This window comes from Bufo bufo, chromosome 3, assembly GCF_905171765.1.
Source record: "Bufo bufo chromosome 3, aBufBuf1.1, whole genome shotgun sequence".
NCBI lineage: Eukaryota > Metazoa > Chordata > Amphibia > Anura > Bufonidae > Bufo > Bufo bufo.
This window is the reverse complement of record NC_053391.1, coordinates 1,520,226-1,592,314: the sequence shown is the minus strand read 5'-3', so window position 1 is coordinate 1,592,314 and position 72,089 is coordinate 1,520,226. Positions and strand designations below refer to the sequence as shown.

The window sequence follows — 72,089 nt, the reverse complement described above, 5'->3', positions numbered from 1 at the left end:
TAGGTACCGACGGTACTGCCTTCTTTTGTCTGTGCGATGTAGGTACCGACGGTACTGCCTTCTTTTGTCTGTGCGATGTAGGTACCGACGGTACTGCCTTCTTTTGTCTGTGCGATGTAGGTACCGACGGTACTGCCTTCTTTTGTCTGTGCGATGTAGGTACCGACGGTACTGCCTTCTTTTGTCTGTGCGATGTAGGTACCGACGGTACTGCCTTCTTTTGTCTGTGCGATGTAGGTACCGACGGTACTGCCTTCTTTTGTCTGTGCGATGTAGGTACCGACGGTACTGCCTTCTTTTGTCTGTGCGATGTAGGTACCGACGGTACTGCCTTCTTTTGTCTGTGCGATGTAGGTACCGACGGTACTGCCTTCTTTTGTCTGTGCGATGTAGGTACCGACGGTACTGCCTTCTTTTGTCTGTGCGATGTAGGTACCGACGGTACTGCCTTCTTTGTCTGTGCGATGTAGGTACCGACGGTACTGCCTTCTTTTGTCTGTGCGATGTAGGTACCGACGGTACTGCCTTCTTTTGTCTGTGCGATGTAGGTACCGACGGTACTGCCTTCTTTTGTCTGTGCGATGTAGGTACCGACGGTACTGCCTTCTTTTGTCTGTGCGATGTAGGTACCGACGGTACTGCCTTCTTTTGTCTGTGCGATGTAGGTACCGACGGTACTGCCTTCTTTTGTCTGTGCGATGTAGGTACCGACGGTACTGCCTTCTTTTGTCTGTGCGATGTAGGTACCGACGGTACTGCCTTCTTTTGTCTGTGCGATGTAGGTACCGACGGTACTGCCTCCAGTCTGTACGATGTAGGTACAGACGGTACTGCCTCCAGTCTGTACGATGTAGGTACAGACGGTACTGCCTCCAGTCTGTACGATGTAGGTACAGACGGTACTGCCTCCAGTCTGTACGATGTAGGTACAGACGGTACTGCCTCCAGTCTGTACGATGTAGGTACAGACGGTACTGCCTCCAGTCTGTACGATGTAGGTACAGACGGTACTGCCTCCAGTCTGTACGATGTAGGTACAGACGGTACTGCCTCCAGTCTGTACGATGTAGGTACAGACGGTACTGCCTCCAGTCTGTACGATGTAGGTACAGACGGTACTGCCTCCAGTCTGTACGATGTAGGTACAGACGGTACTGCCTCCAGTCTGTACGATGTAGGTACAGACGGTACTGCCTCCAGTCTGTACGATGTAGGTACAGACGGTACTGCCTCCAGTCTGTACGATGTAGGTACAGACGGTACTGCCTCCAGTCTGTACGATGTAGGTACAGACGGTACTGCCTCCAGTCTGTACGATGTAGGTACAGACGGTACTGCCTCCAGTCTGTACGATGTAGGTACAGACGGTACTGCCTCCAGTCTGTACGATGTAGGTACAGACGGTACTGCCTCCAGTCTGTACGATGTAGGTACAGACGGTACTGCCTCCAGTCTGTACGATGTAGGTACAGACGGTACTGCCTCCAGTCTGTACGATGTAGGTACAGACGGTACTGCCTCCAGTCTGTACGATGTAGGTACAGACGGTACTGCCTCCAGTCTGTACGATGTAGGTACAGACGGTACTGCCTCCAGTCTGTACGATGTAGGTACAGACGGTACTGCCTCCAGTCTGTACGATGTAGGTACAGACGGTACTGCCTCCAGTCTGTACGATGTAGGTACAGACGGTACTGCCTCCAGTCTGTACGATGTAGGTACAGACGGTACTGCCTCCAGTCTGTACGATGTAGGTACAGACGGTACTGCCTCCAGTCTGTACGATGTAGGTACAGACGGTACTGCCTCCAGTCTGTACGATGTAGGTACAGACGGTACTGCCTCCAGTCTGTACGATGTAGGTACAGACGGTACTGCCTCCAGTCTGTACGATGTAGGTACAGACGGTACTGCCTCCAGTCTGTACGATGTAGGTACAGACGGTACTGCCTCCAGTCTGTACGATGTAGGTACAGACGGTACTGCCTCCAGTCTGTACGATGTAGGTACAGACGGTACTGCCTCCCTGTACCTGTAGGTACAGACGGTACTGCCTCCCTGTACCTGTAGGTACAGACGGTACTGCCTCCCTGTACCTGTAGGTACAGACAGTTTTGCCTCCAGTCTGTATGATGTAGGTACAGACAGTACTGCCTCCCTGTAGGTACAGACAGTACTGCCTCCAGTCTGTATGATGTAAGTACAGCCTACAGACAGCACTGCCTCCCTGTACATGTAGACACATAATACTGTCCAAGGATATATGGCCCAGACAGCGTTCCAGACAAAAAAAAAAAATACCTAGTAGCCATCGGCTCCTGAACTGAAAAATTTAGGAGCCAAATAAAATTTTTAGTCGCAAATCGAAACCTAATCAAAATTTTGGTATCGTGACAACGCTACGCCAATCAGATCGGTGTAGGGTTGTTTCGATACCAAAATTTTTATTTGCTTCCGTCACCATAAAAATTGCGATACTCAATACCACGCAAAAAAACACCAAAAAAAGCTGCGTGCATTTTGCATTTTATGAAACGTTCGGCCCATAATAGAACAGTCCGATCCTATTTTTTGGGGTGACAAGGTGACAAAAAAATGGCGAATCCCATAGTTTTTATTTATTTATGTCTGTTACTGCGCTCACCGCATAGGAGATATTTATAAATAATTTAATAGTTTGGACTTTTCGGACGCAGCGCTGTGTAATATGTTTATTTATTTATTGTTTATATATTTTATATTAATTGGGAAAGGGGGGATTTAAACTTAAGATTTTAGGGTACTTTCACACTAGCGTTTTTCTTTTCCGGCATAGAGTTCCGTCACGGGGGCTCAATACCGGAAAATAACTGATCAGGCATATCCCCATGCATTCTGAATGGAGAGCGATCCGCCCAGGATGCATCAGGACGTCTTCAGTTCAGTCATTTTGACTGATCAGGCAAAAGATAAAACCGTAGCATGCTGCAGTTTTATCTCCGGCGAAAAAACTGAAGACTTGCCTGACCGGTAAAAATGTGTAAAAAGATACAAGACGGATCCGTCTGTCCGCATGACAAGCAGAGAGACGGATTCGTTCTTGCAATGCATTTGTGAGCTGGATCCGCATCCGGATGCGTCTCACAAATGCTTTCAGTCACATCCAGATCGGCAGATCCGGTGGGCAGTTCCGACGACAGAACTGCCCGCCGGATAACACTGCCGCAAGTGTGAAAAGGAGATTTTTTGTGAAACTCACCTGTAAAATATTTTTTTCGTCGTTTCCATTGGGGGACACAGACCATGGGTATAGCCTAGGTCAGTGATGGCGAACCTTTCACAGACCGAGTGCCCAATCTGCAACCGAAAAAACCCACTTATTTATCTCAAAGTGCCAACACGACAATTTAACCTGAATACTACAGTCCAGTATAGTACAGTTGCAAGAAAAAGTATGTGAACCCTTTGGAATGATATGGATTTCTGCACAAATTGGTCATAAAATGTGATCTGATCTTCATCTAAGTCACAACAATAGACAATCACAGTCGGCTTAAACTAATAACACACAAAGAATTAAATGTTACCATGTTTTTATTGAACACACCATGTAAACATTCACAGTGCAGGTGGAAAAAGTATGTGAACCCTTGGATTTAATAACTGGTTGAACCTCCTTTTGGCAGCAATAACTTCCACCAAACGTTTCCTGTAGTTGCAGATCAGACGTGCACAACGGTCAGGAGTAATTCTTGACCATTCCTTTTTACAGAACTGTTTCAGTTCAGCAATATTCTTGGGATGTCTGGTGTGAATCGCTTTCTTGAGGTCATGACTCTGACTGGGCCACTCCAGAAGGCGGATTTTCTTCTGTTTAAGCCATTCTGTTGTTGATTTACTTCTATGCTTTGGGTCGTTGTCCTGTTGCAGCACCCATCTTCTGTTGAGCTTCAGCTGGTGGACAGATGGCCTTAAGTTCTCCTGCAAAATGTCTTGATAAACTTGGGAATTCTTTTTTCCTTCGATGATAGCAATCCGTCCAGGCCCTGACGCAGCAAAGCAGCCCCAAACCATGATGCCCCCACCACCATACTTCACAGTTGGGATGAGGTTTTGAGGTTGGTGTGCTGTGCCTCTTTTTCTCCCCACATCGTGTTGTGTGTTTCTTCCAAACAACTCAACTTTGGTTTCATCTGTCCACAGAATATTTTGCCAGTACTGCTGTGGAACATCCAGGTGCTCTTGTGCAAACTGTAAATGTGTTTTTTTTGGACAGCAGTGGCTTCCTCTGTGGTATCCTCCCATGAAATCCATTCTTGTTTAGTGTTTTACGTATCGTAGATTCGCTAACAGGGATGTTACCATATGCCAGAGACTTTGTAAGTCTTTAGCTGACACTCTAGGATTCTTCTTCACCTCATTGAGCAGTCTGCGCTGTGCTCTTGCAGTCATCTTTACAGGACGGCCACTCCTAGGGAGAGTAGCAGCAGTGCTGAACTTTCTCCATTTATAGACAATTTGTCTTACCGTGGACTGATGAACAGCAAGGCTTTTGGAGATACTTTTATAACCCTTTCCAGCTTTATGCAAGTCAACAATTCTTAATCGTAGGTCTTCTGAGAGCTCTTTTGTGCGAGGCATAATTCTCATCAGGCAATGCTCCTTGTGAAAAGCAAACCCAGAACTGGTGTGTGTGTTTTATAGGGCAGGGCAGCTGTAACCAACACCTCCAATCTCATCTCATTGATTGGACTCCAGTTGGCTGACACCTCACTCCAATTAGCTCTTGGAGATGTCATTAGTCTAGGGGTTCACATACTTTTTCCACCTGCACTGTGAATGTTTACATGGTGTGTTCAATAAAAACATGGTAACATTTAATTCTTTGTGTGTTATTAGTTTAAGCAGACTGTGATTGTCTATTGTTGTGACTTAGATGAAGATCAGATCACATTTTATGACCAATTTGTGCACAAATCCATATAATTCCAAAGGGTTCACATACTTTTTCTTGCAACTGTATATCTTCCATGTACTTTATCATTCAGCTATAATAGCCTGCATTCACTGCGCTGTTCATAGTGCGCCCTGTGCTGATGAATGGCGGGGAAAGTCTAAGGCATATTGGTACACCATAGTCTTTTTTGCGGGTGCCCACAAGAGGGCTATGAGTGCCGCCTCTGGCACCCGTGCCATAGGTTCGCCACCACTGGCCTAGGTCATTAAATAGGAGGAGACACTATGCAAATAAAAAGAGCTCCTCCTCCCCAGGCTATACCCCCATGCTCCACCGGGAGGACCCCAGTGCGTGCAAAAGCAGTAGGAGACCAAAGCAATAGAGACCAGAACAAAGGAATACCGCCATCGGACCGACAACCTTTAGGTCCCGAAGAACTAAACCAACCCTTCCTACAACAGGCAAGAATGGGAGGGAGCTGTGTCCCCCAATGGAAACGACGAGAAAATGATTTTACAGGCGAGTTTCACAAAAAATCTCCTTTTCTCGTACATTCCATTGGGGGACACAGACCATGGGACGTTCCAGAGCAGTCCATGGGGGTGGGAAAAACCAGCACCTCCAGGGGGAAACGCCCAGCGGTCAAACAGGAACCACCGCCTTCAATACCTTGCGCCCAAGGACAGCATCAGCCGATGCCAAAGAGTGCAATTGGTAAAACTTTGTAAAGGTATGCAAGGAGGACCAGGTGGCCGCCTTACAAAGTTGAGATGCCGAGGCGCGATTACGCCTAGCCCAGGAGGCCCCCACCGCCCTGGTGGAGTGCGCGGTAACCCCGCCTGGGGGAACCCTGCCACGGGCATAATAGGCTGTGGCAATAGCCGACCGAATCCACCGGGCTACCGAGACCTTGGAAGCCGCCAGACCTTTACAAGGCCCTTCAGGAATCACGAAAAGGGAATCCGTATGGCAGAAAGAGGCAGTAACCGACAGGTACACTCGCAGAGCACGGACAACGTCCAGGGAATGGAGAGCGTGCTCCTTGCGGTTCGCCGGAGATGGACAAGAAGAGGGCAGGACTATATCTTCATTAAGGTGGAAGGCAGAGACCACCTTGGGCAAAAATGAAGACACCGGGCGTAGCACCACCTTATACTGGTGGAAGACCAAAAAGGGCTCCTTAGAGGAAAGCGCGGCCAGCTCCGATACCCTCCTGATTGAGGTGATCGCCACCAAAAAGACCACCTTCCAGGTGAGAAGATTCAAAGAAACCTCCCTCAGAGGCTCAAAGGGAGCCGCCTGGAGGGAAGACAGAACCAAATTTAGGTCCCAGGGGGGCAGGGGAGGAACATACGGTGGGACCGAGCAGAGCCAGGGATCGCTGAAGGAAAATGGCCAGAGCAGAGACCTGGCCTTTCAGAGAGCTCAGCGACGTTCCCATCTCAAGGCCCGACTGGAGAAAGGAGAGGACCCCCGGAACCGAGAAACGAAGGGGAAAAACGCCCAGTTTCTCACAAAAGGCAAGAAAGGCCTTCCAGGTACGATAGTATATCCGGGATGAAACTGGTTTTCTGGCCTTGATCATGGTCTTCACCACAGAGTCCGAGAAACCCCTCTTCTTCAGGATGGTGGTCTCAACAGCCACGCCGTTAAACGAAGTGACCGTAAATTCTGGTGGAAGAGCGGTCCTTGAGACAGTAGGTCCTCCCTGAGAGGAAGAGGCCACGGAACGTCTGCCAGCATCCGAGTGACGTCTGAGAACCAGGCGAGGCCAAATCGGGGGCGATGAGAATGGTCGGAATCCCTTCCAACGTGATTTTGCGAAGGACCTTCGGTAGTAGAGGCCGGAAAGACATAAAGGAGGGGGAAGCCTCGCCACAGAGACACCAGCACGTCCACCCCGTACGCCTCCGGGCCCCGAGCACGGGCCAGAAACGTGGGAACCTTGTTGTTGAGCCTGGACGCCATCAGGTTGACGTCCGGGCGGCCCCACCGGCGACAGATGTCCTCGAAAACTTCCAGATTTAAGGACCACTCTCCTGGATCCACCATGTTGCGGCTGAGAAAGTCCGCCTTCCAATTGTCGACCCCTGGGATGTACTCCGACTGGACCCTTACCGGGTGACCTGCCAGGAGAGGAGTCGAATGAGAAAGGGAGAGGAAAATTGCTCTGAGCTCCAGCACATTGATCGGAAGGCGGGCCTTCGCCGCCGACCAAACCAACCTGCACCGTCCGGGCCTGGAGAACACCACCCCAACCCAGGAGGCTGGCGTCGGTGGTGACGACTGTCCAGGTGTCACGGATGTAGTAGGGGAGAACACCAAAAAACAACAAGACGGAAGGGAAAAGACATTAGGCCTCACCGCTAGGGAAGGAAAAGGGTCACCACCTATGAAACCCTGCTCCTGGCCCTAACTCCAATCCGTATGGGCACCTCTCGATGGTAGAGATGCCCATACACAGGAACCTAGAAAACCCTGGTGGCCCTCAGATGCCCTAGACTTAATGACAAGGCAGAGACAACCCACTCCTTCCCTGGTGAAGGAACCAGCGTCTCACTGAGGCCTAGTAAACAACAGAGGGGGGAAGGAATACAAAACACAATAAGCGGAACACTTAACTTCTAAGGATGATGGATGATCAGGACTTCAACTAGAACCACACTCCAGCTCTTCCAACACCAAATGAAGCTATCCAGAGCAAGGGTAGATGGGTGAAGTGAAACTAAATAGGTGGAGGTAAAGGTCACATGATCCACACATGAACAGGAGGCGTGGACATACAAGCAACACACAGACAAAGTGAAACCAAAAGATGCTGTCAGATCACTAATGAGCAGATAATCTTTCAGGCCTTCTCAAACCTGTCAAACACCACATCAGAGGGCAAAAAGCATTGGGTAGACTAGGTAATGCAATAAAGTGTGCCATTTTACTAGAACGATCGACAACCACCAGAATCACGGTCTTTCCTGAAGAATTCGGTAAATCAGTGATAAAATCCATGGACAAATGGGTCCAAGGTCTGGACGGGATGGGCAATGGAAGCAGAGATCCGGAAGGCCGAGTATGTGTCACCTTAGCACGTGCACAGGTACCACAGGCTGACACATAGTCCTCAATACACTTACGCAACTCCGGCCACCAGAATCTGCGAGAGATGAGATCGATAGTCAATCTGCTCCCAGGGTGCCCAGCAAGCACCGTACAGTGATGTAACACCTTGTGACGTAATTCGGGGGGAACAAACCATTTCCCCTGAGGACAAGAGTCCGAAGCATCCTCCTGTGCCTCCAACACCCTGGCCTCAAGATCAGGATAAAGAGCGGAAAGAACTACCCCTTCAGATAAAAAGGGACTAGGGTCATTAGACTAACCCCCCCCCCCCCACCCCCCGGAAAGCTACGTGACAAAGCATCCGCCTTGATGTTCTTAACCCCAGGGCGGTAAGTGACGAAGTTAAATCTGGTGAAAAACAATGACCATCTGAGCTTCCTTGGGTTCAGTCGCTTAGCCGACTCCAAGTAGGCCAGATTCTTGTGATCCGTAATAGGATGAATTGCTCCTTCCAACCAATGCTGCTATTCCTCGAACACCAACTTAATGGCCTGCAATTCCCTATTCCCCACATCATAATTCCTTTCAGCAGTCGAAGGTTTTTTTTTGAGAAAAATGCACATGCGTGCCATTTACTGGGTGAAGGACCCTGCGACAATATTGCTCCTACCCAAACCTCTGACGCGTCAACCTCAACAATAAATGGCTGAGACACGTCAGGTTGCACCAGAATAGGGGCCGAAGCAAAACATTCTTTCATAGCAGAAAAGGCCTGTAATGCCGCATCAGACCAGATAGAAATATCAGCACCCTTCCTAGTCATGTCTGTTAAAGGTTTAACCACCGATGAATAGTTCAAGATAAATTTACGGTAGTAGTTGGTAAACCCCAAAAACCACATAAGCGCTTTCAGATTTTCAGGTCGATCCCAGTCCAACACGGCACGGACCTTCTCGGGATCCATACGAAAACCTGAGGATGAGAGCAGGTAACCCAGAAATTGCACCTCCTGTACAGCAAATACACACTTTTCCATTTTAGCATGCAACTTATTCTCTCTTAGGATCTGTAACACCTGTCTCACATGATCCTGATGAGTCTCCATATTAGGTGAATAAATTAGTATGTCATCAAGGTATACAATGACAAACCTCCCCACCAGATGATGAAAGATGTCATTGACAAAGTGTTGAAAAACTGCAGGAGCATTGGTTAACCCAAAGGGCATGACCAGGTTTTCAAAATGACGCTCAGGGGTATTAAATGCGGTCTTCAACTCATCCCCCTCCTTGATCCTTACCAGATTATATGCCCCCCTCAGATCCAATTTAGAGAACACCTTGGCACCAACAATCTGACTAAACAAATCCGGAATCAAAGGAAGGGGGTAAGGATCACGGACGGTAATACAATTGAGCTCACTGAAGTCCAGACATGGTCTCAAGGTACCATCCTTTTTCTTTACAAAGAAAAACCCAGCAGCCACTGGGGACTTGGATGGTCTAATATGTCCCTTTGCCAAACTCTCGGTGATATACTCTCGCATTGCCTTTCTTTCGGGTTCCGAAAGATTATACAACCGAGATTTGGGCAATTTAGCGCTCCGGGAATAAGATTGACGGGACAGTCATACTCCCGGTGTGGAGGCAACTCCTGGTTACCACTCTCAGAAAACACATCAGAAAATTCAGAAATGAACGAGGGTACAGTTTTAGTGGTAACCATAGAGAACGATGCATTAAGACAGTTGTCCGTGCAAAAATCACTCCACTCGAGAATCTGTCTCGCCTGCCAATCGATGTTAGGGTTATGTTTGCTTAACCATGGTAAGCCCAACACCAATGGAGCAGGCAGATCCTCCAACACATAACAGGAGATAGATTCCTGATGCAAATCACCCACTCTTAAATGAATGTCATTCACTACCTGCGACAGGCATTTTTGGGCGAGAGGTGCTGAGTCAATTGCAAAGACAGAAATACTATTCTCTAATGCATTAGTAGTCAACCCATGAATGTGTACAAACTCTCCATCAATCAAGTTAACTCCTGCCCCACTGTCGATAAATGCTTTGATTTTCACAGTTTTGGACTCTAGCACCACCTCGGCTGACAGGAGAAAATGGGTAGTACCAGTAAAAGACAAAAGTAGGTTTTCTTGCTGCCCACCCACACTACCAATAGTAATTTGGGGATTAAACTTTTTTTTCCTTTAGTTTACACCTTGATGCTGCAAGTACGGATAAATATTTACAAAATGTCCCTTCTTGCCACAACAAAAGCAGACTCCTTTCACATGACCCAAGCTTTTGCCAGTAGTTCCAGGAGTAGCGCCTCCTAACTGCATAGGCTTATCACAAGGCACAACCACCCGAGTCTCTCCACCATAAGTGTCAAAGGAAGCAGTACCCTTATTGGACAGTACGTCTTGAAGGTGAGGACCCCTAAATCTCTCCCTCAGGCGTCTATCAAGACGTACAGCAAGGGACATAGCTGCTTCCAATGACTCAGGATTTTCAAGAAAAGCCAATGCGTCCTGCAGTCTCTCAGAGAGACCCTGGCAGAATTGGCTACGGAGAGAAGAATCGTTCCACTCTGTATCCGTAGCCCATCTCCTAAATTCAGAGCAAAAGGTCTCCGCAGAACGTTCTCCCTGCTGCAAACCCCGTAACTTGGTCTCGGCCTGAGAGATCTGATCCGGGTCATCATAGATAAGACCCAAGGCTCTAAAGAATTCATCTACCGACCGGAGGGACGGTGATCCGGTCGGCAGAGAAAAAGCCCAAGATTGGGCGTCCTCTTTAAGTAATGAAATAATCATACCCACACGTTGACACTCATCACCAGAAGAGTATGGACGAAGCCTAAAGTATAATTTACATGACTCCCTGAACCAGATGAAATTGTCACTACCCCCGGAAAACCTGTCCGGGAGAGCTACCTTCGGTTCAGGGCAGGACTGGAGCCCACCACCGGAACCAGCAGCCTGTGGGCTCTGAATCTGCAAAACCATCGCATGGAGGTCTGCTACCTCCAAAGTCAGATTCTGCATCTGTTCGACCAGTGCAGTCATAGCATCCATAGCTGCACAGATCAGAACAAAAAATGGCGGTATGGGCTCTGGATAAGTCACGAATGTAGTAGGAGAGAACACCAAAAGACAACAAGATGGAAGGGAAAAGACACTAGGCCTCACCGCTAGGGATGGAAAAGGGTCACCACCTATGAAACCCTGCTACTGACCCTAACTCCTATCCGTATGGGCACCTCTCGATGGTAGAGATGCCCATACACAGGAAACTAGAAAACCCTGGTGGCCCTCAGATGCCCTAGACTTAATGACAAGGCAGAGACAACCCGCTCCTTCCCTGGTGAAGGAACCAGCGTCTCACTGAGGCCTAGTAAACAACAGAGGGGGGGGGGGGGAGGAATACAAAACACAACAAGCGGAACACTTAACTTCTAAGGATGATGGATGATCAGGACTTCAACTAGAACCACACTCTAGCTCTTCCAACACCAAATTAAGCTATCCAGAGCAAGGAGTGTTGGGTGAAGTCAAACTAAATAGGGGGAGGTAAAAGGTCACATGATCCACACCTGAACAGGAGGTGTGGACATACAAGCAACACACAGACAAAGTGAAACCAAAAGATGCTGTCAGATTACTAATGAGCAGATAATCTTTCAGACCTTCTCAAACCTGTCACCGGTGTGACACCAGGAGATCGGAAGAAAGGACCTCCCTGAAATCAGGTTTTGGGGGGACAGCCACCACTGGAGTTCCACCTGAACACGAGGGGGCAGACGGACTCAAGAGTCCAGACCGCGCGACGTCCTGTCCCAAAAGGACAGAATCGCCCACTGTATAGACCAAGTGTGAAACTGGGCAAAGGGGACGGCCACCATCAGCCCCAGAACCCTCATGCACTCCCGGATGGAGAGGCGTCGGGAGCGCAGTAGGAGAGATACAGACTCCTGAATTTGAGAGGACTTTGAATCCGGAAGGAATATCCGAGCTGCTGTGGTGTCCAGAACCATCCCTAGGAAGGTCAACCTCTGTGAGGGGTCAAGAGATGACTTCTGGACATTGATCATCCAGACGCTGTCCCTGGCCTGGGGAAGGGAGGAAGCCTTTATCAGCATGTCGTCCAGGTAGGGCAACAGAGATATGCCCCTGGTACGGAGTAGCGCCAAGATCTTCGTGAATACCTGAGGGGCCATAGCCACGACAAACTGGTAATGCTGCCCGCCGACAGCGAAGCGCAGAAACCTGTGGTGAGATTCTGCTATAGGGTCATGCAAATAGGCGTCTTGTATGTCCACCGATGCAAGGAATTCCCCTGGAAGAAGAGAAGCAATAACGGATCGGAGGGATTCCATCCGGACCCGCAGAGACCTGTTTAACAGCTTCAGGTCTAGAACAGGACGCACCGATCCCTCCTTCTTTGGCACCACAAAAAGGTTGGAGTAGAAACCTGTGCCTTGCTCCTCCAAGGGGACTAGAACAATCACTCCCCTGTCCAAAAGGGAAGAGACCGCCTGCAAAAGAGCCGAGGCCCGGACCGGATCCCCCGGAACCCGAGAAGAGAAGAAACGCTCCGGAGGCCTGGAAGCGAATTCTATCTTGTAACCAGATGTTACAATTTCCAGGGCCCAGGCGTCCTGGATGTGAGCTCTCCAAACCTGTTGAAAGGAGAGCAATTGGCCCCCCACCGTAAGAGGTGGGGGCGCCCATTCACGTGGAGGACTGCTTGGGAGCCGCAGGGTGGGCTGATTGTGGCCGCGGGCGCCATGAAGGCTGGGGCTTAAAGGCAGGCTTCTTACGGGAGTCCTGAGAGCCACCCAGAAAGGGGGCCGCTGCATATCTGGAAGAGGGGAAGAGACGAAAGGACTGGTTCCTAGAACCGGAGGACCGACCTCCAAAGGTGCGCTTGGATCTAGATTGGGGCAGGTTGGTACTCTTGTTCCCTGTCGCGTCCGAGATGATCTCGTCCAGCTTAGCACCGAAAAGGGAAGGTTAGTGACGGAACGCTTAGAGGAAACGTCAGTGTCCCAAACCTTCAACCAGACTTCTCTGCACTGTGTGACCGAAAGGGCCGAAATCCTTGCAAAGAGAATGCTAACATCAAAGGAAGCTTCGCAGAGAAACTTCGTCGCCTGAGACATCTGGAGGACGAAGTTTAAGGTGTCCGCAGAGGCATCCTGCTCCGCTAGGTCCTGATGGTGGCGGTGCAACCATACGGAAAACGCTCTGGATATCCGGGCCGAGGCGAAAGCGGGCCGCAGGCCAGTGCCTGCTAGAGTGAAGATGGCTTTGGACAGAGAATCCAAACACCTGTCAACTGCATCCCGTAGAGACGAACCGTCCAAGACGGGAATGGCCATATTCTTAGCCAATCTGGCCACAGGTGGGTCAACCTTAGGAGGAGAAGACCACTGCTGCACATTTTCTGCAGGAAATGGATAAAGAGTATCCATATGTTTCGTGGCAGAAAACCGGTGATTAGGGCGGTCCCAGGCCTTAGAGAGGACCTTGTCGAACTCGCCATGTATGGGGAATACAACCGTTTGTGGTTTCCTAGAGTGAAAAAGAGGGAATTCCTGGCTACCAGCGGAAGGAGATTCCTCCTGGATATCAAAAGTATCCGTGACTGCCGCCACCATAGTGGACAGCTTGTTCGAGGGCTCCAGCTCTGTGTCCTCGTTAGAACTAGACCTTTCCCCTTCCGATCTATGGTCCCTGCGAGGAGCGGAAGTGTCTGAACGGGCCTCCAGGCGAGGAGGGGAAGCAGAATCATCCGAGGAAGGATGCTGCTGTGTGCGCTGCCTCTTAGCGGCCGAGCGTCCTCTGTGGGAAACACTGGGAAGCGGATTGGTGTTAGCCGCAGGATCTGTGGACGCCATGTGTTCCATGAAGGCCATGGCGGCCCGAGAGACTTGAGCTAAATCAGCGGCCGCCCTAGAAATGGCAGAGGCCCAAGCGGGTTCCACGGGCTCCGACAGGGCGGAGGGAGGACTGGGCTGAGTGAGAGGAGGAGGGGGGAGAGGATGATCCTGTCCAGAGGCCAGACAAGAGTCACAGGATCCCGTGACCGAAAATGGCAAGCAGCAGACCTTACATAGCCCCAGTGGGGCCTGAGGGGCCGACTTGGATTTTTGAGAGGCCCCAGGTTTCGGCATGATGGCGGCAATCCCTGCAAAGGAAGGGGTCAGGGTCTCCTACTGCACGCAAGACAACAACTATCCTACCGTAACAGAGTGGAGCCAGGAGCAGCTGCGTATGGAGAGCGCTGAGCCAGAAGTGCAGAGCAGGAGAATAGGACACCGCCCACAAATCGCGTCAGGAGGCGCGAAACCCCCGCGCGCGCGGGAAATATGAAAGATAACAGAGACGTGGACGCCGGAAGGGTAGGAGGGCCCGCCCCCTAGACACTGCTGAGGGAGAGCCGAGAAAGTTGACACTTCTGATAGCAATGCACCAGACAGGGATCCTTCCCCCCCTTTAAAACCACCCACCAAGCGGCCCCAAGTGTCACAGGGGGAGGCAGTGTACTTATCTGCGTCCTGCAGTCTTCGCCCCTCAGATCCACACCAGCGGACGTCACCTCTTCAGTCAGCTGGCACAAGAAGTGGCAGTGATCTGGAGGAAGGCAGGAAGGTGACCCCGAATCTGGTAGGCCGCCGGAGCTGCAGGTCGAGCCCGATTCCACTGGGAGGTAGCCGGGGACGTCAGTTCGACCCCGGCGCTCGCTCCACCGAGAGACCAGGGAAGCAGAATTGCAACCCTGCGTCCTCTGCTGAAAAAAAATAAACGGGAGTAGAGTCGAAGATGTCACCTCCTTATCCAACACTGAGCAAGACTGGGGTCCTCCCGGTGGAGCATGGGGGTATAGCCCGGGGAGGAGGAGCTCTCTTTTTTATTTGCATAGTGTCTCCTCCTAGTAATGACCTAGGCTATACCCATGGTCTGTGTCCCCCAATGGAATGTACGAGAAAGTAGCCTGTGTTATTTTTTTTACTTACTATTAGCCCCCTTAGGGGCTGGAACCCTTGTCCTATTCATCCTTAGGCCCCTTTCACATGGGCGAGATTTCCACGCGGGTGCAATGCTTGAGGTGAATGCATTGCACCCGCACTGAATCCGGACCCATTCACTTCTATGTGGCTGTGCACATGAGCGGTGATTTTCACGCATCACTTATGTGGTGCGTGAAAATCGCAGCATGCTCTATGTTGTGCGTTTTTCACGCAACGCAGGCCCCTCAGAAGTTAATGGGGCTGCGTGAAAATCGCAAGCAAGTGCAGATGTGGTGCGATTTTCATGCATGGTTGCTAGGATTAAAGTCTATTCACTGTGTTATTTTCCCTTATAACATGGTTAATAGCACTCTTTAATACAGAATGGTTAGTAGAAGGTCAATTGAGGGTTAAAAATAATAATAATAATAATGAACTCACCTCCTCCAATTGATCGCGTAGCTGCCGGTCTCCTGTTCTGTCTTTAGGACCTGTCAAAGGACCTGTGGTGATGTCACTGAGCTCAACACATGGTCCATTACCATGGTGATGGATCACGTGATGAGCACAGTGATATCACCACAGGTCCTGAAGAAAGAACAGGAGACCGGCAGCTACGCGATCAATTGGAGGAGGCGAGTTAATTTTTAAAAAAAAATTTTTAACCCTCATTGGCACTGCGGCACCAATGCTTATTAGGCTGCATTCACACGTCTGTGGTGTGTTGTGGACCCGCAACACACCCGCCCGGCACCCCCATAGAAATGCCTATTCTTGTCCGCAAGCTGCGGACAAGCTCTATCTTTTTGCGGAGCTGCGGACCCAAAATCGGGGCCGCGCTCCGCAATTGCGGCTGCAGACAGCACACTGTGTGCTGTCCGCATGCATTCCGTCCCCATAGAGAATGAATGGGTCCGCACCCATTCCGCAAAATTGCGGAAAGGATGTGGACCCATTTTGCGGAACGTGTGAATGGAGCCTTTTACTGGGGTGTTGGGGGGCGCACTGCGCCACCAATGTTTATTAGAACTGACCTGTTAATACAAATACAGGAGGCGGGTGCCAGAATCAAATAGCCGGCACCCGAACTCTATGACAGGGAGCTGCGATCCGCTGCAGTTAACCCCTCAGGTACTGCACCTGAAGGATTAACTGCCGCTGATCGCAGCTCCCTGTCATAGAGGTCGGGTGCCGGCTATTTGATTCCAGCACCCACCTTCTGTATTTGTATTAACAGGTCAGTTATCTTCATTGGTGTCGCAGTGGCCACAGCCCCCCCCCCCCTCCCCTCCCTCTTCTCATTGGTGGCGGCAGCACAGGGGGAGGGAGAGACTCTGTAACGGACCATTTACAAGACAAGCAGACAAGGGGTTAAAATCCGTTTAGGCGATATGCCCCTTTCTGAGAGACAGGCACAGCTACTGCAGAACACCAAACTCCCGAACTGGATACAAAATAGCACTCCAAACTGGAACCTCACGAATAGACGAACAGGAATCAGCTTACACTCCTGGCAATCAGTCTCTAACAGCATACAGTGGATCCCCCCAATAACGAGACAAGGCTCCGTGTTGAGGGTCAAGCAGTGGTCTGACTGCACCCCACGTACAGCCTCCTCCATCCACAAACCAAAAACATAGCACTGCCCACAGTGTCCCGAAACACAAACAATCAATATACCACAACACATACAATGCAAGTACAGCGACCAATCGTCCACGCCCCCAGGGGACCAGAAGGGAGACTGCGACACAGGACAGATATGTGCTAAGCTAAGAGAAAGAAATACCAAAAACAGCCGCACCTCCAAGAAACAATAATGATTTATTGAAAACACAAAATTTTTAATTTGAAATATATATCATGCATGTGTTATTTTTATCATGGCTGTTAATATAGTGTTGTAGGATGACTGTGTATTTTGGACTAACATGGCCCACTGTATACTAAATGAAAATTTTTTATCATAATGTACCTATATATAAACCTTCTTTAAAATTATGCAAGTATACTTGATTGATTATGTGACTTTATGCACTATTGCGAAGTACACTTGCCCCACTTAGCCTGCGTTCCAACCAATCCCCCGCCCTGTGCGGTCCACGGGAGGGAACTGCGCGTTCTGTCGCCCGGTTGTGACGCTGCGCCAGGTTCTTTTCCGGTTTGTGGAACGCACTGTGGCGTCAGCTTCCGGCCGGGCGCCATTTTGCGCATGCGCATCAGCTTCATCATCATGCCGGCTTGTCCGGCACATGCGGTAGCGCTCAGACCGTGCACCGGGGAGCATCGAGGCGGTGCCCCTCGATATGCCTACCTGCCCGCCTCTCTTCTCAATTGCCTCAACAGGTTTGACCACAGATGTATTTCATTATATGTTAATTATTGTTAGTATATAAACTCTGAAGCACTACTGCAGATTTACATGGACCTCTGATGAAGCTAGTTAGAGACTAGCGATACGCGTGAGGAAAGGGATTTTTTTTCCTGCTTGTCCCACTGAAGGGTTGTACATTATTTTCTCCCCTCCTGTGTTACCATTGTGCTACCGGATAAGTATACCATTTTGGTCCTATGGATATGTTCTGTTCATGTTAGCACTATGTTATTTATGGTACTTTTGGATGAGGTTTGTCTCATTTTCATTATCTTTTCCCTTCAGTGGGATTAGGCTGCATTTGTCCATGGTTTTAAAAATTTTGTGTTTTCAATAAATCATTATTGTTTCTTGGAGGTGCGGCTGTTTTTGGTATTTCTTTCTCTTAGCTTAGCTCATGTCTTTGTCTATACCAGGCCTGCACTCCTTCACTTTATTATCGGTGTGCCCCCCGTCATTACATTGTTGTTACAGGACAGATATGTAGCAATTCAGGATACAGACAACACATCCCCACAATGCATCATGGTTTCCTCCTCTCTGTCCTGGAGACAACCGAGGAGCAATCCAACCATCCCTCAGGACAAAGGGAAATCGCCAATACACATGCGGGAACAACAGGACAGACACCACCATTCAAACACACAATGGGACAATAGAAACACACCCAGCATATTCCTCCCCTCTGTCTATCCACTCAACTATCTCCCAAGCTGACAAGTTATACTCATTATAAATTGTTACAACTTTGTGAGTTTACATTGGCCATACATATAACTTACATCAATTTAAACAGTATAACTTGGGGACAAACCTATCCAAAATTCACTTGAATAGGTTCAGGGGTTTAAAAGTTAGTATATGGCCCATAATCCAGGGGCAAGAGGCCAGCAGCCAGTCCTCTCCAAAACCCAGTGGCGAGGTTGGTTTCGCCACAGACTCCTTCTCCACTGCGCTGCTGAGAAGAACATCAGCGGGCTGTATTCAACTGCAGAGCTGCGGCGGCGGGTATAGTCCCAAATGACGACAAGACTAAAAAGTCTTGTCGCCATTTGCAAATTCTAAGTCGCATTGGCGACCATTTTGGTCGCCATCTGGAGCCCTGTTGTACCTCATTTCTTTACATGGTGTAGATACAGACAGTACTGCCTCCCTGTACCTGTACGTACAGACGGTACTGCCTCCAGTCTGTATGATGTAGGTACAGACAGTACTGCCTCCCTGTACCTGTACGTACAGACGGTACTGCCTCCAGTCTGTATGATGTAGGTACAGACAGTACTGCCTCCCTGTACCTGTACGTACAGACGGTACTGCCTCCAGTCTGTATGATGTAGGTACAGACAGTACTGCCTTCCTGTACCTGTACGTACAGATGGTACTGCCTCCAGTCTGTATGATGTAGGTACAGACAGTACTGCCTCCCTTTACCTGTAGGTACAGACAGTACTGCCTCCCTGTACCTGTACGTACAGATGGTACTGCCTCCAGTCTGTATGATGTAGGTACAGACAGTACTGCCTCCCTTTACCTGTAGGTACAGATGGTACTGCCTCCAGTCTGTATGATGTAGGTACAGACAGTACTGCCTCCCTTTACCTGTAGGTACAGATGGTACTGCCTCCAGTCTGTATGATGTAGGTACAGACAGTACTGCCTCCCTGTACCTGTACGTACAGACGGTACTGCCTCCAGTCTGTATGATGTAGGTACAGACAGTACTGCCTCATGCACGCAAGCTTATTTTTTCTCTGTAACGGATCCGCATTTTATGCAGGTCAGATGCGAACCCATTCACTTCAAAGGGGCCTCAAAAGATGTGCTGTCCAGAGCCATATGTCCATTCTGAAGCATCTGCAAAAATATTTAACATGTCCTATTCTTGTCTTTATTAGAGGTCATAATGTATGTGCCCTTACAGTCAGTACTGCCTCCCTGTACGTGACGTAGGTCCAGTCAGTACTGCCTCCATGTACGTGATGTAAATTCAGTCAGTACTGCCTCCCTGCACGCAACGTAGGTCCAGGCAGTACTGGCCTCCCTTTACGTGATGTAGGTCCAGGCAGTACTGCCTCCCTGTACGTGATGTAGGTCCAGGCAGTACTGCCTCCCTGTACGTGATGTAGGTCCAGGCAGTACTGCCTCCCTGTACGTGATGTAGGTCTAGGCAGTACTGCCTCCCTGTACGTGATGTAGGTCCAGGCAGTACTGCCTCCCTGTACGTGATGTAGGTCCAGGCAGTACTGCCTCCCTGTACGTGATGTAGGTCTAGGCAGTACTGCCTCCCTGCACGCGACGTAGGTCCAGGCAGTACTGCCTCCCTTTACGTGATGTAGGTCCAGGCAGTACTGCCTCCCTGTACGTGATGTAGGTCCAGGCAGTACTGCCTCCCTGTACGTGATGTAGGTCCAGGCAGTACTGCCTCCCTGCACGCGACGTAGGTCCAGGCAGTACTGCCTCCCTGCATGCGACATATGTCCAGGCAGTACTGCCTTCCTGCACGCAACGTAGGTCCAGGGTGTACTGCCTCCCTGTACGTGATGTAGGTCCAGGCAGTACTGCCTCCCTGTTCTGCTTCAGTCTCATTAATTACACAGCACTTCGTTCTGAAAGAGATGTTGCTGGGGAAGACTAATCCTTTGTAGATGGCATAAACTCAGCCTAGTCCTGCACCAGATCTATCACAGGGGCCCCGGCTGATGATACATTACCTCCTTATACCAGGGTCTAGTCCTGCACCAGATCTATCACAGGGGCCCCGGCTGATGATACATTACCTCCCTATACCGGGGTCTAGTCCTGCACCAGATCTATCACAGGGGCCCCGGCTGATGATACATTACCTCCTTATACCGGGGTCTAGTCCTGCACCAGATCTATCACAGGGGCCCCGGCTGATGATACATTACCTCCTTATACCGGGGTCTAGTCCTGCACCAGATCTATCACAGGGGCCCCGGCTGATGATACATTACCTCCTTATACCGGGGTCTAGTCCTGCACCAGATCTATCACAGGGGCCCCGGCTGATGATACATTACCTCCCTATACCGGGGTCTAGTCCTGCACCAGATCTATCACAGGGGCCCCGGCTGATGATACATTACCTCCTTATACCGGGGTCTAGTCCTGCACCAGATCTATCACAGGGGCCCCGGCTGATGATACATTACCTCCTTATACCGGGGTCTAGTCCTGCACCAGATCTATCACAGGGGCCCCGGCTGATGATACATTACCTCCTTATACCGGGGTCTAGTCCTGCACCAGATCTATCACAGGGGCCCCGGCTGATGATACATTACCTCCTTATACCGGGGTCTAGACCTGCACCAGATCTATCACAGGGGCCCCGGAGGATGATACATTACCTCCTTATACCGGGGTCTAGTCCTGTACCAGATCTGTCACAGGGGCCCCGGCTGATGATACATTACCTCCTTATACCGGGGTCTAGTCCTGCACCAGATCTATCACAGGGGCCCCAGCTGATGATACATTACCTCCTTATATCGGTGTCTAGACCTGCACCAGATCTATCACAGGGGCCCCGGCTGATGGTACATTACCTCCTTATACCGGGGTCTAGACCTGCACCAGATCTATCACAGGGGCCCCGGCTGATGGTACATTACCTCCTTATACCGGGGTCTAGACCTGCACCAGATCTATCACAGGGGCCCCGGCTGATGATACATTACCTCCTTATACCGGGGTCTAGTCCTGCACCAGATCTATCACAGGGGCCCCGGCTGATGATACATTACCTCCTTATACCGGGGTCTAGACCTGCACCAGATCTATCACAGGGGCCCCGGAGGATGATACATTACCTCCTTATACCAGGGTCTAGACCTGTACCAGATCTATCACAGGGGCCCCGGCTGATGATACATTACCTCCTTATACCAGGGTCTAGTCCTGCACCAGATCTACCACAGGGGCCCCAGCTGATACATTACCTCCTTATACCGGGGTCTAGACCTGCACCAGATCTATCACAGGGGCCCCGGAGGATGATACATTACCTCCTTATACCAGGGTCTAGACCTGTACCAGATCTATCACAGGGGCCCCGGCTGATGATACATTACCTCCTTATACCGGGGTCTAGTCCTGCACCAGATCCATCACAGGGGCCCCGGCTGATGGTACATTACCTCCTTATACCGGGGTCTAGTCCTGCACCAGATCTACCACAGGGGCCCTGGCTAATGATACATTAGGGACCCCTATGCTCCCTGCACAACTTGTCTAGACGGTCGCGGTATATGTGGTAAGACCGTTCCATTTCTGTATTATGAGGTTTGGACATAATAAAACTCTACCTTTTCACACAGTCATTAATAGTTAGGTTTTATCTCCTTATCTGTGACTTTACATTGGGTTCCGGTCCCCGCGTTTCATTACATGAACCACTATTCACCTTGGTGGTCACATTCCACACGTCCACAGTACGGCCAGACAGAAGAACGCCCGTCCTCAGCTTGACGTCTCGTGTGTGAACAGTTAGTAATAAATGCCACAGGACATGAGATGGAGCTTCTCTGTAGGTTACTTCTGGGCTTCTTACATGGACCTCAGCAATGAACACACTGCACTGTGGTAAAACACATGTATTCTGGGTACTCGTCATACAAGCTTCACCTTATTTTGGAGGTAAAATATACCAAAAAATAAATAGTGCTGTCACCTTAAAATCCCGCAATACAGCAACAGCTGCACATCTTTAAGACAAGACCCACCAAGATGGCTCCAGCAATCACGAGATATGAAGGCAACGTGCTGACCACTGCCTGGCAGAGGTGCTTCATATCTCCATCCCATGGGGCTTTATGATAGGCTGGGACAGAAGACTTCTCTATAGCAGCAAAGAAGATTCCAGAGAGGGGAGCGTAGTGTGTAGTGCAGAGGCTGGAGCACTGACTAATGACCGGAGCAGGACAATACATCATGAGATGTGGACATGGACCTCACACTGACTAATGACCGGAGCAGGACAATACATCATGAGATGTGGACATGGACCTCACACTGACCAATGACCGGAGCAGGACAATACATCATGAGATGTGGACATGGACCTCACACTGACCAATGACGGGAGCAGGCCAATACATCATTAGATGTGGACATGGACCTCACACTGACCAATGACCGGAGCAGGCCAATACATCATGAGATGTGGACATGGACCTCACACTGACCAATGACCAGAGCAGGCCAATACATCATGAGATATGGACCTTACACTGACCAATGAGAACATGGTGCTACCTGATGACCTGGGAATGAAGCATGGCTCTCAGCCCTGACCGGTCATTGGCCGGTATGTGATGTATCGAGAAGACGCAGAACCAGTCTATGAGACATCATCCTGATAAGTGGATGTTGTCACCGTCACCCCCTTTTGCAAGCTGTGCTCCACCCCCTGCACTATGACCCCTGCAGCACACTGAGGTCCTGGAGGTCACTGCTGATGAATATGCAGGTAACATGCAATAACCGGAGTCTGCCATGTGCCCATCCCCCATATACACCCAGCTTTATGTATAGCGCTCGGCCGGCGTCCTGGCTGCAGAGTAACAGAATATTGCACAATTATCAGCATCCAGAGCTTCCAGTTCTTCCAGACGTGATGGAAAGTGATACCGAGCCTCAGTCCGGGCCCCGCACCCAGCTGTACATATAGAATACACTACTGGTGCCAGGGCGTGTGTCATGTGACATTAACCTCCAGCACATGGTCGTCCATACTGGGAATAACCAGGATCTGCCGCCCTGCGCTGCTGTTGCTGACTTGTCCGGCGTGGAATGGCTGCAGGCGCGGCATTGGAAGTCCTTTCTGCTCTGCTGTGCCACTCAGGGGCCCCGGAGACAGTGAGGTGCTCTGAGATCGCCCACTAGGGGCCTCACACGGATCCTCCACAGACACAGAGTCATTCTCAATCCAGCTGTCTGCAGAGACAAAACACCAAAGCATAAATCAGATGCGGAGAAGCGGTGAAGGGAGCGCGGGGATCGGCACAGAGAACGGACTCACCGGCATCCACCTGCTGAGTGTGCGAGTGGTGGGGCAGGTAGCGGAACAGCTGCACATCCGGGTAGGGCAGATATCCAGCAAACAGAGGCATCACCTCCATCCGAACAGTATGGCACGCCCCGTGTTTAACGGGCATCAGGACCACGCCCGAGCTCCTGCCGCACACTGCCCAGTTACTTCCACCATCAACCACTAGAAAACAGAGTGCACCATCAACTCAATCCTGTGACTGAGGGGCCTCAGAAGACCACACACAATATGGACAACCTAGGACCACTTGTTCTCACTGCCAAGACCTCAGAAGAGCCCCCACCCCATTATTAACATTAAGCTGGCCACAACCGCTGTTGGCGGCACATTTGGCTGACAGCTCCTCCCCGACCTCCCTGCACGGAGACTGAGGCTGCTTTGATAGAGGTATAAATGGCTGTCAGAGCGCTCTGTCCTCTTGAGACCGTCTCAGACATTTTATCTCCCTTGAGAACAGAGGATCAGGCATGCTGAAATCCAACAAGAGCCAAACTTTCTCAACCCATCCCTCGCCCCCTGACATCTGTTGTTAGAGTCATGACAAGTCCCCCCTCCTCCACACACACCCTGCCAGGACCTTACCGCCCCCCCCCTCCTCCTCCCCACACACACACCCTGCCAGGACCTTACCTCCACCTCCTCCTCCCCCCCCCCCACACCCTGCCAAGACCTTAGCACCTCCACCCCCTCCACACACACACACCCTGCCAGGACCTTACCTCCTCCTCCCCCCCCCCCCCCCCTGCCAAGACCTTAGCACCTCCACCCCCTCCTCCTCCCCCCCACACACACACACACACCCTGCCATGACCTTACCGCCCCCTCCTCCTACACACACACACCCCCTGCCAGGACCTTACCTCCTCCTCCCCCCCACCCCTCCTCCCACACCCTGCCAAGACCTTAGCACCTCCACCTCCTCCTCCCCCCCACACCCACCCTGCCAGGACCTTACCGGCCCCCCCAACTCCTACACACACACACACCCTGCCAGGACCTTACCTCCCCTCTCCTCTATACACACACACCCTGCCAGGACCTTACCTCCCGCCCTCCGCTATACACACACACACACACACACCCTGACAGGACCTTACCTCTCCCCCTCCTCTATACATACACACATACACACACACCCTGCCAGGACCTTACCTCCCCCCCCTCCTCTATACACACACACACACACACCCTGCCAGGACCTTACCTCCCCCCTCTTCTATACACACACACACACCCTGCCAGGACCTTACCTCCCCCCTCCTCTATACATACACACACACACACCCTGCCAGGACCTTACCTCCCCCCCTCCTCTATACACACACACCCTGCCAGGACCTTACCCCCCCCCCCTCCTCTATACATACATACATACACACACACACACACACACCCTGCCAGGACCTTACCTCCCCCCTCCTCCATACATACATACATATATATATATATATATATACACACACACACACACACACACTGCCAGGACCTTACCTCCCCCCCTCCTCTATATACACACACACACACACCCTGCCAGGACCTTACCTCCCCCCTCCTCTATACATACATACATACACACCCTGCCAGGAGCTTACCTCCCCCCCTCCTCTATACACACACACACACACACCCTGCCAGGACCTTACCTCCCCCCTCCTCTATACACACACACACACACCCTGCCAGGACCTTACCTCCCCCCTTCTCTATACACACACACACACACACCCTGCCAGGACCTTACCTCCCCCCTCCTCTATATATATATATATATATATACACATACATACATACATACATACATACATACATACATACATACACACACACACACACACCCTGCCAGGACCTTACCTCCCCCCCCTCCTCTATATACACACACACACTGCCAGGACCTTACCTCCCCCCCTCCTCATATATATATATATATATACATATACACACACACACACACCCTGCCAGGACCTTACCTCCCCCCCTCCTCTATATACATACATACACACACACACACACACACACCCTGCCAGGACCTTACCTCCCCCCCCTCCTCTATATACACACACACACACTGCCAGGACCTTACCTCCCCCCCTCCTCTATATATATATATACATATACATATACACACACACACACACCCTGCCAGGACCTTACCTCCCCCCCTCCTCTATACATACATACATACATACACACCCTGCCAGGACCTTACCCCCCCCCCCTCCTCTATACACACACACACCCTGCCAGGACCTTACCTCCCCCCTCCTCTATACACACACACCCTGCCAGGACCTTACCTCCCCCCCTCCTCTATACACACACACACACCCTGCCAGGACCTTACCTCCCCCCCTCCTCTATACATACATACATACACACCCTGCCATGACCTTACCTCCCCCCCTCCTCTATACACACACACACCCTGCCAGGACCTTACCTCCCCCCCTCCTCTATACACACACACCCTGCCAGGACCTTACCTCCCCCCCTCCTCTATATACACACACACACACACACACACACACACACACACACACACACACACACACACACACCCTGCCAGGACCTTACCCTCCCCCCTCCTCTATATACACACACACACTGCCAGGACCTTACCTCCCCCCCTCCTCTATATACATATACATACATACACACACACCCTGCCAGGACCTTACCTCCCCCCCTCCTCTATATACACACACACACACACACACACCCTGCCAGGACCTTACCTCCCCCCCTCCTCTATACATACATACATACATACATACACACCCTGCCAAGACCTTACCTCCCCCCCTCCTCTATACATACACACACACCCTGCCAGGACCTTACCTCCCCCCTCCTCTATATACACACACACACACACACACACTGCCAGGACCTTACCTCCCCCCCTCCTCTATATATATATACATACATACACACACACACACACACACACCCTGCCAGGACCTTACCTTCCCCCCTCCTCTATATACATATACATACATACATACATACACACATACACACTGCCAGGACCTTACCTCCCCCCCCTCCTCTATATATATATATATATATATATATATATATATATATATATATATATATATATATATATACATACACACACACACACCCTGCCAGGACCTTACCTCCCCCCCTCCTCTATATACATACACACACACACACACACACCCTGCCAGGACCTTACCTCCCCCCCTCCTCTATACATACATACATACACACCCTGCCAGGACCTTACCTCCCCCCCTCCTCTATATACATATACATACATACATACATATACACACACACACACACACACACACACACACACACACACACACACACACACACACACACACACACACACACACACACACACACACACACACACACTGCCAGGACCTTACCTCCCCCCCTCCTCTATACATACATACATACACACACACACCTTGCCAGGACCTTACCTCCCCCCCTCCTCTATACACACACACACCCTGCCATGACCTTACCTCCCCCCTCCTCTATATATATATATACATATACACACACACACACACACACCCTGCCAGGACCTTACCTCCCCCCCTCCTCTATATACATATACATACATACACACACACACACACACCCTGCCAGGACCTTACCTCCCCCCCTCCTCTATATACATATACATACATACATACACACACACACACACACACACACACACACACACACACACACACACACACACACACACCCTGCCAGGACCTTACCTCCCCCCCTCCTCTATACATACATACATACATACATACACACACACCTTGCCAGGACCTTACCTCCCCCCTCCTCTATACATACATATACACACACACACACACACACACACACACACACACACACTGCCAGGACCTTACCTCCCCCTCTTCTATATATACATACACACACACACACTGCCAGGACCTTACCCCCCCCCTCCTCTATATATATACATATACATATACACACACCCTGCCAGGACCTTACCTCCCCCCCTCCTCTATATACATATACATACATACATACATACACACACACACACAGCCAGGACCTTACCTCCCCCCCTCCTCTATATACATATACACACACACACACACACACACACACACACACACACACACACCCTGCCAGGACCTTACCTCCCCCCCTCCTCTATACATACATACATACATACATACATACATACACACACACCTTGCCAGGACCTTACCTCCCCCCTCCTCTATATATACATACACACACACACACACACTGCCAGGACCTTACCCCCCCCCCCCCTCCTCTATACACACACCCTGCCAGGACCTTACCTCCCCCTCCTCCACACACACCCTGCCAGGACCTTACCTCCCCCTCCTCCACACACACCCTGCCAGGACCTTACCTCCCCCCCTCCTCTATACATACATATACACACACACACACACACACACACACACACACACACACTGCCAGGACCTTACCTCCCCCTCCTCTATATATACATACACACACACACACTGCCAGGACCTTACCCCCCCCCCCCCCCCTCCTCTATACACACACCCTGCCAGGACCTTACCTCCCCCTCCTCCACACACACCCTGCCAGGACCTTACCCCCCCCCCTCCTCTATATATATACATATACACACACCCTGCCAGGACCTTACCTCCCCCCCTCCTCTATATACATATACATACATACATACATACACACACACACACAGCCAGGACCTTACCTCCCCCCCTCCTCTATATACATATACACACACACACACACACACACCCTGCCAGGACCTTACCTCCCCCCCTCCTCTATACATACATACATACATACATACATACACACACACACACACCTTGCCAGGACCTTACCTCCCCCCTCCTCTATATATACATACACACACACACACTGCCAGGACCTTACCCCCCCCCCCCTCCTCTATACACACACCCTGCCAGGACCTTACCTCCCCCTCCTCCACACACACCCTGCCAGGACCTTACCTCCCCCTCCTCCACACACACCCTGCCAGGACCTTACCTCCCCCTCCTCCACACACACCCTGCCAGGACCTCACCTCCCTCTCCTCCACCCACACCCTGCCAGGACCTCACCTCCCCCTCCTCCACACACACCCTGCCAGGACCTCACCTCCCCCTCCTCCACATACACCCTGCGAGGACCTCACCTCCCCCTCCTCCACCCACACCCTGCCAGGACCTCACCTCCCCCTCCTCCACCCACACCCTGCCAGGACCTCACCTCCCCCTCCTCCACCCACACCCTGCCAGGACCTCACCACCCCCTCCTCCACCCACACCCTGCGAGGACCTCACCTCCCCCTCCTCCACCCACACCCTGCCAGGACCTCACCTCCCCCTCCTCCACCCACACCCTGCCAGGACCTCACCTCCCCCTCCTCCACACACACCCTGCCAGGACCTTCACCCCCCCCTCCACCCACAATGCCAGGATCTTCACCCATCTCCATACAATATGCCAGGATCTTCACCCATCTCCATACAATATGCCAGGACCTTCACCCCCTTCACACAACCTGCAAGGACCTTAACCCCCTCCTCCATACACCCTGCCAGGACCTTAACCCCCCTCCTTCACATACCCTGCCAGGACCTTAACCCCCCCCCCCCCTCCACAAACTGCCAGGACCTTAGGTAACCCAAGTTCAGAAGACCATGCTTCAATGCTGAGACTACATACTTTCACCTGAAATATCCCCTTACCCTGGTAGAAGAGCTGAGTACTGGTGTACCCCTCACAGTCGGTCAGAGTCTCCTCCTTGTCTTGCTCCATGGGGTCACACAGTCGGGTGATGCAGACTTCCAGTGAACAGAGGGACCCCATCTTACAGAATTCTGACTCTGCTGGGGGTGAGATTTCAGCACGTACAGTGTATAGGGTCTGTAGAGGGAGAATACAGCGTGTTACACCTAGGGACTGAAGATCCCGATGCACACATGACCTGCGGACATCCAACACAAAACACATACCCAACTGGTCCCTGCCCAGCATGGCTACACCCAGGAAGACCAGTCTACCAGACCAGGAGGTACAGGTGACTATAAACAAAGGTGTCTCCTCCGGTGCAGCTAATGTCCCCTAATGACAAGGACCACTGGGAGCCATTAGTGCCCAGTGTGGTCCATCCTTCCCCTTGGCAGACCGGTCACAGTTCGTCACCCTGTCCTTCTGTGGTCATGTGTCTCCGGGAAAAAATTATCAGCAGAATCTCATGCTGCATGTCCAGTGATGGTTACTCACATAAAAGTGCTCCAAGTGGAAGAAGTAGGTGAACGGCTGGAGATGGGCACAGGACTCCGGAAGAGGCAACGGGAAGAAGCTGACCGAGAAGCTACAGGGGAGCGATGAGGGCAGACCCTGGCGCCATGTCACCTCCCACACATAGAAGAGGTACTGCTGACTCTGGAGGACCTGCGGGAGACATGACAGCCAATCAGGCACCTGAACAAAGATTGCGACACCTCCAAGCAGAGAGAAGACACATCAGGCGAGAGGGGGCGCCAGAGAGAAGACACATCAGGCGAGAGGGGGCGCCAGAGAGAAGACACATCAGGCGAGAGGGGGCGCCAGAGAGAAGACACATCAGGCGAGAGGGGGCGCCAGAGAGAAGACACATCAGGCGAGAGGGGGCGCCAGAGAGAAGACACATCAGGCGAGAGGGGGCGCCAGAGAGAAGACACATCAGGCGAGAGGGGGCGCCAGAGAAAAAAAAGAACACATCAGGCGAGAGGGGGCGCCAGAGAGAAGACACATCAGGCGAGAGGGGGCGCCAGAGAAAAAAAAGAACACACACAGAGAGAGTGTGAAAGACAACACAATTCAAACGAGAGAGGAGAAAGACAGTAAGAAAGAAAAGAGATGACAGTGAGCGCCCACTGCTGGTTGCACATGGCGATTCAGCCTACAAGTGAATCCATTTCTCTCAGGCAGCCCTATAGAGTTGAATAGAGCGCAGTTCACATGCTCGATCGCTGCTGGGGGGGGGGGGACACCAGCAGTAAGTTAAAGGGGCTGTGCCATAAACTACTCACTTTAAAGTGTATTTTCACCGATCGCTCCCATTCCTACTTGGATTTTTTTTTTCTTCAAATTTCCCTCCTTTGCAGTTTTCTCTTGTCCCCCGTACCTGAATCCTACTTCCTGGTTTGTCATGTGACTGCAGGCCCACCTCCACATGTATCCACCGTGTGACCGGATTTATAACAGATGCAACGAACGCCCGGCCTTTATCAGAGCAAAATTCATCCTCATGTCTGTCCGGCTGCGGTCACCGGCCCGGCTGCTGTCACCGGCCCGGCTGCTGTCACCGGCCCGGCTGCTGTCACCGGCCCGGCTGCTGTCACCGGCCCGGCTGCTGTCACCGGCCCGGCTGCTGTCACCGGCCCGGCTGCTGTCACCGGCCCGGCTGCTGTCACCGGCCCGGCTGCTGTCACCGGCTCGGCTGCTGTCACCGGCCCGGCTGCTGTCACCGGCTCGGCTGCTGTCACCGGCCCGGCTGCTGTCACCGGCCCGGCTGCTGTCACCGGCCCGGCTGCGGTCACTTCCTGGGGCATCCGTTCTGCACATCCGGCTTCCTGCTTGCAGGACTTATTTTCCCCTCTAAAATAACGGATCTCAGACGGACACCGAATGTGCAGAGCCGACCATCTGAATCTGTTTTTTTTTATTTTTCTGTCCTTCTGACGGATCACAGGAACAGAAAAAAACGGTGATGTGAGCGTGTGTGTCCTGTATTACAAGGCCGCATTACTGTGAGCATGTGTATCCTGTATTACAAGGCCGTATTACTGTGAGCATGTGTGTCCTGTATTACAAGGCCGTATTACTGTGAGCATGTGTGTCCTGTATTACAAGGCCGTATTACTGTGAGCGCGTGTGTCCTGTATTACAAGGCCGTATTACTGTGAGCGTGTGTGTCCTGTATTACAAGGCCGTATTACTGTGAGCATGTGTGTCCTGTATTACAAGGCCGTATTACTGTGAGCATGTGTGTCCTGTATTACAAGGCCGCATTACTGTGAGCATGTGTATCCTGTATTACAAGGCCGTATTACTGTGAGCGTGTGTATCCTGTATTACAAGGCCGTATTACTGTGAGCATGTGTGTCCTGTATTACAAGGCCGTATTACTGTGAGCGTGTGTATCCTGTATTACAAGGCCGTATTACTGTGAGCGTGTGTGTCCTGTATTACAAGGCCGTATTACTGTGAGCATGTGTGTCCTGTATTACAAGGCCGTATTACTGTGAGCGCGTGTGTCCTGTATTACAAGGCCGTATTACTGTGAGCGTGTGTGTCCTGTATTACAAGGCCGTATTACTGTGAGCATGTGTGTCCTGTATTACAAGGCCGTATTACTGTGAGCATGTGTGTCCTGTATTACAAGGCCGCATTACTGTGAGCATGTGTATCCTGTATTACAAGGCCGTATTACTGTGAGCGTGTGTATCCTGTATTACAAGGCCGTATTACTGTGAGCATGTGTGTCCTGTATTACAAGGCCGTATTACTGTGAGCGTGTGTATCCTGTATTACAAGGCCGTATTACTGTGAGCGTGTGTGTCCTGTATTACAAGGCCGTATTACTGTGAGCGTGTGTGTCCTGTATTACAAAGCCGTATTACTGTGAGCATGTGTATCCTGTATTACAAGGCCGTATTACTGTGAGCATGTGTGTCCTGTATTACAAGGCCGTATTACTGTGAGCATGTGTGTCCCCCGTATTACTGTGAGCATGTGCATCGTGTATTACAAGGCCATATTACTGTGAGCATGTGATTCCGGTGTGTGGGGGGGGTGGAAGGGTGAGCCTCCCTAGCATCCGACACCGGATGTTTTCACCCCTGTACAGGGAGAAGCACCAGCGGCGGTGCGGGGACCAGGAGCGGGGTAAGTATATTCCCTGTGAGGGGCCTGGCACATTAAGGGGGGGGGGGGGGGGGGGACACAGTTTGAGAACTTGGATAACCCCTTTAATGCGAGCATGTGCGTCCACTGCAGGACGTAACTAACAGCGACTGAAATGGAGACTGCTTTGCCTTGAGCAATGGCGGCCGTTAAGTGTAGAATGAGGCTGTTCTGATCAGCGCTGCTATCTGGGGAATGTGACAGGACGACGATATCTGCTGGCGGGATACCTTTATATTACTGGCACAACCCCTCTGACTGCACTACTAGAAGAGAACAAAGGGAGGTGACGCCCCCGAGGTCCTGCCCAACTACAGCCTAGTCCCTGACTCGCACCCCGTCCCCAGTCCAGCGCTGCGGGCAGTGAATGGAGCAATGCCCTGTGGGGGATACCTGGCTCTCCGCTGTGTGCAGGGGATGGAACTGCAGCTCTTGGGTGGAGCTGATGGAGCCGCCCGACAACTGGAAATGAAAGTCGCAGGTGTTTTCCACACAGACCTGGATGTACTTTCTGGAGAGGAGAAAGAAAACGGAGCATAAGACTCAATGAGGGGCCGCCCGATGCATCCACGCGGCTACACGCAGAGCGCCATCACCTGGTGCCCGAGGACAGCAGCGTGTGCTGAGCCTTCAGAGGAAGGTGGAATGACAGACTGATGATGGTGGAGTAGATGGACCACGGGCAGTCGACTGACACCTGAGGAAGAAGAGGAGTGTCAGCTATGGCCTTAAGGGGGCATCACTCATGCACTGACCCACACAACACTACCCTCTGCTACAGCATGCCGCGCACCCCCTGGCCAAGGAGAAGACGCCGCGCGCACCCCCTGGCCAAGGAGAAGACGCCGCGCGCACCCCCTGGCCAAGGAGAAGACGCCGCGCGCACCCCCTGCCCAAGGAGAAGACGCCGCGCGCACCCCCTGCCCAAGGAGAAGACGCCGCGCGCACCCCCTGCCCAAGGAGAAGACGCCGCGCGCACCCCCTGCCCAAGGAGAAGACGCCGCGCGCACCCCCTGCCCAAGGAGAAGACGCCGCGCGCACCCCCTGCCCAAGGAGAAGACGCCGCGCGCACCCCCTGCCCAAGGAGAAGACGCCGCGCGCACCCCCTGCCCAAGGAGAAGACGCCGCGCGCACCCCCTGCCCAAGGAGAAGACGCCGCGCGCACCCCCTGGCCAAGGAGAAGACGCCGCGCGCACCCCCTGCCCAAGGAGAAGACGCCGCGCGCACCCCCTGCCCAAGGAGAAGACGCCGCGCGCACCCCCTGCCCAAGGAGAAGACGCCGCGCGCACCCCCTGCCCAAGGAGAAGACGCCGCGCGCACCCCCTGCCCAAGGAGAAGACGCCGCGCGCACCCCCTGCCCAAGGAGAAGACGCCGCGCGCACCCCCTGCCCAAGGAGAAGACGCCGCGCGCACCCCCCTGCCCAAGGAGAAGACGCCGCGCGCACCCCCTGCCCAAGGAGAAGACGCCGCGCGCACCCCCTGCCCAAGGAGAAGACGCCGCGCGCACCCCCTGCCCAAGGAGAAGACGCCGCGCGCACCCCCTGCCCAAGGAGAAGACGCCGCGCGCACCCCCTGCCCAAGGAGAAGACGCCGCGCGCACCCCCTGCCCAAGGAGAAGACGCCGCGCGCACCCCCCTGGCCAAGGAGAAGACGCCGCGCGCACCCCCCTGCCCAAGGAGAAGACGCCGCGCGCACCCCCTGCCCAAGGAGAAGACGCCGCGCGCACCCCCTGCCCAAGGAGAAGACGCCGCGCGCACCCCCTGCCCAAGGAGAAGACGCCGCGCGCACCCCCTGGCCAAGGAGAAGACGCCGCGCGCACCCCCTGGCCAAGGAGAAGACGCCGCGCGCACCCCCTGGCCAAGGAGAAGACGCCGCGCGCACCCCCTGGCCAAGGAGAAGACGCCGCGCGCACCCCCTGGCCAAGGAGAAGACGCCGCGCGCACCCCCTGGCCAAGGAGAAGACGCCGCGCGCACCCCCTGGCCAAGGAGAAGACGCCGCGCGCACCCCCTGGCCAAGGAGAAGACGCCGCGCGCACCCCCTGGCCAAGGAGAAGACGCCGCGCGCACCCCCTGGCCAAGGAGAAGACGCCGCGCGCACCCCCTGGCCAAGGAGAAGACGCCGCGCGCACCCCCTGGCCAAGGAGAAGACGCCGCGCGCACCCGCTGCCCAAGGAGAAGACGCCGCGCGCACCCCCTGCCCAAGGAGAAGACGCCGCGCGCACCCCCTGCCCAAGGAGAAGACGCCGCGCGCACCCCCTGCCCAAGGAGAAGACGCCGCGCGCACCCCCTGCCCAAGGAGAAGATGCTACGCACCCGCTGCTCCAGAATGCCACTACTGGCAGCGTTGTGAGAATCCTTCCCTTTACGCGGGATCTCTCCATTTATCAAGCGCCCGCCCTCGGGAAGCAGACAGACCACATCCAGCTCAAAGTCCACGACGTGATATGGAGGCGCCATGGGGAGGGAGATGCTGGTCACTTTGTCAGAGCGCTGAATACTGAGAGCGCTGACCGCCACTTCACCTGTAACGAGAGACAACAGCTGCCTGGAAGAGTTATCAAAGGGGGGAAGGGAGGATCTGGGGACATGGGTCACATCAGCTTCTGCAGAGGATGAGAGTACTCACCATTGCTTCTCTGCAGAGGATGAGAGTACTCACCATGGCTGCTCTGGTAGATGGAGGCAGTGGACTCTGCCCCCGGAATAATAGACATGGTGTCGGCGTTGCTCAGCTGCAGGGTGTCTCCGGGCTTCATGCAGTAATGTCCAGTCGTCACCGTAAACTTTAGCTTTTGTGGGACTCCGGCCAGAAGGCAATCTGCGTGGAGAGAGGAGATGGTGAGTGTGCTACTCCCCGCCCAGCGGCCTGTCACTGCACCCCCATCGGACTCACCACTCAGCGGCTCCACCTTCAGCTGAGGCTCCTGGGAGTACACATCATACTGCACAATGGGGTACACGTGGGGAAGCAGCAGCTGAACCCCGCCAAACGATGCCGCAAGCTGCCGCAGGGTGTAGGTGCCTGGTTCCTGAGCCTAAAAACACCAACATCATCAGCGGAAAGGGAAAGAAAATAGGGCATATAGGGCGTCGCCACCAGCTGAGGGAAGGAAAAGAGGGCATCACCGCTAGCAGAGGGGAGGAAAAGGGGGCGTACAGGGCATCACCGCTAGCAGAAGGAAGGAAAGGGGGCGTACAGGGCATCACTGCTAGCAGAAGGAAGGAAAGGGGGCGTACAGGGCATCACCGCCAGCAGAAGGAAGGAAAGGGGGCGTACAGGGCATCACCGCTAGCAGAAGGAAGGAAAGGGGGCGTACAGGGCATCACCGCTAGCAGAGGGGAGGAAAAGGGGGCGTACAGGGCATCACCGCTAGCAGAGGGGAGGAAAAGGGGGCGTACAGGGCATCACCGCTAGTAGAGGGAAGGAAAAGGGGGCGTACAGGGCATCACTGCTAGCAGAGGGGAGGAAAAGGGGGCGTACAGGGCATCACTGCTAGCAGAGGGGAGGAAAAGGGGGCATACAGGGCATCACTGCTGGTAGAGGGAAGGAAAAGGGGGCGTACAGGGCATCACTGCTAGCAGAGGGGAGGAAAAGGGGGCGTACAGGGCATCACTGCCAGCAGAAGGAAGGAAAGGGGGCGTACAGGGCATCACTGCTAGCAGAGGGGAGGAAAAGGGGGCGTACAGGGCATCACTGCTAGCAGAGGGGAGGAAAAGGGGGCGTACAGGGCATCACCGCTAGCACAGGGGAGGAAAAGGGGGCGTACAGGGCATCACTGCTAGCAGAGGGAAGGAAAAGGGGGCGTACAGGGCATCACTGCTAGCAGAGGGGAGGAAAAGGGGGCGTACAGGGCATCACTGCTAGTAGAGGGAAGGAAAAGGGGGCGTACAGGGCATCACTGCTAGCAGAGGGGAGGAAAAGGGGGCGTACAGGGCATCACTGCTAGCAGAGGGGAGGAAAAGGGGGCGTACAGGGCATCACCGCTAGCACAGGGGAGGAAAAGGGGGCGTACAGGGCATCACTGCCAGCAGAGGGAATGAAAAGGGGGCGTACAGGGCATCACTGCTAGCAGAAGGAAGGAAAGGGGGCGTACAGGGCATCACCGCTAGCAGAGGGAAGGAAAAGGGGGCGTACAGGGTATCATTGCCAGCAGAGGGAATGAAAAGGGGGCGTACAGGGCATCACTGCCAGCAGAGGGAAGGAAAAGGGGGCGTACAGGGCATCACCGCTAGCAGAAGGAAGGAAAGGGGGCGTACAGGGCATCATTGCCAGCGTAGGGGGAGGAATACCAGGGCACACCATGCTACTACTGCCTCACACGTACTGGGGCCTGTAAGTGGACGCTCGGTACCTGGGTGTGGAAGGTCACTCGGTTAAGTCCCGGCTCCAGGACGACGTTGCGGCAGCGCAGGCTGTGGGTGCCATGATCCAGGCTGAGGCCGGAGTGTCTGTCCTGGGCTGACGAGGAGCTGGTGTCCTGCGGCCGCAGTAACATGTGCACATTCCTGCAGATGACACCTGTGCTGACCAGTCCGCCCTCCGAAGGACTCTTCTCATGCATCTCTGACAGCTCCAGGACGGGCGGAGGTACTCTAACTCCCAGCGGAGTATCCGGCAGAAAGTGCATGGTGCCCCCTGCTGGCTTGTGCCGGGTCAACCACTCTGCGGTTTTGCGGTAGCTGTTCTTGTCCAAACTATAGTGGAAATATCCTGAGAGATGCTCCAGGTGGAAAGTCTCCGGCATCAGGCTGAGGAGCGTCAGCTCAATGGACAAGGACCCCCCAACATGAACAACCGCATTGGGGGGATCGAAGTGGAGAGAGGTCAGCTGAGTGAACGAGCCAAGCGGGAGGCTGATGGGGTTACCTGAGGAGAGCGACAAAGAGGGTAAAGTAAAGCCTGTTACCCTGCCCTCACCCCACCATCACCATGGTACCTACCCTCACCCCACCATCAACATGTGACCCCTCCATCACCATGGTACCTGCCCTCACCCCACCATCAACATGTGACCCCTCCATCACCATGGTACCTGCCCTCACCCCACCATCACCATGTGACCCCTCCATCACCATGGTACCTACCCTCACCCCACCATCACCATGGTACCTACCCTCACCCCACCATCACCATGGTACCTACCCTCACCCCACCATCACCATGGTACCTACCCTCACCCCACCATCACCATGGTACCTACCCTCACTCCACCATCACCATGGTACCTACCCCCACCATCACCATGGTACCTGCCCTCACCCCATCACCATGGTACCTACCCTCACTCCACCATCACCATGGTACCTACCCTCACTCCACCATCACCATGGTACCTACCCTCACTCCACCATCACCATGGTACCTACCCTCACTCCACCATCACCATGGTACCTACCCCCACCCCACCATCACCATGGTACCTACCCTTACCCCACCATCACCATGGTACCTACCCTTACCCCACCATCACCATGGTACCTACCCTTACCCCACCATCACCATGGTACCTACCCTTACCCCACCATCACCATGGTACCTACCCTCACCCCACCATCACCATGGTACCTACCCTCACCCCACCATCACCATGGTACCTACCCTCACCCCACCATCACCATGGTACCTACCCTCACCCCACCATCACCATGGTACCTACCCTCACCCCACCATCACCATGTGACCCCTCCATCACCATGGTACCTACCCTCACTCCACCATCACCATGGTACCTACCCCCACCATCACCATGGTACCTACCCTTACCCCACCATCACCATGGTACCTACCCTCACCCCACCATCACCATGGTACCTACCCTCACCCCACCATCACCATGGTACCTACCCTCACCCCACCATCACCATGTGACCCCTCCATCACCATGGTACCTACCATCACCATGTGACCCCTCCATCACCATGGTACCTACCCTCACTCCACCATCACCATGGTACCTACCCCCACCATCACCATGGTACCTACCCCCACCATCACCATGGTACCTGCCCTCACCCCATCACCATGGTACCTACCCTCACTCCACCATCACCATGGTACCTACCCTCACTCCACCATCACCATGGTACCTACCCCCACCATCACCATGGTACCTACCCCCACCATCACCATGGTACCTGCCCTCACCCCATCACCATGGTACCTACCCTCACCCCATCACCATGGTACCTACCCTCACCCCATCACCATGGTACCTACCCTCACCCCACTATCACCATGTGACCCCTCCATCACCATGGTACCTACCCTCACCCCACCCACCATGTGACCCCTCCATCACCATGGTACCTACCCTCACCCCACCCACCATGTGACCCCTCCATCACCATGGTACCTACCCCCACCATCACCATGGTACCTACCCCCACCCCATCACCATGGTACCTGCCCTCACCCCATCACCATGGTACCTACCCTCACTCCACCATCACCATGGTACCTACCCTCACTCCACCATCACCATGGTACCTACCCTCACTCCACCATCACCATGGTACCTACCCTCACTCCACCATCACCATGGTACCTACCCTCACTCCACCATCACCATGGTACCTACCCCCACCATCACCATGGTACCTGCCCTCACCCCATCACCATGGTACCTACCCTCACCCCATCACCATGGTACCTACCCTCACCCCATCACCATGGTACCTACCCTCACCCCATCACCATGGTACCTACCCTCACCCCATCACCATGGTACCTACCCTCACCCCATCACCATGGTACCTACCCTCACCCCATCACCATGGTACCTACCCTCACCCCATCACCATGGTACCTACCCTCACCCCATCACCATGGTACCTACCCTCACCCCATCACCATGGTACCTACCCTCACCCCATCACCATGGTACCTACCCTCACCCCATCACCATGGTACCTACCCTCACCCCATCACCATGGTACCTACCCTCACCCCACCATCACCATGTGACCCCTCCATCACCATGGTACCTACCCTCACCCCACCCACCATGTGACCCCTCCATCACCATGGTACCTACCCTCACCCCACCCACCATGTGACCCCTCCATCACCATGGTACCTACCCTCACCCCACCCACCATGTGACCCCTCCATCACCATGGTACCTACCCTTACCCCACCATCACCATGGTACCTACCCTCACCCCACCCACCATGTGACCCCTCCATCACCATGGTACCTACCCTTACCCCAGCCACCATGTGACCCTCCCCAATACAATGTTACCTTGCCTTTACCCCAGCCACCATCATCATGTTACCTACCCTGGAGTTCCCTCGCTCATCATGTGACCCTCCCTCCATCACCATGTTACCTAACCTGGGGCTTCCCCTCATCATCATGTGACCCTCCACTGTCGCCATGTTGCCCACCCTGTGGTTCCCTTGCTCATTATGGAATCCTCCCCCCATCACCATGTTAACCTACCCTGGGGCTTCTCCTGTTCATCATGTGACCCTCCCATCCCCATGTGACCTACCCTAGGACTTCCCCCTCGTCACCATGTTACCCACCATAGGGATTGCCCTGTTCATCATGTGACCCTCCCTTTATCACCATGTGACCTACTCTAGGGCTTTCCCTGGTCATCGTGTGGTCTCCCCATCCTGCTGGCTAGCTCACACTGCTGCCCCTGCATGGGCCGAACCTCCATACCTGTGTCCTGTGCTGAGAGTCGGAGGATCTCATGACCGTATCGGATACGCTCCTCTTGGGGTAGGTTGCAGTCAGTGGCCAGAAGACTGCAGGTTTTCAGGTATCTGCTGGACAGTCAAGGAGAAGCCGAGGAGAGGGTGCAGGCGTTACTCCGCACAGCTATGTCCCCTGTATCCCACAAGACTAGGGGTTAACAAGTCATAGGGGCAGCTGAAGGTGAACTACCTGGGGAGCAGAGGGTTACCAACAGAAAGGATACGCCTCGTTCTGCCCCAGCAGCTTCTGACATTCTGCCAGCTGTTTGCGAGTGTGAGTGAGGGGCAGGGCCCAGCCTTCAGCCTGGTACATGCGGAGTGCCCCCTGTAAATAGGGCTCCGCCTTCTGCGGAAGAGACTTCTTCCTGAGGAGAGGAACAGACGAGTCAAGAGCCTTCCATCCTACCCCACCGAGAAAGCATAGGACGCTGCAGTCTGCACCCCAAGTTTACATCAAGGGTGGAAATGAGGCGGTGAACAAGAGGAGGGTGCAGAGAAGACTGAGGCTGTGAACAAGGAGAGGGTGCAGAGAAGACTGAGGTGGTGAACAGGGAGAGGGTGCAGAGAAGACTGAGGTGGTGAACAGGGAGAGGGTGCAGAGAAGACTGAGGCGGTGAACAGGGAGAGGGTGCAGAGAAGACTGAGGTGGTGAACAGGGAGAGGGTGCAGAGAAGACTGAGGTGGTGAACAGGGAGAGGGTGCAGAGAAGACTGAGGTGGTGAACAGGGAGAGGGTGCAGAGAAGACTGAGGTGGTGAACAGGGAGAGGGTGCAGAGAAGACTGAGGTGGTGAACAGGGAGAGGGTGCAGAGAAGACTGAGGTGGTGAACAGGGAGAGGGTGCAGAGAAGACTGAGGTGGTGAACAGGGAGAGGGTGCAGAGAAGACTGAGGTGGTGAACAGGGAGAGGGTGCAGAGAAGACTGAGGTGGTGAACAGAAGAAGGTGCAGAGAAGACTGAGGCAGTGAACAAGGGGAGGGTGCAGAGAAGACTGAGGTGGTGAACAAGGGGAGGGTGCAGAGAAGACTGAGGTGGGTGCAGAGAAGACTGAGGTGGGTGCAGAGAAGACTGAGGTGGTGAACAGAAGAAGGTGCAGAGAAGACTGAGGCAGTGAACAGGGAGAGGGTGCAGAGAAGACTGAGGTGGTGAACAGGGAGAGGGTGTAGAGAAGACTGAGGTGGTGAACAGGGAGAGGGTGCAGAGAAGACTGAGGTGGTGAACAAGGGGAGGGTGCAGAGAAGACTGAGGTGGTGAACAGGGAGAGATAGTAGATGGGGTGCAGGCAGTTACATGTAGAAGTCGGCCAGGTTCTTCCCCACTAGTTTGGCGGACCGGCCTCTGCCGATGCTGCTGTACATCTCTATGGTGGCATGTGCCAGGTCCTGCAGAGACACAAGGTGGGTAAGAGGTGAAAGGTGGGTCTCAGGGGATGTGAGAGGTTGGGGTTCTGCATTTCCTTACCAGGTAATGCTTCTCAAACGACTCCTCTGAGGATAGCGCCTCCTGCAGCTTCTTGTAGGGACTCTGCGCCGTGTTAGCTGCGGAGGAGAAAAGAGATAAATACATTGGAGGAAGAGAAACAGAAGGAAGGGGCGTCACCCTGCACACAGGACGCTCACCCGTCTCTGGCCTCTCCGCTCCTAACCCAGCCAGTAAATCCACCGTCCTCTGCAGGTCCTCCGAGCATGGGCCGGACTCCGACACCAAACCACACAGGGATCCGAGAGCCTGCAGCTAGAACCACCAAGATCCCATCAGGAGATGTAACGGCTGCGCAACTCCACATGACATGGCACCAGGTTCGCACCTCATACAGTGACCCACACAACAGAACGACCCTCCACCACCTCATACAGTGACCCACATGACAGAGGGACTCTCTACCACCTCATACAGTGTCCCACACGACAGAACGACCCTCCACCACCTCATACAGTGTCCCACACGACAGAACGACCCTCCACCACCTCATACAGTGTCCCACACGACAGAACGACCCTCCACCACCTCATACAGTGACCCACACGACAGAACGACCCTCCACCACCTCATACAGTGTCCCACATGACAGAGTGACCCTCCACCACCTCATACAGTGTCCCACACGACAGAATGACCCTCCTCCACCTCATACAGTGACCCACACGACAGAACGACCCTCCTCCACCTCATACAGTGACCCACACGACAGAACGACCCTCCTCCACCTCATACAGTGACCCACACGACAGAACGACCCTCCACCACCTCATACAGTGACCCACACGACAAAGCGACCCTCCTCCACCTCATACAGTCATCCACACGAAAGACCGACCCTCCTCCACCTCATACAGTGACCCACACGACAGAGCGACCCTCCACCACCTCATACAGTGACCCACACAAATGAGCGACCCTCCACCACCTTATACAGTGACCCACACAAATGAGCGACCCTCCACCACCTCATAGTCATCCACACGAAAGATCGACCCTCCACCACCTCATACAGTGACCCACACAAATGAGCGACCCTCCACCACCTCATACAGTCATCCACACGAAAGACCGACCCTCCACCACCTCATACAGTGACCCACGCGACAGAGCGACCCTCCACCACCTCATACAGTGACCCACACGACAAAGCGACGCTCCACCACCTCATACAGTGTCCCACACGACAAAGCGACCCTCCACCACCTCATACAGTGACCCACACGACAGAACGACCCTCCACCACCTCATACATTGACCCACATGACAAAGCGACCCTCCACCACCTCATACAGTGACCCACACAAATGAGCGACCCTCCACCACCTCATACAGTGTCCCACATGACAGAGTGACCCTCCACCACCTCATACAGTGACCCAAATGAAAGTGTGACCCTCCACCACCTCATACAGTGACCTGCACAACAGAGTGAACCTCCACCACCTTATACAGTGACCCACACGACAGAACGACCCTCCTCCACCTCATACAGTGACCCACACGACAGAACGACCCTTCTCCACCTCATACAGTGACCCACATGAAAGTGTGACCCTCCACCACCTCATACATTGACCCACACGACAAAGCGACCCTCCACCACCTCATACAGTGTCCCACATGACAGAGTGACCCTCCACCACCTCATACAGTGACCCACATGAAAGTGTGACCCTCCACCACCTCATACAGTGATCCACACGACAGAGCGACCCTCCACCACCTCATACAGTGACCTGCACAACAGAGTGAACCTCCACCACCTCATACAGTGACCCACATGACAAAGCGACCCTCCACCACCTCATACAGTGTCCCACATGACAGAGTGACCCTCCACCACCTCATACAGTGACCCACATGAAAGTGTGACCCTCCACCACCTCATACAGTGATCCACACGACAGAGCGACCCTCCACCACCTCATACAGTGACCTGCACAACAGAGTGAACCTCCACCACCTCATACAGTGACCCACATGACAAAGCGACCCTCCACCACCTCATACAGTGACCCACACGACAAAGCGACCCTCCACCACCTCATACAGTGTCCCACATGACAGAGTGACCCTCCACCACCTCATACAGTGTCCCACATGACAGAACGACCCTCCTCCACCTCACAGTGACCCACACGACAGAACGACCCTCCTCCACCTCATACAGTGACCCACACGACAGAACGACCCTCCTCCACCTCATACAGTGACCCACACGACAGAACGACCCTCCTCCACCTCATACAGTGACCCACACGACAGAACGACCCTCCTCCACCTCATACAGTGACCCACACGACAGAACGACCCTCCTCCACCTCATACAGTGACCCACACGACAGAACGACCCTCCTCCACCTCATACAGTGACCCACACGACAAAGCGACCCTCCTCCACCTCATACAGTGACCCACACAACAGAACGACCCTCCTCCACCTCATACAGTGTCCCACAAGACAGAACGACCCTCCTCCACCTCATACAGTGACCCACACGACAGAACGACCCTCCTCCACCTCATACAGTGACCCACACGACAGAACGACCCTCCTCCACCTCATACAGTGACCCACACGACAAAGCGACCCTCCACCACCTCATACAGTGACCCACACGACAGAACGACCCTCCTCCACCTCATACAGTGACCCACACGACAAAGCGACCCTCCTCCACCTCATACAGTGACCCACACGACAGAACGACCCTCCTCCACCTCATACAGTGTCCCACATGACAGAACGACCCTCCTCCACCTCATACAGTGACCCACACGACAGAACGACCCTCCACCACCTCATACAGTGTCCCACATGACAGAGTGACCCTCCACCACCTCATACAGTGTCCCACATGACAGAATGACCCTCCTCCACCTCATACAGTGACCCACACGACAGAACGACCCTCCTCCACCTCATACAGTGACCCACACGACAGAATGACCCTCCTCCACCTCATACAGTGACCCACACGACAGAACGACCCTCCTCCACCTCATACAGTGACCCACACGACAGAACGACCCTCCTCCACCTCATATAGTGACCCACACGACAGAACGACCCTCCTCCACCTCATACAGTGACCCACACGACAGAACGACCCTCCTCCACCTCATACAGTGACCCACACGACAGAACGACCCTCCTCCACCTCATACAGTGACCCACACGACAAAGCGACCCTCCACCACCTCATACAGTGACCCACACGACAGAACGACCCTCCTCCACCTCATACAGTGACCCACACGACAAAGCGACCCTCCTCCACCTCATACAGTGACCCACACAACAGAACGACCCTCCTCCACCTCATACAGTGTCCCACATGACAGAACGACCCTCCTCCACCTCATACAGTGACCCACACGACAGAACGACCCTCCTCCACCTCATACAGTGACTCACACGACAGAACGACCCTCCTCCACCTCATACAGTGACCCACACGACAGAACGACCCTCCTCCACCTCATACAGTGACCCACATGACAGAGCGACCCTCCTCCACCTCATACAGTGACCCACACAAATGAGCGACCCTCCACCACCTCATACAGTCATCCACACGAAAGACCGACCCTCCACCACCTCATACAGTGACCCACACAAATGAGCGACCCTCCACCACCTCATACAGTCATCCACACGAAAGACCGACCCTCCACCACCTCATACAGTGACCCACGCGACAGAGCGACCCTCCACCACCTCATACAGTGACCCACACGACAGAACGACCCTCCTCCACCTCATACAGTGACCCACACGACAGAACGACCCTCCTCCACCTCATACAGTGACCCACACGACAGAACGACCCTCCTCCACCTCATACAGTGACCCACACGACAGAACGACCCTCCTCCACCTCATACAGTGACCCACATGACAGAGCGACCCTCCTCCACCTCATACAGTGACCCACACGACAGAACGACCCTCCACCACCTCATACAGTGACCCACACAAATGAGCAACCCTCCACCACCTCATACAGTCATCCACACAAATGAGCGACCCTCCACCACCTCATAGTCATCCACACGAAAGATCGACCCTCCACCACCTCATACAGTGACCCACACAAATGAGCGACCCTCCACCACCTCATACAGTCATCCACATGAAAGACCGACCCTCCACCACCTCATACAGTGACCCACACGACAAAGCGACGCTCCACCACCTCATACAGTGTCCCACACGACAAAGCGACCCTCCACCACCTCATACAGTGACCCACACGACAGAACGACCCTCCACCACCTCATACATTGACCCACATGACAAAGCGACCCTCCACCACCTCATACAGTGACCCACACAAATGAGCGACCCTCCACCACCTCATACAGTGTCCCACATGAAAGTGTGACCCTCCACCACCTCATACATTGACCCACACGACAGAGCGACCCTCCACCACCTCATACAGTGACCTGCACAACAGAGTGAACCTCCACCACCTCATACAGTGACCCACATGACAAAGCGACCCTCCACCACCTCATACAGTGACCCACACGACAAAGCGACCCTCCACCACCTCATACAGTGTCCCACATGACAGAGTGACCCTCCACCACCTCATACAGTGACCCACATGAAAGTGTGACCCTCCACCACCTCATACAGTGATCCACACGACAGAGCGACCCTCCACCACCTCATACAGTGACCTGCACAACAGAGTGAACCTCCACCACCTTATACAGTGACCCACACGACAGAACGACCCTCCTCCACCTCATACAGTGACCCACACGACAGAACGACCCTTCTCCACCTCATACAGTGACCCACATGAAAGTGTGACCCTCCACCACCTCATACATTGACCCACACGACAGAGCGACCCTCCACCACCTCATACAGTGACCTGCACAACAGAGTGAACCTCCACCACCTCATACAGTGACCCACATGACAAAGCGACCCTCCACCACCTCATACAGTGACCCACATGACAAAGCGACCCTCCACCACCTCATACAGTGACCCACACGACAAAGCGACCCTCCACCACCTCATACAGTGTCCCACATGACAGAGTGACCCTCCACCACCTCATACAGTGACCCACATGACAGAATGACCCTCCTCCACCTCATACAGTGACCCACACGACAGAACGACCCTCCTCCACCTCATACAGTGACCCACACGACAGAATGACCCTCCTCCACCTCATACAGTGACCCACACAAATGAGCGACCCTCCACCACCTCATACAGTCATCCACACGAAAGACCGACCCTCCACCACCTCATACAGTGACCCACGCGACAGAGCGACCCTCCACCACCTCATACAGTGACCCACACGACAAAGCGACGCTCCACCACCTCATACAGTGACCCACACGACAGAACGACCCTCCACCACCTCATACATTGACCCACATGACAAAGCGACCCTCCACCACCTCATACAGTGACCCACACAAATGAGCGACCCTCCACCACCTCATACAGTGTCCCACATGACAGAGTGACCCTCCACCACCTCATACAGTGACCCACATGAAAGTGTGACCCTCCACCACCTCATACATTGACCCACACGACAGAGCGACCCTCCACCACCTCATACAGTGACCTGCACAACAGAGTGAACCTCCACCACCTCATACAGTGACCCACATGACAAAGCGACCCTCCACCACCTCATACAGTGACCCACATGACAAAGCGACCCTCCACCACCTCATACAGTGACCCACACGACAAAGCGACCCTCCTCCACCTCATACAGTGACCCACACGACAGAATGACCCTCCTCCACCTCATACAGTGACCCACACAAATGAGCGACCCTCCACCACCTCATACAGTCATCCACACGAAAGACCGACCCTCCACCACCTCATACAGTGACCCACGCGACAGAGCGACCCTCCACCACCTCATACAGTGACCCACACGACAAAGCGACGCTCCACCACCTCATACAGTGTCCCACACGACAAAGCGACCCTCCACCACCTCATACAGTGACCCACACGACAGAACGACCCTCCACCACCTCATACATTGACCCACATGACAAAGCGACCCTCCACCACCTCATACAGTGACCCACACAAATGAGCGACCCTCCACCACCTCATACAGTGTCCCACATGACAGAGTGACCCTCCACCACCTCATACAGTGACCCACATGAAAGTGTGACCCTCCACCACCTCATACATTGACCCACACGACAGAGCGACCCTCCACCACCTCATACAGTGACCTGCACAACAGAGTGAACCTCCACCACCTCATACAGTGTCCCACATGACAAAGCGACCCTCCACCACCTCATACAGTGACCCACATGACAAAGCGACCCTCCACCACCTCATACAGTGACCCACACGACAAAGCGACCCTCCACCACCTCATACAGTGTCCCACATGACAGAGTGACCCTCCACCACCTCATACAGTGACCCACATGAAAGTGTGACCCTCCACCACCTCATACAGTGACCTGCACAACAGAGTGAACCTCCACCACCTTATACAGTGATCCACACGAGAGACAGTTACCCACATGACCCCATAGACCAGCATAACATCCCCACCATGCAGAGTGATCGACAAGGCAGACTGACCTTCTCAGTTGCATAGCTCCAAAGCCCCACAGTGTGGGAGATATTGGCCTCAATCTGGGCCCTCTCACAACAGCCCTCAATCCTCTGAAGAACTTCCAGACAGCTCAGGAACACCCAACAGTCCAGTGCCCCTGGGGGGACGGTCACCTGCAGAATCATACACCACGTGAATGTAAGACTACAGTAATGTAAGCCAAGGCGGTAAACGCATGGCCTGTGAACACCTCCGCTCACCTCCAACAGCCGCAGCTCCTGCACACAGTTATGGAGGAGCTCCAGTGCTCGGGCAGAAACCTCCCAGGGTCGCTGCAGGAAGAGGAGGAGAGTGCACTGGCGGGAAAAAAGGTAACTGCGCAGTTCCAGCAGGTTGGCCCGACGTCGCTGGATCAAGTCTCTCTTCTCCATGTCAATGGGTTTCCGTAGAGCGAGACCATCCCAGCTCTGCACCGGCTGACAAAAGGAACTGAGCCAGTTTGCCCCATCTGGAACGGAATGTCACTGCGATCAGCGTCTGGTTCAAGGGAAGGTCAGTCAGACAAGGCAGAGTGTGACCTCTACTCTGTACAGGACAGAAGCCTCAGGGCTTAGAGTTGTGGGGACATCTCTGAGTGTCTCCTGAGAGACAGAGCCCATCCAGGTTCTGTCCACACAGGAAGAGACCCTCGTATTCAGAGGTAAGCTCTGTCCACAGTACACACATCAGCTTCAGCTACTCACCACCAGCACCAAAGTTCAGCACATACTGAGAGAAGAGGGCGTCCAACTCATCATACTGGACCAAGGCGTCCTCAAACTGCTGCAGCATCTCAAAGACAAAAGCCAACTCCTCCTGAGGACGAGACATAGGACAAAGAAGACAAAGCCATGAGAGTGGGCGGAATTAACGTCACTACAAACACGGCCTAAGTCAGCGGACATTCTACCATGACCCATTATGGCCTCTATTCCAGTGTACATCCTGAGGAGGACAACAACCACTGGGCAGGAACGCTCAGGTCAGGGATGTAACTGCAGTCTGTGGGGAGCTGTGGCAGGTGCTTCACGCACCTTGTGTGGAGGACATCCATGAAGCAGCTTCTTACTGAAGTGCAATCAAGACGTAAAAGACCATGTCCAGGCCTGTGTCTCCACCACGTGCTCTCCACAGAGACCCCTGAGCGCCCTGACAGGAGTCCTGGAATAAGAGGACAAATCAGAGATGGCTACAACCTCCCACACATTCTGACCGAGCTGGAAACTGACCTGCACCATGAAATAGTCACAGAAGCTCCAGCCAGGCTCCGTCCTCTTCTCTCGGAGTGTTCGCATCTCGTCTTCAAAGTGTCCGAGGTTACGGGTGAAGGAAGTGAGGAGCAACGTGCGCAACTTGGACAGAAAGAGAGACCAGGACTCCTGGGAGCGGGATGTTTCCTTCAGAGGGTCCACAAGTACCATGCACCTGCAGGACAAGCACCTGTCACTCCCCAGTAACAAGGACCATGAAGGACCCCTCCCACCCTTCAGTGCATGCTGTTATTGATGGAGGATGAACATCTGCCACGATCCTCAGGGTTGTTAGACTCTGGAAAGATATATGGGGGGGATCCTGCGGCTCAACCTGGGGGAGGCCAGTGAAGTAACTAGAGGTGTAGATGACCTGCAGCACAGAGAGAGCCACCCCTGATACAGTGCACATCACATGGTAGACGTGCACCAGACAAGACTTGTGTACCAGTTCCCCATGGTCGAAGCGCCATTCTCTGAAGCCCTATCCAAACCTTACAAAATTATCAGATGACTGCGAGAAGTGAGTGGACGCTCACAACTTCATCATCACTAGTGTTGAGCGAACTTCTGTTTTAAGTTCGGCGTCTAAAGTTCGGCTTCCGGTTAGCGGAGAATCCCGATATGGATTCCGAATTCCGTTGTGGTCCGTGGTAGCGGAATCAATAATGGCCAATTATTGATTCCGCTACCACGGACCACAACGGAATTCAGAATCCATATCGGGATTCTCCGCTAACCGGAAGCCGAACTTAAAACAGAAGTTCGCTCAACACTAATCATCACATACATGTGCCGCCAGATGTAATGATAGCTGCCGCGGACTGTGATAGGGTAAAGCATGTGTGAAGCCGCCCATCACCTGATCTGGTCAGCGATAGATGTGCACGATAAGATGTTGGTGTATGGGGGACCGCCGCATGTTTATATGGACACGTGCAGGACACGACCCCCGCCCCATCATCGCTGACCAGATCCGAATCGACAGCTGGACGAGCGCGGTAAGAGGTTGGTGTATGGGTGACCGCCGCATGGTTATATGGACACGTGCAGGACACGACCCCACCCCTCCCCCATCACCGGTCGCTTCGGATCTGGTCATCGGTGGACGTGCGCGGTAAGAGGTTGGAGTATGGCTGACCACCGCATGGTTATATGGACACGTGCAGGACACGACCCCGCTCCTCCCCCGCCCCATCACCTGTCGCTTTGCTTGTTGCAGAAGTCGCTCCGGATCTTGTCAGCGATGGACGTGCGCGGTAAGATGTTGGTTTTGTTCTTCTTCTTGGCTTCACTCTCTACGACAACGATCAACCAGTCGGTGGTGCCGTGAGCGCGCAGCACGTTCTGCCACTTGGTGAGGTCATCCTTGGTGGTGGCTTTATACACTTCTGTGTCCTACAAACAGTCACAGAGGCCACAGGTCACAGTCATGTACCTCACCCACAACCCCCATCCTGCCCCTGCACACAGCACAGCCGGGGTTGTATTCCACTGAGCACAGAAAACCTCAGCCCCTCAAACACACAAAGACACGAACAACCGGACACAGACGAGGCGGCGACAGACGAGGCGGCGACAGACGAGGCGGCGACAGACGAGGCGGCGACAGACGAGGCGGCGACAGACGAGGCAGACAAATACAACACCCAGAAAGAATCATACCCTCCGTATAACACACACATCACCCGCGTACAGGCTTCTACCCTCCGTATAACACACACATCACGCGGGTACAGGCTTCTACCCTCCCCGTATAACACACACATCACCCACGTACAGGCTTCTACCCTCCGTATAACACACACATCAGCCGCGTACAGGCTTCTACCCTCCGTATAACACACACATCAGCAGCGTACAGGCTTCTACCCTCCGTATAACACACACACAGATCAGCCACGTACAGGCTTCTACCCTCCGTATAACACACACACAGATCAGCCACGTACAGGCTTCTACCCTCCGTATAACACACACACAGATCAGCCACGTACAGGCTTCTACCCTCCGTATAACACACACATCACCCGCGTACAGGCTTCTACCCTCTGTATAACACACACATCACCCGCGTACAGGCTTCTACCCTCTGTATAACACACATCACCCGGGTACAGGCTTCTACCCTCCGTATAACACACACATCAGCCGGGTACAGGCTTCTACCCTCCGTATAACACACACATCACCCGGGTACAGGCTTCTACCCTCCGTATAACACACACATCACCCGGGTACAGGCTTCTACCCTCCGTATAACACACACATCACCCGCGTACAGGCTTCTACCCTCCGTATAACACACACATCAGCAGCGTACAGGCTTCTACCCTCCGTATAACACACACATCAGCAGCGTACAGGCTTCTACCCTCCGTATAACACACACACAGATCAGCCACGTACAGGCTTCTACCCTCCGTATAACACACACATCACCCGCGTACAGGCTTCTACCCTCCGTATAACACACACATCACCCGCGTACAGGCTTCTACCCTCCGTATAACACACACATCACCCGGGTACAGGCTTCTACCCTCCGTATAACACACACATCACCCGGGTACAGGCTTCTACCCTCCGTATAACACACACATCACCCACGTACAGGCTTCTACCCTCCGTATAACACACACACACATCACCCACGTACAGGCTTCTACCCTCCGTATAACACACACACAGATCAGCCACGTACAGGCTTCTACCCTCCGTATAACACACACATCACCCGGGTACAGGCTTCTACCCTCCGTATAACACACACATCACCCGGGTACAGGCTTCTACCCTCCGTATAACACACACATCACCCGGGTACAGGCTTCTACCCTCCGTATAACACACACATCACCCGGGTACAGGCTTCTTCCCCCCCGTATAACACACACATCACCCGCGTACAGGCTTCTACCCTCCGTATAACACACACATCACCCACGTACAGGCTTCTACCCTCCGTATAACACACACACAGATCAGCCACGTACAGGCTTCTACCCTCCGTATAACACACACATCACCCGGGTACAGGCTTCTACCCTCCGTATAACACACACATCACCCGGGTACAGGCTTCTACCCTCCGTATAACACACACATCACCCGGGTACAGGCTTCTACCCTCCGTATAACACACACATCACCCGGGTACAGGCTTCTACCCTCCGTATAACACACACATCACCCGGGTACAGGCTTCTACCCCTCCGTATAACACACACATCACCCGGGTACAGGCTTCTACCCTCCGTATAACACACACATCACCCGGGTACAGGCTTCTACCCTCCGTATAACACACACATCACGCGGGTACAGGCTTCTACCCTCCCCGTATAACACACACATCACCCACGTACAGGCTTCTACCCTCCGTATAACACACACATCACCCACGTACAGGCTTCTACCCTCCGTATAACACACACATCACCCGGGTACAGGCTTCTACCCTCCGTATAACACACACATCACCCGCGTACAGGCTTCTACCCTCCGTATAACACACACACACATCAGCCGCGTACAGGCTTCTACCCTCCATATAACACACACATCACCCGCGTACAGGCTTCTACCCTCCGTATAACACACACATCACCCGCGTACAGGCTTCTACCCTCCGTATAACACACACATCACCCGGGTACAGGCTTCTACCCTCCGTATAACACACACATCACCCACGTACAGGCTTCTACCCTCCGTATAACACACACATCACCCGGGTACAGGCTTCTACCCTCCGTATAACACACACATCACCCGGGTACAGGCTTCTACCCTCCGTATAACACACACATCACCCGGGTACAGGCTTCTACCCTCCGTATAACACACACATCACCCGGGTACAGGCTTCTACCCTCCGTATAACACACACATCACCCGGGTACAGGCTTCTACCCTCCGTATAACACACACATCACCCGGGTACAGGCTTCTACCCCTCCGTATAACACACACATCACCCGGGTACAGGCTTCTACCCTCCGTATAACACACACATCACCCGGGTACAGGCTTCTACCCTCCGTATAACACACACATCACGCGGGTACAGGCTTCTACCCTCCCCGTATAACACACACATCACCCACGTACAGGCTTCTACCCTCCGTATAACACACACATCACCCACGTACAGGCTTCTACCCTCCGTATAACACACACATCACCCGGGTACAGGCTTCTACCCTCCGTATAACACACACATCACCCGCGTACAGGCTTCTACCCTCCGTATAACACACACACACATCAGCCGCGTACAGGCTTCTACCCTCCGTATAACACACACATCACCCGGGTACAGGCTTCTACCCTCCGTATAACACACACATCACCCGCGTACAGGCTTCTACCCTCCGTATAACACACCACACATCAGCCACGTACAGGCTTCTACCCCCCGTATAACACACACATCACCCGGGTACAGGCTTCTACCCCCCCGTATAACACACACATCACCCGCGTACAGGCTTCTACCCTCCGTATAACACACACATCAGCCACGTACAGGCTTCTACCCTCCGTATAACACACCACACATCAGCCACGTACAGGCTTCTACCCTCCGTATAACACACACATCACCCGGGTACAGGCTTCTACCCTCCGTATAACACACACATCACCCGGGTACAGGCTTCTACCCTCCGAATAACACACACATCACCCGCGTACAGCCTTCTACCCGCCATACACAAGCTGTAATAGACACCGCCACCCCGGGTGCACAGTATGGAGCTTCCTACCTCAGCTGGTGCGGCTGCATTTAGGCAGAATCTCACACGGCCCTGGTATATAACACAGGACGTCACAGCTCCAGACGTCAGATCCCAAGAACCCCCCCCACACACAGACTGGTCCCAGCAGAGTGTGTGGGAATCTACCAGCACTGTGACCCCATCTGACTAGGTCTCCAGGAATCCCGCACCGCACCGCCCCCATCTGTGGGAAACATATGGACATTTTCTAGTCCTGTACTGGACTGCGCTGCGGACAGACATCACCATCATGTCTGCTATACAGACTGGCCCCATATACATCATCACAGAAAGAAGTCCCACCTCCCCCATACACAACACCATCATGTTCTGGACCATCTCCAAATATACACCATCCAGACCCATTATTCTGAGCAGCAGCTGATCTCCAAAGTGACCGCCGTGTGCAGCACGGACAGAAGCTAGACGGGCTGAGGGTGACTCTACAAGGTAGGTTGTCCTAGGTATCTGGAGCCATGCTGACTACAGTGCATCCCACAGCTGCTGGAGGGGGCATAGGGGGGATCTATAGAGCGAACACAACCATAGAGGTGGTCCCACAGCTGCTGGAGGGGATCTATAGAGCGAACACAACCATCGAGTTGGTCCCACAGCTGCTGGAGGGGACGTGGGGGGGAAGCCATAGAGCAAGCACAACCATCGAGGTGGTCCCACAGCAGCTGGAGGGGGCGTAGGGGGGAAGCCATAGAGCAAGCACAACCATCGAGATGGTCCCACAGCAGCTGGAGGGGGCGTAGGGGGGAAGCCAAAGAGCAAGCACAACCATTGAGGCGGTCCCACAGCTGCTGGAGGGGGCGTAGGGGGGAAGCCATAGAGCAAGCACAACCATCAAGGTGGTCCCACAGCTGCTGGAGGGGGCGTAGTGGAAAAGCCATAGAGCAAGCACAACCATAGAGGTGGTCCCACAGCTGCTGGAGGGGATCTATAGAGCAAACACAACCATCGAGGTGGTCCCACAGCAGCTGGAGGGGGCGTAGGGGGGAAGCCATAGAGCAAGCACAACCATCGAGATGGTCCCACAGCAGCTGGAGGGGGCGTAGGGGGGAAGCCAAAGAGCAAGCACAACCATTGAGGCGGTCCCACAGCTGCTGGAGGGGGCATAGGGGGGAAGCCATAGAGCAAGCACAACCATCGAGGTGGTCCCACAGCTGCTGGAGGGGGCGTAGTGGAAAAGCCATAGAGCAAGCACAACCATAGAGGTGGTCCCACAGCTGCTGAAGGGGATCTATAGAGCAAACACAACCATCGAGGTGGTCCCACAGCTGCTGGAGGGGGCGTGGGGGGGAAGCCATAGAGCAAGCACAACCATCGAGGTGGTCCCACAGCAGCTGGAGGGGGCGTAGGGGGGAAGCCATAGAGCAAGCACAACCATTGAGGTAGTCCCACAGCTGCTGGAGGGGGCGTAGGGGGGAAGCCATAAAGCAAGCACAACCATCGAGGTGGTCCCACAGTTGCTGGAGGGGATCTATAGAGCGAACACAACCATTGAGGTAGTCCCACAGCTGCTGGAGGGGGCGTGGGGGGGGGGGGGGGGAAGCCATAAAAGCAAGCACAACCATCGAGGTAGTCCCACAGCAGCTGGAGGGGGCGTAGGGGGGAAGCCATAGAGCAAGCACAACCATCGAGGTGGTCCCACAGCAGCTGGAGGGGGCGTAGGGGGGAAGCCATAAAGCAAGCACAACCATCGAGGTGGTCCCACAGCAGCTGGAGGGGGCGTAGGGGGGAAGCCATAAAGCAAGCACAACCATCGAGGTAGTCCCACAGCTGCTGGAGGGGGCGTAGGGGGGAAGCCATAGAGCAAGCACAACCATCGAGGTGGTCCCACAGCTGCTGGAGGGGGCGTGGGGGGGAAGCCATAAAGCAAGCACAACCATCGAGGTGGTCCCACAGCAGCTGGAGGGGGCGTGGGGGGGGAAGCCATAGAGCAAGCACAACCATCGAGGTGGTCCCACAGCAGCTGGAGGGGGCGTAGGGGGGAAGCCATAGAGCAAGCACAACCATCGAGGTGGTCCCACAGCAACTGGAGGGGGCGTAGGGGGGAAGCCATAGAGCAAGCACAACCATCGAGGTGGTCCCACAGCAACTGGAGGGGGCGTAGGGGGGAAGCCATAGAGCAAGCACAACCATCGAGGTAGTCCCACAGCAGCTGGAGGGGGCGTAGGGAAGAAGCCATAAAGCAAGCACAACCATCGAGGTAGTCCCACAGCTGCTGGAGGGGGCGTAGGGGGGAAGCCATAGAGCAAGCACAACCATCGAGGAAGTCCCACAGCTGCTGGAGGGGGCGTGGGGGGGAAGCCATAAAGCAAGCACAACCATCGAGGTGGTCCCACAGCAGCTGGAGGGGGCGTAGGGGGGAAGTCATAGAGCAAGCACAACCATCGAGGTGGTCCCACAGCTGCTGGAGGGGGGGAGGGTCCATAGAGTGAACACAAACATCAAGGTGGTCCCACAGATGCTCCATTGGGTTCAAGTCTGGGGAATTAGAAGCCCGGGTAGTTCTTTGAAGCCCTGGTCATGCTCTTCCAACCAATGTCGGACATTTCTAGCCGTGTGACATGTCGCATAGCCTTCTCATCTGCCCCAGGGGAGACAATCGTCATGTGTGCATGTTAGGGATTCATATCCAAATCAGCCAAGTGTGTCTTCTACATGGATGAGAGGCACAGAGAACACCAGGAAAACCCTCCCCAAACCATAACGCTGCCGCCACCAGCTTCTGATCTTCCAACATGGTTGCAGAGTGTTTGTTCTCTGATGTTCCTCTACACACCTTATATACCCACCGAGGGATATGTGTGCAGACAGCCTATCACACACCTTATATACTACCTGAGGGATATGTGTGCAGACAGCCTATCACACCCCTTATATACCCACCGAGGGATATGTGTGCAGACAGCCTATCACACTCCTTATATACCCACCGAGGGATATGTGTGCAGACAGCCTATCACACTCCTTATATACCCACCGAGGGATATGTGTGCAGACAGCCTATCACACCCCTTATATACCCACCGAGGGATATGTGTGCAGACAGCCTATCACACCCCTTATATACCCACCGAGGGATATGTGTGCAGACAGCCTATCACACCTTATATACCCACCGAGGGATATGTGTGCAGACAGCCTATCACACCTTATATACCCACCGAGGGATATGTGTGCAGACAGCCTATCACACCTTATATACCCACCGAGGGATATGTGTGCAGACAGCCTATCACACCCCTTATATACCCACCGAGGGATGTGTGTGCAGACAGCCTATCACACCCCTTATATACCCACCGAGGGATGTGTGTGCAGACAGCCTATCACACCTTATATACCCACCGAGGGATATGTGTGCAGACAGCCTATCACACCCCTTATATACCCACCAAGGGATATGTGTGCAGACAGCCTATCACACCTTATATACCCACCGAGGGATATGTGTGCAGACAGCCTATCACACCTTATATACCCACCGAGGGATATGTGTGCAGACAGCCTATCACACCTTATATACCCACCGAGGGATATGTGTGCAGACAGCCTATCACACCCCTTATATACCCACCGAGGGATATGTGTGCAGACAGCCTATCACACCTTATATACCCACCGAGGGATATGTGTGCAGACAGCCTATCACACCTTATATACCCAGAAGGTCAGAGGAGGTCACATTACGTTCTCCTGTAAAGGTCAGAGGGCATTGTAGGGTCATCCTGAAATTTCACTCACTAGCCAAATAGCCCAACTTTTTGTGAGTAGTTTGTATCATCACATCCTATACAGACGTCCCGGACCGTCCCCCGACATATATCATCACATCCTATACAGACGTCCCGGACCGTCCCCCGACATATATCATCACATCCTATACAGACGTCCCGGACCGTCCCCCGACATATATCATATACAGAAGTCCCAGACCGTCCCCCGACATATATCATCACATCCTATACAGACGTCCCGGACCGTCCCCCGACATATATCATCACATCCTATAGAGACGTCCCGGACCGTCCCCCGACATATATCATCACATCCTATACAGACGTCCCGGACCGTCCCCCGACATATATCATCACATCCTATACAGACGTCCCGGACCGTCCCCCGACATATATCATCACATCATATACAGACGTCCCGGACCGTCCCCCGACATATATCACCACATCCTATACAGACGTCCCGGACCGTCCCCCGACATATATCATCACATCCTATACAGACGTCCCAGACCGTCCCCCGACATATATCATCACATCCTATACAGACGTCCCAGACCGTCCCCCGACATATATCATCACATCATATACAGACGTCCCGGACCGTCCCCCGACATATATCATCACATCCTATACAGACATCCCGGACCGTCCCCCGACATATATCATATACAGAAGTCCCAGACCGTCCCCCGACATATATCATCACATCCTATACAGACGTCCCGGACCGTCCCCCGACATATATCATCACATCCTATACAGACGTCCCGGACCGGACCCCGACATATATCATCACATCCTATACAGACGTCCCGGACCGTCCCCCGACATATATCATCACATCCTATACAGACGTCCTGGAATGCGAGAAGTCCCCCAGTGGTCAATAATATAGTCTACAATGCACCATTACCAAGCATGAAAGAGTTAAACTGTCTGCTCCATGATCAGGACATTCAAGGAACCATGAAGCGGGCGGATGTTACCTGTCCTACAGGGGAACACATGGACCTTGGGCTGAATGGTCCATGGTGAGTGGACAGAAAACCGATGCCAGACAAGCCCCCATCTCTGTGTACTCAGCAGCCACTTCTCAACCAGGATTCCCACCACATCTTTGACCTGGAGTTCTTGCCTTTTCTGGCGATAGACAGTCAGCCACTTAGACTGAGTTTCCATTTTTTAACATGGCAGGACAGCTAATCAAGGAAAACCTTGAAGGAACCTAGGTATCCATCAGCGGTGGTGACCCAGCTATGGCATAACTGCGATATACTGGCATGTCCTAGATGGGCAATGTCTGCAGATGGATGGATTCACCTCATCTATAGGTTTAATCTCTACTTTCTTAGATGTATTCTCCGTCTGAAGTACATGAAGTCTGTTTCTTCGCTGGTCCATAAAGGGCAAGTAATGAAGAAGATTCATGGAGCTGGCCTGCTCGTAAACGTAGCCTCAGATGTTTAAGAAGTATCTTCCGGCCTCTTGTCCTGGCCACGCAGACTGAATGTAACTGACAGGGATGACAGTCCAGGAAAGGACTGGTGTCTGAGACCACCAGTAGTGTGTGGTCCTCTTCTCGGTTTATCGCTCACATATAGCATTCACGCTGCCACTTGACAAGGAGAAGGTCCTTACCTGAGGATGCCCCAGCACTGCAGTGTAGAGCCATTGATATCGGGGCCTCAGATTATCACTTAACCCCTCATTGTCTACTAATTAGGGAGAAACCTGCAGATACTCACACAGCACTCTGTCCAGTAGATGTGCAGGAACGGGAAGGTCAGAAGAGCCTTGTTCCCTTCTTTAGGCAGAAGTTCCTCCTTAAATTGGACAAAGTTGGACTCAAGGTGGATCATCTTAGGAGCACGACCATACGCCCTAAGAGTGAGAAGAAGAGGGTCACTCGGTCTGGAGGGGAAATACTCAATAACAGACAGACGTCCCATGTTATTCTACAGAGTCCACCTGAAGGCAACAGATGTGACAAGCAACCAAACCTCAGGAGGCTACCCACACCGCACTCACCTCCGCCATTCCATGGGCTCCCGAGGAAGCTGCTGGGTGAGGGTGGAATAAACTGCAGTAAAAAAACTCTGGTCTCCGGCACCTTAAAAACCAGCAAAACCCAACGTCAAACACAGAGGAACGAGGTGGCGTATATACAAAAGACATGTATCACCCTCCATATATAGGACCTGTATACAAGCGACAGGTCTCCTCCCCCTCTTACTGTACCTATATACAGGCGACGTGATGTGCTCTCCTCAATATACAGTACCCAAATACAGGGAGTGCAGAATTATTAGGCAAGTTGTATTTTTGAGGATTCATTTTATTATTGAACAACAACCATGTTCTCAATGAACCCAAAAAACTCATTAATATCAAAGCTGAATATTTTTGGAAGTAGTTTTTAGTTTGTTTTTAGTTTTAGCTATTTTAGGGGGATATCTGTGTGTGCAGGTGACTATTACTGTGCATAATTATTAGGCAACTTAACAAAAAACAAATATATACCCATTTCAATTATTTATTTTTACCAGTGAAACCAATATAACATCTCAACATTCACAAATATACATTTCTGACATTCAAAAACAAAACAAAAACAAATCAGTGACCACTATAGCCACCTTTCTTTGCAAGGACACTCAAAAGCCTGCCATCCATGGATTCTGTCAGTGTTTTGATCTGTTCACCATCAACATTGCGTGCAGCAGCAACCACAGCCTCCCAGACACTGTTCAGAGAGGTGTACTGTTTTCCCTCCTTGTAAATCTCACATTTGATGATGGACCACAGGTTCTCAATGGGGTTCAGATCAGGTGAACAAGGAGGCCATGTCATTAGATTTTCTTCTTTTATACCCTTTCTTGCCAGCCACGCTGTGGAGTACTTGGACGCGTGTGATGGAGCATTGTCCTGCATGAAAATCATGTTTTTCTTGAAGGATGCAGACTTCTTCCTGTACCACTGCTTGAAGAAGGTGTCTTCCAGAAACTGGCAGTAGGACTGGAAGTTGAGCTTGACTCCATCCTCAACCCGAAAAGGCCCCACAAGCTCATCTTTGATGATACCAGCCCAAACCAGTACTCCACCTCCACCTTGCTGGCGTCTGAGTCGGACTGGAGCTCTCTGCCCTTTACCAATCCAGCCACGGGCCCATCCATCTGGCCCATCAAGACTCACTCTCATTTCATCAGTCCATAAAACCTTAGAAAAATCAGTCTTGAGATATTTCTTGGCCCAGTCTTGACGTTTCAGCTTGTGTGTCTTGTTCAGTGGTGGTCGTCTTTCAGCCTTTCTTACCTTGGCCATGTCTCTGAGTATTGCACACCTTGTGCTTTTGGGCACTCCAGTGATGTTGCAGCTCTGAAATATGGCCAAACTGGTGGCAAGTGGCATCTTGGCAGCTGCACACTTGACTTTTCTCAGTTCATGGGCAGTTATTTTGCGCCTTGGTTTTTCCACACGCTTCTTGCGACCCTGTTGACTATTTTGAATGAAACGCTTGATTGTTCGATGATCACGCTTCAGAAGCTTTGCAATTTTAAGAGTGCTGCATCCCTCTGCAAGATATCTCACTATTTTTGACTTTTCTGAGCCTGTCAAGTCCTTCTTTTGACCCATTTTGCCAAAGGAAAGGAAGTTGCCTAATAATTATGCACACCTGATATAGGGTGTTGATGTCATTAGACCACACCCCTTCTCATTACAGAGATGCACATCACCTAATATGCCTAATTGGTAGTAGGCTTTCGAGCCTATACAGCTTGGAGTAAGACAACATGCATAAAGAGGATGATGTGGTCAAAATACTCATTTGCCTAATAATTCTGCACGCAGTGTAGTCTACATGTAGGCTCCTCCATAAGCAGCACCTATACAATAACCTCCTCCACATACCTTACCTATATATGCCGAAAAGAGGAGCATATAGGCAGCAAAATCTACAGGTGTATATATGGGGGCAGTATAGAGAAGTATATAGGGGTACACAAAGGTTATAAAGGGAACAGGCTGTACAGGTGCATGTATGGGGGCAGTACAGGAGTATATAGGGGTACACACAGGATCTATAGGCAGCAGAATGTACAGGTGTATATATTGGGCAGTATACAGGAATATATGTGGGTACACAGGATCTATAGAGGTTCTATGGGGGTACACACAGGATCTACAGGGGTATGCGGGACATATAGAGGATGAGGCATAGAGCGGTATATAGGGGTACACAGTATCTATAGAGCAGTATATAGGGGTACACAGGATGTATATAGGTAGAGGTACACAGGATGTATAGAGCTGTATATAGGGGCACACGGGACGTATACAGGGGCACACGGGACGTATATAGGGGCACACGGGACGTATATAGGGGCACACGGGACGTATATAGGGGCACACGGGACGTATATAGGGGCACACGGGACGTATATAGGGGCACACGGGACGTATATAGGGGCACACGGGACGTATATAGGGGCACACGGGACGTATAGAGCAGTATATAGGGGCACAGGGGATGTATATAGGGGCACAGGGGATGTATATAGCAGTATATAGGGGCACACCGTATCTATAGAGCAGTATATAGGGGCACAGGGGATGTATATAGGGGTACACAGGATGTATAGAGCAGTATATAGGGGCACACGGGACGTATATAGGGGCACACGGGACGTATATAGGGGCACACGGGACGTATATAGGGGCACACGGGACGTATATAGGGGCACACGGGACGTATATAGGGGCACACGGGACGTATATAGGGGCACACGGGACGTATATAGGGGCACACGGGACGTATATAGGGGCACACGGGACGTATAGAGCAGTGTATAGGGGCACACGGGATGTATATAGGGGTACACGGGATGTATAGAGCAGTATATAGGGGCACAGGGGATGTATATAGGGGCACACAGGATGTATAGAGCAGTATATAGGGGCACAGGGGATGTATATAGGGGCACACAGGATGTATAGAGCAGTATATAGGGGCACAGGGGATGTATATAGGGGCACACAGGATGTATAGAGCAGTATATAGGGGCACACCGTATCTATAGAGCAGTATATAGGGGCACACGGGATGTATATAGGGGCACACATGATGTATAGAGCAGTATATAGGGGCACACGGGGCGTATATAGGGGCACACGGGGCGTATATAGGGGCACACGGGGCGTATATAGGGGCACACGGGGCGTATATAGGGGCACACGGGGCGTATAGAGCAGTATATAGGGGCACAGGGGATGTATATAGGGGCACAGGGGATGTATATAGCAGTATATAGGGGCACACCGTATCTATAGAGCAGTATATAGGGGCACAGGGGATGTATATAGGGGTACACAGGATGTATAGAGCAGTATATAGGGGCACACGGGACGTATATAGGGGCACACGGGACGTATATAGGGGCACACGGGACGTATATAGGGGCACACGGGACGTATATAGGGGCACACGGGACGTATATAGGGGCACAGGGGATGTATATAGGGGTACACATGATGTATAGAGCAGTATATAGGGGCACAGGGGATGTATATAGGGGCACACATGATGTATAGAGCAGTATATAGGGGCACACCGTATCTATAGAGCAGTATATAGGGGCACAGGGGATGTATATAGGGGCACACGGGACGTATAGAGCAGTATATAGGGGCACACAGGATGTATAGAGCAGTATATAGGGGCACACACAGGGAATGTATATAGGGGCACAGGGGATGTATATAGGGGCACAGGGGATGTATAGAGCAGTGTATAGGGGCACAGGGGATGTATATAGGGGCACACGGGATGTATATAGGGGCACACGGGACGTATAGAGCAGTATATAGGGGCACACTGTATCTATAGAGCAGTATATAGGGGCACAGGGGATGTATATAGGGGTACACAGGATGTATAGAGCAGTATATAGGGGCACAGGGGAGGTATATAGGGGCACACAGGATGTATAGAGCAGTATATAGGGGCACAGGGGATGTATATAGGGGCACACTGTATCTATAGAGCAGTATATAGGGGCACAGGGGATGTATATAGGGGCACACTGTATCTATAGAGCAGTATATAGGGGCGCAGGGGATGTATAGGGGCACACACAGGGGATGTATATAGGGGCACACTGTATCTATAGAGCAGTATATAGGGGCACAGGGGATGTATATAGGGGCACACACAGGGGATGTATATAGGGGCACACAGGGTGTATAGAGCAGTATATAGGGGCACACGGGACGTATATAGGGGCACACGGGACGTATATAGGGGCACACGGGACGTATATAGGGGCACACGGGACGTATATAGGGGCACACGGGACGTATATAGGGGCACACGGGACGTATATAGGGGCACACGGGACGTATAGAGCAGTATATAGGGGCACACTGTATCTATAGATCAGTATATAGGGGCACACGGGACGTATATAGGGGCACACGGGATGTATAGAGCAGTATATAGGGGCACAGGGGATGTATATAGGGGTACACAGGATGTATAGAGCAGTATATAGGGGCACAGGGGATGTATATAGGGGCACACTGTATCTATAGAGCAGTATATAGGGGCACAGGGGATGTATATAGGGGCACACACAGGGGATGTATATAGGGGCACACAGGATGTATAGAGCAGTATATAGGGGCACACGAGACGTATATAGGGGCACACGGGACGTATATAGCAGTATATAGGGGCACAGGGGATGTATATAGGGGCACACTGTATCTATAGAGCAGTATATAGGGGCACAGGGGATGTATATAGGGGCACACACAGGGGATGTATATAGGGGCACACAGGATGTATAGAGCAGTATATAGGGGCGCACGGGACGTATATAGGGGCGCACGGGACGTATATAGCAGTATATAGGGGCACAGGGGATGTATATAGGGGTACACAGGATGTATAGAGCAGTATATAGGGGCACAGGGGATGTATATAGGGGCACACAGGATGTATAGAGCAGTATATAGGGGCACAGGGGATGTATATAGGGGTACACTATCTATAGAGCAGTATATAGGGGTACACAGGATGTATAGAGCAGTATATAGGGGCACACAGGATGTATATAGCAGAATATAGGGGCACACATGATGTATATAGGGGCACAGGGGACGTATATAGGGGCACAGGGGACGTATATAGGGGCACAGGGGACGTATATAGGGGCACAGGGGACGTATATAGGGGCACAGGGGACGTATATAGGGGCACACGGGGCGTATATAGGGGCACAGGGGATGTATAGAGCAGTATATAGGGGCACAGGGGATGTATATAGGGGCACACAGGATGTATAGAGCAGTATATAGGGGTACACAGGATGTATATAGGGGCACACAGGATGTATAGAGCAGTATATAGGGGTACACAGGATGTATATAGGGGCACAGGGGATGTATATAGGGGCACACGGGATGTATAGAGCAGTATATAGGGGTACACAGGATGTATATAGGGGTACACAGGATGTATAGAGCAGTATATAGGGGTACACAGGATGTATAGAGCAGTATATAGGGGTACACAGGATGTATATAGGGGCAGAGGGGATGTATATAGGGGCAGAGGGGATGTATATAGGGGCAGAGGGGATGTATATAGGGGCAGAGGGGATGTATATAGGGGCACACAGGATGTATATAGGGGCACACAGGATGTATATAGAGCAGTATATAGGGGCACAGGGGATGTATATAGCAGTATATAGGGGCACAGGGGATGTATATAGGGGTACACTGTATCTATAGAGCAGTATATAGGGGCACACAGGATGTATAGAGCAGTATATAGGGGCACACACAGGGGATGTATATAGGGGCACAGGGGATGTATATAGGGGTACACCGTATCTATAGAGCAGTATATAGGGGTACAGGGGATGTATATAGGGGTACACTATCTATAGAGCAGTATATAGGGGTACAGGGGATGTATATAGGGGTACACTGTATCTATAGAGCAGTATATAGGGGTACAGGGGATGTATATAGGGGTACACTGTATCTATAGAGCAGTATATAGGGGTACAGGGGATGTATATAGGGGTACACTGTATCTATAGAGCAGTATATAGGGGTACAGTGGATGTATATAGGGGTACACCGTATCTATAGAGCAGTATATAGGGGCACAGGGGATGTATATAGGGGTACACCGTATCTATAGAGCAGTATATAGGGGTACAGGGGATGTATATAGGGGTACACTGTATCTATAGAGCAGTATATAGGGGCACACAGGATGTATAGAGCAGTATATAGGGGCACACACAGGGGATGTATATAGGGGCACAGGTGATGTATATAGGGGTACACCGTATCTATAGAGCAGTATATAGGGGCACAGGGGATGTATATAGGGGTACATCGTATCTATAGAGCAGTATATAGGGGCACAGGGGATGTATATAGGGGTACACTGTATCTATAGAGCAGTATATAGGGGTACAGGGGATGTATATAGGGGTACACTGTATCTATAGAGCAGTATATAGGGGTACACGGGATGTATATAGGGGTACACTGTATCTATAGAGCAGTATATAGGGGCACACAGGATGTATAGAGCAGTATATAGGGGCACAGGGGATGTATATAGGGGTACATCGTATCTATAGAGCAGTATATAGGGGTACAGGGGATGTATATAGGGGTACACTGTATCTATAGAGCAGTATATAGGGGCACACAGGATGTATAGAGCAGTATATAGGGGCACACAGGATGTATAGAGCAGTATATAGGGGCACACACAGGGGATGTATATAGGGGCACAGGTGATGTATATAGGGGTACATCGTATCTATAGAGCAGTATATAGGGGCACAGGGGATGTATATAGGGGTACATCGTATCTATAGAGCAGTATATAGGGGCACAGGGGATGTATATAGGGGCACACAGGATGTATAGAGCAGTATATAGGGGCACACACAGGGGATGTATATAGGGGCACAGGGGATGTATATAGGGGTACATCGTATCTATAGAGCAGTATATAGGGGCACAGGGGATGTATATAGGGGTACACTGTATCTATAGAGCAGTATATAGGGGCACAGGGGATGTATATAGGGGCACACACAGGGGATGTATATAGGGGCACACACAGGGGATGTATATAGGGGCACACACAGGGGATGTATATAGGGGCACACACAGGGGATGTATATAGGGGCACACACAGGGGATGTATATAGGGGCACACACAGGGGATGAATATAGGGGCACACACAGGGGATGTATATAGGGGCACACACAGGGGATGTATATAGGGGCACACACAGGGGATGTATATAGGGGCACAGGGGATGTAAATAGGGGCACAGGGGGATGTATATAGGGGCACAGGGGATGTATATAGGGGCACACACAGGGGATGTATATAGGGGCACACACAGGGGATGTATATAGGGGCACACACAGGGGATGTATATAGGGGTACACCGTATCTATAGAGCAGTATATAGGGGTACACAGGATGTATATAGGGCAGTATATAGGGGCACACACAGGGGAGCGGCAGGTGGCTCTGCAGGGCACATACAGCGGAGGACACCCGTCTACATGCGGTCGGGGGCTCTTACAGGTGACTATGGGCTTGTTCTCCATGGTGTACACCACCCCTGCTTCTCCGTTTGCCCCAGGCCCCGCCCCTTCCATGGGCTCCGGTCACGGCTCCATTCCGGGCTCAGCAGTCACCGCGCAGTCACTTCCGGCTTCCTCCTCACCCCGGCCAATCATTTCCGGAATATGCGGAGGCCTGACATTGGCTAGATGGTGACAAGGGGGCGTGGCTTGTAGTCCGCCGCGTACTGGTCAACGCCAGAGAGGCGTGCGTGTTATAGTCAGGGGGATTGGCTAATAGACTACCACGTGATGGAGGCCGTTCCGCCATCTTTGACATGGGCATATTGGGCTCAGAGGCTGCGTGCTGCCCTTACCACCCCTGTCATGTGCTGAGACGTGTATGACGTCAGACGTAGATGTTGTCATGGCGTTTAGGTTGGAGCTGTGCAGCTGCTGCCTCCTGGTGACGTCATTTCTTTTAGGGCCCATTCACCTGACCGTATATTGTTGTCTGTGTCCGTATTTCAGTTCCGTTGCGGTTCTGTGAACGAGCTCTGAGGCAGCGGCCTGTACGGAGAGCTCGTCTCGGGGGTCTTATGTGGAACCCCATTATAAGTCAGGGGTGCGTAACATAAAGAGTGGGAGCAAGGAGCCCCAATATCCTGACTGACGGATGATAGGAGTAAAAGGGGAACATAGAGAAGGGTGTCAGCACCGGGGAAGGGGGTCATTCTGAGAAGATATCTCTTATTTCTCTTCTGTTGCGGCGGCCATGGCTTCCTATGCATCAACCAGTTCTGGTCAAATGCTTGGTTGGGGCTCAGCCTGCCTCGATCTGTATCTCTGAAGGCCTGCCTGTCCTCGATCTGTATCTCTGAAGGCCTGCCTGCCTCAATCTATATCTCTGAAGGCCTGCCTGTCCTCCATCTGTATCTCTGAAGGCCTGCCTGTCCTCGATCTGTATCTCTGAAGGCCTGCCTGTCCTCCATCTGTATCTCTGAAGGCCTGCCTGTCCTCCATCTGTATCTCTGAAGGCCTGCCTGTCCTCGATCTGTATCTCTGGAGGCCTGCCTGTTCTCCATCTGTATCTCTGAAGGCCTGCCTATCCTCCATCTGTATCTCTGAAGGCTTGCCTGTCCTCGATCTGTATCTCTGAAGGCCTGCCTATCCTCCATCTGTATCTCTGAAGGCCTGCCTATCCTCCATCTGTATCTCTGAAGGCCTGCCTGTCCTCGATCTGTATCTCTGAAGGCCTGCCTGTCCTCGATCTGTATCTCTGGAGGCCTGCCTGTTCTCCATCTGTATCTCTGAAGGCCTGCCTGTCCTCGATCTGTATCTCTGAAGGCCTGCCTGTCCTCCATCTGTATCTCTGAAGGCCTGCCTGTCCTCGATCTGTATCTCTGGAGGCCTGCCTGTCCTCCATCTGTATCTCTGGAGGCCTGCCTGCCCTCCATCTGTATCTCTGAAGGCCTGCCTGTCCTCCATCTGTATTTCTGAAGTCCTGCCTGTCCTCCATCTGTATCTCTGAAGGCCTGCCTGTCCTCCATCTGTATCTCTGAAGGCCTGCCTGTCCTCCATCTGTATCTCTAAAGGCCTGCCTGTCCTCCATCTGTATCTCTGAAGGCCTGCCTGTCCTCCATCTGTATCTCTGAAGGCCTGCCTGTCTTCGATCTGTATCTCTGAAGGCCTGCCTGTCCTCCATCTGTATCTCTGAAGGCCTGCCTGTCCTCCATCTGTATCTCTGAAGGCCTGCCTGTCCTCCATCTGTATCTCTGAAGGCCTGCCTGTCCTCCATCTGTATCTCTAAAGGCCTGCCTGTCCTCCATCTGTATCTCTGAAGGCCTGCCTGTCCTCCATCTGTATCTCTGAAGGCCTGCCTGTCCTCCATCTGTATCTCTGAAGGCCTGCCTGTCCTCCATCTGTATCTCTGAAGGCCTGCCTGTCCTCCATCTGTATCTCTGAAGGCCTGCCTGTCCTCCATCTGTATCTCTGAAGGCCTGCCTGTCCTTCATCTGTATCTCTGAAGGCCTGCCTGTCCTCCATCTGTATCTCTGAAGGCCTGCCTGTCCTCCATCTGTATCTCTGAAGGCCTGCCTGTCCTCCATCTGTATCTCTGAAGGCCTGCCTGTCCTCCATCTGTATCTCTAAAGGCCTGCCTGTCCTCCATCTGTATCTCTGAAGGCCTGCCTGTCCTCCATCTGTATCTCTAGCTGCTTACCGTAAGTGTGCTGATGGATTTGACAAGGAGGAGGCAGAGGTCTTGCTACCTCACCGTCCATCTGATGCCCTATTGATCTCGCTCCGAGAACTACTCCCCCTAGAGGTCGTGTCTATCTATTGTCGGCACCTGAGACCCAAACCATGTTCGAATACATTAAAGGAAACCGTGAGAGAGGTATCATACGAAAATCCTCATCCCTCGCTGCATCCAGGTTTTTCTTTGTAAACAAGAAAGATGGATACCTCCGACCCTGCATTATCGGGGATTAAAGAGGAACTCTCCCCGCTCCTGCCTGGTTTAATAGATTCATGCATTCCCCATGGAACGAGATCACTGAGAGAGTAGTGGATGTATGGAATAGCCTTCCTGCAGAAGTGGTAGCTGCAAATACAGTGAAGGGGTTTAAGCATGCATGGGATAGGCATAAGGCTATTCTTCATATAAGATAGGGCCAGGGGCTATCCATAGTACTCAGTATATTGGGCAGACTAGATGGGCCAAATGGTTCTTATCTGCCGACACATTCTAGGTTTCTATGTAATAATAATTCTGGAGCCTCTATTCTTTTGGCTCTATGTTCTGCCATTCCTGTATTATTCCTACTAGAAGTTATGAATGAATTGCTAGCAGTCTGCAGTAAGGGTACAAAGGGGAGGTAACCAGTTGAAGGTGTGTACCTGCACAGACTCTATCCAATCAGTGCTGCCATTGTCAGACTGTGCAGGGACACACCCCCAACGTGTTACCTCCCCTCTGTACCCTTACTGCAGACTGCTGACGATTCATTCGTAACTTCTAGTAGAAATAATAAAGGAGCGGCAGAACACAGAGCCATAAGAATAGAGGCTCCAGGATTGTTATTACATGGGGGATGCATGGATATAGTAAAACAGGCAGGAGCGGGGAGAGGTCCTCTATAAACAAGATCACTGTAAAAAATTGTTATCCCTTACCTCTAATCTCTGAACTATTTGATCGGCTGCAGGAACCAGAGTTGTCTCCAAGCTGGATTTACGAGGCGCCTACAATTTGATCCGGATCCGGGAGGGTGACGAGTGGAAGACTGCCTTTCAATATGAGGGATGGCGATTATGAGTACTTGGTCATACCCCAGCAGTCTTCTAGGAATGTGTGGATGACATCTTCTGACACCTCCTGTACACCGGTCTAATTCTTTATCTGGATGACATCTTCTGACACCTCCTGTACACCTGTCTAATTCTTTATCTGGATGACATCTTCTGACACCTCCTGTACACCGGTCTAATTCTTTATCTGGATGACATCTTCTGACACCTCCTGTACACCTGTCTAATTCTTTATCTGGGTGACATCTTCTGACACTTCCTGTACACCGGTCTAATTCTTTATCTGGGTGACATCTTCTGACACCTCCTGTACACCGGTCTAATTCTTTATCTGGATGACATTTTCCGACACCTCCTGTACACCGGTCTAATTCTTTATCTGGATGACATCTTCCGACACCTCCTGTACACCTGTCTAATTCTTTATCTGGGTGACATCTTCTGACACTTCCTGTACACCGGTCTAATTCTTTATCTGGGTGACATCTTCTGACATCTCCTGTACACCGGTCTAATTCTTTATCTGGGTGACATCTTCTGACACCTCCTGTACACCGGTCTAATTCTTTATCTGGATGACATCTTCCGACACCTCCTGTACACCTGTCTAATTCTTTATCTGGGTGACATCTTCTGACACCTCCTGTACACCGGTCTAATTCTTTATCTGGATGACATCTTCTGACACCTCCTGTACACCTGTCTAATTCTTTATCTGGATGACATCTTCCGACACTTCCTGTACACCGGTCTAATTCTTTATCTGGATGACATCTTCCGACACCTCCTGTACACCGGTCTAATTCTTTATCTGGATGACATCTTCCGACACCTCCTGTACACCTGTCTAATTCTTTATCTGGGTAACATCTTCTGACACCTCCTGTACACCGGTCTAATTCTTTATCTGGATGACATCTTCTGACACCTCCTGTACACCGGTCTAATTCTTTATCTGGATGACATCTTCCGACACCTCCTGTACACCGGTCTAATTCTTTATCTGGATGACATCTTCTGACACCTCCTGTACACCTGTCTAATTCTTTATCTGGGTGACATCTTCCGACACCTCCTGTACACCTGTCTAATTCTTTATCTGGGTGACATCTTCTGACACCTCCTGTACACCGGTCTAATTCTTTATCTGGATGACATCT

At 52.6% G+C, this 72,089-nt stretch overlaps 1 protein-coding gene across 3 annotated transcripts; it reads right to left on the bottom strand.

The window, feature by feature from the left end:
* Positions 1-21,726: 21,726 nt before the first annotated feature.
* TRAPPC10 (trafficking protein particle complex subunit 10) lies at positions 21,727-67,781 on the bottom strand. Of its 3 annotated transcripts, XR_005777384.1 has the most exons (24): positions 67,638-67,781; positions 60,034-60,115; positions 59,751-59,886; positions 50,674-50,870; positions 49,452-49,647; positions 48,927-49,038; positions 48,444-48,691; positions 48,210-48,356; positions 41,731-41,845; positions 41,573-41,649; positions 41,402-41,493; positions 40,338-40,478; positions 40,079-40,185; positions 36,758-37,272; positions 35,299-35,440; positions 35,065-35,223; positions 34,719-34,927; positions 33,002-33,102; positions 32,799-32,916; positions 29,739-29,909; positions 29,201-29,378; positions 23,430-23,621; positions 22,633-23,344; positions 21,727-22,582 (listed from the first exon to the last, which is right to left on the bottom strand). XR_005777384.1 is itself a non-coding variant. In XM_040422751.1 (23 exons), exons 1-23 carry the CDS (start codon positions 67,711-67,713, stop codon positions 23,106-23,108), a joined length of 3,750 nt encoding a protein of 1,249 aa, XP_040278685.1. In that variant the 5' UTR covers positions 67,714-67,781; the 3' UTR covers positions 21,727-23,105. The 3 variants fall into 3 exon arrangements, 2 of the variants coding, with proteins under 2 accessions (XP_040278685.1, XP_040278686.1); XM_040422751.1 differs by having other exon boundaries at positions 21,727-23,344; XM_040422752.1 differs by lacking the exon at positions 21,727-22,582 and having other exon boundaries at positions 23,106-23,344; positions 40,079-40,182.
* Positions 67,782-72,089: the final 4,308 nt, after the last annotated feature.

Coding starts and splice junctions, on each gene's coding strand:
- TRAPPC10 (XM_040422751.1), bottom strand. CDS start 67,713: ATGGAAGGGGCGGGGCCTGGGGCAAACGGAGAAGCAGGGGTGGTGTAC. Junction 35,441..36,757: donor GAGTGACCTTCCACACCCAG/GTACCGAGCGTC, acceptor TGGTGTTTTTAG/GCTCAGGAACCAGGCACCTA. Junction 29,379..29,738: donor TCCACTTGGAGCACTTTTAT/GTGAGTAACCAT, acceptor CTCCCTCTACAG/ACCCTATACACTGTACGTGC.